We start from the raw sequence: 72,089 nt of genomic DNA, 5'->3' as shown, positions 1-72,089 counted from the left end.
TCAGCACGGGGGCCCCTCAGGGGTGCATGCTCAGTCCGCTCCTGTACTCCCTGTTCACTCATAACTGCATGGCCAGGCACGACTCCAACACCATCATTACATTTTCAGATGACACAATAGTGGTAGGCCTGATCAACGACAGCAATGAGGCAACCTATTGGGAGGAGGTCAGAGACCTGGCCTGTGCTGCCAGGACAACAACCTCTCCCTCAATGTGATCAAGACAAAGGAGATGATTGTGGACTACAGGAAAAGGAGGACCGAGCATGCCCCCATTCTCATCGACAGGGCTGTAGTGGAGCAGGTTGAGAGCTTCAAGTTCCTTGGTGTGCACATCAACAACAAACTATCATGGTCCAAACACACCAAGACAGTCGTGAAGAGGGCACGACAAACCCTATTCACCCTCAGGAGATTGAAAAGATTTGGCATGGGTCCTCAGATCCTCAAAAGGTTCTACAGTTGCACCATCGAGAGCATCCTGACAGATTGCATCACTGCCTAGCATGGCAACTGCTCGGCCTCCGACCGCAAGGCACTACAGGGGGGAGTGCATACGGCCCAGTATTTCACTGGGGCCAAGCTTTCTATCACACTTCAAGTAAGACCCAAATGCAGACTGTGTTGAAGTAACAATGTTCATTACAGCAACAGGGGCAGGCAAACGACAGGTCAAGGCAGGCAGGGGTCGATAATCCAGAGTAGTGGCAAAGGCACAGGACGGCAGGCAGGCTCAGGGTCAGGTCAGGTAGGCAGAGTGGTCAGGCAGGTGGGCTCAGTCAGGACACGGTTGACAAAGGGCTGTGAGACATGGGTTTATATCTAGACACATGACAATTAGAAAGTATACAGAGGGTACGGGTCAACAGTGGACGAACAGCAGAGGGGCTAATGACTCTGGAGCAGGGGAAAAAGGTCTTGGCTTCCAGGGGTGTAGCCATGGGGCTATAGTGGCGTGCCAGCGTACCCGGCTTAACATCCTTGGGTACCGGTCGGTGTTGCGGAAGCAAAGTGGCCTGGGCCTTACTGATCCCCTCCCGGAGGTCCTGATACTCCGCGGGAAGACGTCCCAGGACAGGCAGAGATGATTTCAGGCAATGAGCGTAGCAGAACGGGATCCAGCCCATGATGGCACCAGTAGACCAGTCAATCGAGGGAATCCCAATACTACAGGTACTTGTGGAGACTCAAATAGCAGGAATTGGATCGTCTCGCTGCGGTTCCCCGACACACGTAAGTTGATGGGGGTGGTATGGTGGGTGACCCGGCCTATAGAGCACCCGTTCAGCACTCTAACATTCATGGTAATGGAGAAGGGTTGAGTAGGAATGCCCAGCTCAGATGCCAGAGTAACGTCCATAAGACTCATATCGACCCCCGAGTCGATGAGTATCTTGAGAGATTTGGACAGGTCGCCCCACCGCAGGGTGGCATGGAGAGGGGGGTGAGTAGGGGGAGAAGCAAAATTATCCTTAAGACCCACCAGAGTACTCATTCCTACCAATGAGCTAGGTCTCTTGAAGGGACAGGTAGACACATAATGACCGGCAGTACCGCAATACAGACAACTCTGGGTGTTAAGTCTGCGTACGCGTTTGGCTGGAAACAGCCTAGCCCTGCTGAGCTGCATCGGCTTGGGAAGAGGCAAACGGCAGTCTTCGGAGGCTCATGGAGGAACTCGGGTAAGCTCGGATCCTCTCGGGGACTTCCGGAGTTCATCAGATGCAAGGTGGGATCCTTGAGTGAGCGATTGGGACCACAATCAGACCTCTTCTCCCTCCCGGCAGGTTCTGGAATCTCCATCGCAGTGCTCCGGAGGAGGTAAGTGGGGTTCCCGGGAAACCGGGGTGACGGCGCTGCTACCATCCGGGTTACTGAGGGACTGGGAGGTTACCATCGTGGTAGGCTGCCTGGTATGCAAACCAAGGAATTGCTCCCGCAATGCGTCCAATGCTTGGTCGTGACGTTTGGCCACGTCCTGGAACCCTTCCATCAGACAGCGAAGCAACACCTTGTGTCTACTAACGATGGCTCCTTGGGAGGAAATGACATTGCGGTGCTGGTCCAAGTCTGCTGGGTCAGTCATGGCCAGTTTATACTATAACGCTTCAGGTAAGACCCAAATGCAGACTGTGTTGAAGTAACAGTGTTCATTACAGCAACAGAGGCAGGCCAACGACAGGTCAAGGCAGGCAGGGGTCGATAATCCAGAGTAGTGGCAAAGGCACAGGACGGCAGGCAGGCTCAGGGTCAGGTCAGGCGGAGGTCGGTAATCCAGAGTAGGGGTAAAGGCACAGGATGGCAGGAAGGCTGAGGGTCAGGGGCAGGCAGAGTGGTCAGGCAGGCGGGCTCAGAGTCAGGACAGGCAAAGGTCAAAACCAAGAGAGCGAGAAAAAGAGAGACTGGGGAAAAGCAGGAGCTGAGACAAAACACTGGTTGACTTGACAAACAAGACGATCTGGCAACAGAAAACAGAGAACACAGGTATAAGTACCCAGGGGATGATGAGGAAGATGGGAGATACCTGGAGGAGGAGGGGGGGGACAATCACAAAGACAGGTGAAACAGCTCAGGGCGTGACACTTCCTGCCATCCAGGACCTCTTTACCGGGCGGTGTGAAAGGAAGGCCCGGAAAATCGTTAAAGACTAGAGCCACCCAAGCCATAGAATGTTCCCTCTGCTTCCGCACTGCAAGCGGTACCGGTGCATCAAGTCTGACACCTGAACAGCTTCTATCTCAAGCCATAAGACTGCTAAATAGCTAACAAAATTGCTACACGGACTATCTGAGATGACCCTTGTATTTATTTATATTTTTGCACTGTCTCTATGCACACTCACAGGACTCCACACAGTCACGCACACTGACACTCCAACACACATATAACATAGACACACATTTATACTGACCCTACACACACACACACACACACACACACACACACACACACACACACACACACACACACACACACACACACACACACACACACACACACACACACACACACACAATCTTAATTTACGCTGCTGCTACTCTGTTTATCATATACAGTGCATTCGGAAAGTATTCAGACCCCTTCACTTTTTCCACATTTTGTTACGTTACAGCCTTAATCTAAAATGGATTAAATAAATAATAATTTTCAATCAACAATACACCATAATGACAAAGCAAAAACATGTTTTAAACATTTTTGAAAATGTACTAAAAATAAAAAACAGAAATACCTTATTTACATAAGTATTCGGACTCTTTGCTATGAGACTGGAAATTGAGCACAGGTGCATCCTGTTTCCATTGATAATCTTTGCAATGTTTCTACAACTTACCTGGGGTCCACCTGTGGTAAATTCAATTGATTGGACATGATTTGGAAAGGCAAACACCGGTCTATATAAGGTCCCACAGTTGACAGTGCATGACAGAGCAAAATCCAAGCTATGAGGTCGAAGGAATTGTCCGTAGAGCTCTGATACAGGATTGTGTCGAGGCACAGAACTGGGGAAGGGTACCAAAACATTTCTCCAGCATTGAAGGTCCCCAAGAACACAGTGGCCTCCACCATTCTTAAATGGAAGAAGTGTGGAACCTTTAAGAATCTTCCTAGAGCTGGCTGCCTGGCCAAACTGAGCAATTGGGGGGAGAAGGGCCTTGGTCAGGGAAGTGACCAAGAACCCGATGGTCACTCTGACAGAGCTCCAGAGATCCTCTGTGGAGAAGGGAGAACCTTCCAGGACAACCATCTCAGCAGCGCTCCACCAATTAGGCCATCTTTCCCTTATGATTTATTATTATTATTATGGGCAAGGGAAGATCCAAAGGAGACAATCCATCACTCTATGGGGTATTTTGACATGCTTGGTTATTTAAGATACAATTGAGTTTTGCTCCCAAACCATGCACATTCTCAAACTTTGGCTTGTTGTGCTATTAGAAGCTGACTATATAGACATTGACCTTCTTAAACCTGCACTCTGTAGCTTATTTCCCATTTCCTCTGTAGCTTGTTTGTTTCTGTTTTTGAGGACTGAGAAGGGAGGGTCGAGGCAAGTGCAAAATCGAAGAAGAAGAGTAACCAGAACTCTGATTGGCTTAAACCAAACAGCTGTTGTTTTTTTGTGTTTGTTTTGTTTGAGTTGTAACTGTGAATGTAGAAGAAGAGCTATGGAGGGGGCAAGTTGAATGACAAGAAAGAGCACAGAGGCATTTCACAAGAGACATTTTCTACATGATTAAAGATATTTACCAGGACAGACCCTTGAAATGAGGTCATCTCATTACCAAGGGGATTCTGGAAAGGTAGAGATCATCGGTACTTCAAAATGTATACATGTCAAGCAAATGGCAAAATGTCATGCTTCCTATGCAAGTCAGATAAGATGACAAATACGCACATCCAAATTCTTAAGGTGCTAGACGAAAAAAAAATGAACCTGAAGTATCTGAAGATATGGCCGCAACTCTGATACTGTCACAGTTGTCGTAAGGATCAGACCAAAACGCAGCGGGAATATGTATACTCATCTTCGTTTTATTTTGAAGAAGGAGAAACAAATAAATACTTATACAAAAAAAAGAACAAAACGAAACAGTCCTGTCAGGTGCAACAAACACTAAACAAGGAACAACTACCCACAAAATCCCACAGAAAAACACCCCTCTTAAATAGGACCTTCAATTAGAAGCAACTAGGAGCAGCTGCTTCCAATTGAAGGTCAACCCCATTAACTAAACATAGAACTAGACATACTAGATAAACATAGAAATATACTAACATAGAACATAACCCAACAAACCCCCGGAACACTCTAAACAAACACCCCTCTTAAAACAGAACATAGCCCAACAAACCCCGAAACACTCTAAACAAACACACCCCTGCCACGTCCTGACCAAACTACAATAACAAATAACCCCTTTACTGGTCAGGACGTGACAGATACTCTCGCAGTGATTTATTGTGACAAAGTTGTATGTTATGTACACGTCTCTGTGAATCACTGTGGGAGCATTTCAAAGTTACCATATTTTTTCATGCTTGCTATGCAACTCAGGTATTGGCAGCCTGACCAACACAGACAAATAGGTACCTCTTTGACATCAGATTAGGGCTACACCCACAAATATGACAATGCAACAGACAATGCAAACATGCCACATTTCCACAACTGCTCTTGGGGTACAGCCCTTCCACCTTAAGCACTTCTGGAGATCTGAGAGGATTTTATAGATTTAAGCAATATGGTGAATGCAGGTGTTCGGTCAGGATGTGTCCACCTGGGCAGAACAGGACGTTTAACAAGTCAGGATCTCGGTCATCTGACCCTTGGACATCATCAGCACAATCACTTCCTTCATAGCATCATTAAATACCTCTCTTTTGTGTCTACTCATTTAAAATAGAAACACAACATGGTAGCAGCACAAAACATTGTACAAACATTATTGGGCACAGACAACAGCTGTATGCAAGAAGGTAGAGACAACAATACATCACGCGAAGCAGCCACAACTGTGAGTAAGAGTGTCCATGATTGAGTCTTTGAATGACAAGATGGAAATAAAACTGTCCAGTTTGAGTGTTTTTTGCAGCTTGTTCCAGTTGCTAGTTACAGCGAACTGAAAAGAGGAGCGAGCCATATACACTTGTCCTTCAGACAAGGAGGTGAGTGAAAATGTTGTTGTATTGTTTGACGCAAGAAACCACTTTACAAAATAAAATGTATTATTATTCCCATACCATTATTACAGAGAATCAGACAAATGATGCTACCCTCTGCCTATTGGCTACTTAGATTATTCAAGCCTGTCTCAAAATACAACACTGCCCCTTTAAGACAAAAAAAAAGCTATTTACCTGACTTGCTTTTCAAAGATGTCTCGAAATGTACACGTTTTGTGCTCTTGTAGGAAGCAATCACTCCCTTATTGCTGACTACAAATTATCTATAACTGGGCTAATAACTCTCTAACGAGCAAAGGATATGAACAAAATGTGCACGCGTGGCTACATGCAGCTCTCGCATTGATCTCAAAACAAGCGCATCTACTTACTACAGCTCATGCTGTAGTGAAAACAACAGTCCAGTTCAAAGTAAATGGCACAGATCCATATATGGCAATGGCCTATTTGCATATAGGCCTACTGCATCTCTGATTGGTTATGCCGCACAGGTCCGTGTAGAGTATGGGATGAGTCATGCATGTCAATGCAAAAGAATCCTACTCCGATGCATTCTGCATACATCAAAATATTCCATTGATTCTTTAAGTACACACCCCTGAGGGGCCCCAGTGTTGAGGATCAGTGTGGCAGACGTGTTGTGCCTACTCTTACCACCTGGGCGTTGCCCGTCAGGAAGTCCGGGATCCAGTTGCAGAGGGAGGTGTTTAGTCCCAGAGTCCTTAGCTTAGTGATGAGCTTCGTGGGCACTATGGTGTTGAACTCTGAGCTGTAGTCAATGAACAGCATTCTCACATGGGTGTTCCTTTTGTCCAGGTGAGAAAGGGCAGTGTAGAGTGCGATTGAGATTGCGTCATCTGTGGATCTGTTGGGGAGGTATGCGAATTGGAGTGGGTCTAGGCTGTCCGGGAGGATGCTGTTGATGTGAGCCATGACCAGCCTTTGGAAGCACTTCATGGCTACCGACGTGAGTGCTACGGGGCGGTAATCATTTAGTCAGTTTACCTTCGCTTCCTTGGGCACAAGGACTATGGTGGTCTGCTTGAAACATGTAGGTATTACAGACTCGGTCAGGGAGAGTTTGAAAATGTCAGTGAAGAAACTTGACAGTTGGTCCGAGCATGCTTTGAGTACACGTCCTTGTAATCCGTCTGGCCCAGCGGCTTTGTGAATGTTGACCTGTTTAAAGGTTTTGTTCACATAGGCTACCGAAAGCATTACCACACAGTCATCCAGAACAGCTGGTGCTCTCGTGCATGCTTCAGTGTTGCTTGCCTCTAAGCGAGCATAAAAAGCTTGTCTGGTAGGCTCACGTCACTGGGCAGCTCGCGTCTGGGTTTCCCTTTGTAGTCCGTAATAGTTTTCAAGCCCTGCCACATCCGACGTGTGTCAGAGCCGGTGTAGTACTATTCAATCTTAATACTGTATTGACGCTTTACTTGTTTGATTGTCTGAGGGCATAGCGGGATTTCTTATAAGCGTCCGGATTAGTCTCCTGCTCCTTGAAAGCGGCAGCTCTGGCCTTTAACTCGATGTGGATGTTGCCTGTCAGGACGTGTGGGGACGAGGTCGTCGATTCACTTATTGATGAAGCTGATGACTGAGGTGTTGTACTTCTCAATGCCATTGGATAAATCCCGGAACATATTCCAGTCTGTGCTAGCAAAACAGTCCTGTAGTGTGGCATCCCTTTTATCTGACCACTTCCGTATTGAGCGAGTCACTGGTACTTCCTGCTTTAGTTTTTGCTTGTAAGCAGGAATCAGGAGGATAGAATTATGGTCAGATTTGCCAAATGGAGGGCGGGGGAGAGCTTTGTATGCATCTCTGTGTGTGGAGTAAAGGTGGTCTAGGATTACTTTCCCCCTGGTTGCACATTTGACATGCTGGTAAAAATTTTGTAAAACTTATTTAAGTTTTCCTGCATTAAAGTCCCCGGCCACTTGGAGTGCCGCTTCTGGGTGAGCATTTTCTTCTTTGCTTATGGCTTTATAGAGTTGGTTGAGAGTGGTCTTAGTGCCAGCTTCGTTCTGTGGTGGTAAATAGACGGCTACGAATAATATAGATGAGAACTCTCTTGGTAGATAGTGTGGTCTACAGCTTATCATAAGGTACTCTACCTCAGGCGAGCAATACCTCGAGTCTTCTTTAATATTAGCCACTGCGCACCAGCTGTTATCGACAAATAGACACACACCCCCACCCCTCGTCCTACCAGAGGTAGCGTCTCTGTTCTGCTAGTGCATTGAAAATCCTGCTAGCTCTATATTGTCCGTATCGTCGTTCAACCACGTCTCGGTGAAACATAAGTTACTACAGTTTTTAATGTCCCGTTGGTAGGATCATCTTAATCGTAGGTCATCAATTTTATTTTCCAATGATTGCACGTTAGCGAGAAGAACAGATGGCAGTGGGAGTTTACACACTCGCCTAGGGGATTCTCAGAAGGCTGCCCAATCTGCGGCCCCTTTTCCTGCGTCTTTTCTTCACGCAGAAGGCGGGTATCTGGGCCTGTTCCAGTGAAAGCAGTATATCCTTCTCCTTGAACTCGTTAAAGGAGAAAGTTTCTTCCAGTCCGCGGTGAGTAATCGCTGTTCTGATGTCCAGAAGTTCTTTCCGGTCATAAGAGACGGTAGCAGCAACATTACGTACAAAATAGGTTAAAAAAAATAAGTTACACAAAACGCAAAAAAACTAACAAAATAGCACAATTGGTTGGGTGAATGTAAAATGTCAGCCATGTTCTTTTGCACTCGAACCGCCACCCAGTTTGAGCAAGAAATTATTAATGTTTTTACGTGAAATGCTTTGGTTCCCCGGGGATCTCTCGGTCAACGGGGCAGCCTTGGAAAGGGTGGCACGCATGTAAGGCTCTGAATGTCCGAAATGTTTCCAACAACTCTTCTACTGTTGTCCTTCTTCGTAGTTATCCGGTAACCGGTGACTTGTCGTGTAGTCCTGAACAGAACTACAGAGTTGATTTTCCTTCCATTCGCTATTGAAGATGCTTTTTTGAAGATAGGCTAGCCAGCTGTATCGATGGTTTCCCAATGGGGTGATGAAAGTAGTGTGATATGATTGTTTGAGCAGAGTAACAGGATGATCCTACTTAAATTCGCTTTCGAACATATACTTTACTTAGGACAGCTAATCAGCCGTACCAGTGATTGTCCGGGTGGTGATTTTACCATCTCCACCTCGTGTTGAGATTCCAAGTTCAAACCATTTTAAACGGTTTTTCTGATTCAACCCATCATTTATACCTTTCGCACGAATGTAGTGGTTCCGGCAGGCTGGCACGCTCCCTGACCTCACTCCGGGGCGGTGATTACTCACTGTGCAAAGTTATGGAAAAAAATGATATCTTATAACTTCTCAAATCACATCCCTCTCTTAACAAAAACACATTTTCTATATTACATGCACAACCCATAGTATGGACATTTCATCCATGTAGTGGGTATACTTTCCAAGTTACAGTATATCCTTTATAACATTTTGAATGACATCCCAAAATAACAAACAAAATGACAGTGTTCTATAAATCGCCTCTGACCATTCCCCATGTTCTACGTTAGAAATATTGTTCCAGTATTCGCTTTTGAATGTGTTAGAGTTTCAGAGGTAAAAAGGTCTGTTGAGACAATTTGGAGAGCACAGGCCTGGATCTTCTCCCTTGATTTACTACAGGAAGTGAGTGTCAATCCCCACTAGTTCTTTACTCCCCCCTCTATGGGTGAAAGAGGGTCTGATTGAAGTTATTCATTGCAAACCTGATCTGACCTATTTGGATTCTCATGGACAGTCATGACAACCTCATGTTCCGGTATGATAATGCAAGGCCCCATGTCGCAAGGATCTGTACACAATTCCTGGAAGCTGAAAATGTCCCTGTTCTTTCATGGCCTGCATCCTCATCAGACATATGTCACCCATTGAGCATGTTTGGGATGCTCTGGATCAACGTGTACGACAGCGTGTTCCAGTTCCCACCAATATCCAGAAACTTCCCACAGCCATTGAAGAGAAGTGGGACAACATTGCACAGGCCACAATCAACAGCCTGATCAACTCTATGCGAAGGAGATGTATCGCACTGCATGTTTTTTCCCACCTTTCTTTAACCAGATCCTAGATTTAATTTTGGATTGGAGATGCTTAATATGAGTCTGGGAGGAGAGTTTACAGTCTAGACAGACACCTAGGTATTTGTAGTTGTCCACATATTCAGAACTATCCAGAGTAGTGATGCTAGGCGGGCAGGTGGGTGCGGGCAGCGATCGGTTGAGAGCATGCATTTAGTTTTACTAGCATTTAAGAGCAGTTGGAGGCCACGTAAGGAGTGTTGTATGGCATTGAAGCTTGTTTGGAGGTTTGTTAACACAGTGTCCAAAGAAAGGCCAGATGGATACAGAACGGTGTCGTCTGCGTAGAGGTGGATCAAAGAATCACCAGCAGCAAGAGCGACATCATTGATATATACAGAGAAAAGAGTCGGCCCGAGAATTGAACCCTGTGGCACCCCCATAGAAACTGCCAGAGGTCCGTACAACAGGCCCTCCGATTTGACACACTGAACTCTATCTGAGAAGTAGTTAGTGAACCAGGCGAGGCAGTCATTAGAGAAACCAAGGCTGTTGAGTCTGCCGATAAGAATATGGTGATTGACAGAGTCGAAAGCCTTGGCCAGGTCGATGAAGACGGCTGCACAGTACTGTTTTCTATCGATGGTGGTTATGATATCATTTAGGACCTTGAGCGTGGCTGAGGTGCACCCGTAACCAGCTCAGAAACCGGATTGCATAGCGGAGAAGATTCGAGATGGTCGGTGATCTGTTTGTTCACTTGGCTTTTGAAGACTAGAAAGGCAGGGCAGAATGGATATAGGTCTGTCACAGTTTGGGTCTAGAGTGTCTCCCCCTTTGAAGAGGGGGATGACCGAGGCTGCTTTCCAATCTTTAGGAATCTCAGACGATACGAAAGAGAGGTTGAACAGACTAGTAATAGGGGTTGCGACAATGGTGGCAGACCATTTTAGGAATAGAGGGTCCAGATTGCCCAGCTGATTTGTAGTGATCCAGATTCTGCAGCTCTTTCAGGACGTCAGCTGTCTGGATTTGGGTGAAGGAGAAGCGGGGGGGGGGGGAGGGGGCTTGGGCCAGTTGCTGCGGGGGGTAAAGAGCTGTTGGCCGGGGTTGGGGTAAGGACAAGGGAGCTAACCGAGGCATGTATAGCGGGATTAGGGGCTCCGCAGTAAAACAAAACAATGACAGCTACGCTAAATAACAGTATACAAGGCATATTGACATTAGAAGGAGGCATAAAGCAATCACAGGTGTTGATTGGGAGGAATAAAACAACAACGGGTAAATGGCGATGAATGGGCAGAGAGGGTCAGTTAGCTACACACAGGGCCTGAGTTCGAGGCTGGGGCCGACAGATAAACAAAATGAAGTACCGTGTTAATGAACAGTCCAGTAGGCATCAGCTATGTAGCCGAGTGATCATAGGATCCAATAAGCAGCAATGGATGAAACAGGCTGGGTGAGCGGGAGACACGGCTCTTAGATAGTTAATGGGCCGGGGCTAGTAGCTGGGTCCTCACCGACATCAACGATTTAGAGGCCGGTTGAGAGCACATCGGGCGAAATACATCAGCAGACCAGTCGTGATGGATCGGCGGGGCTCCGAGTCGACAAAGGGTCCAGGCCAATTGGCAAGAGAGGTATTGTAGTTGGTGTACTTTGTTTGCTAGCCGGGGGAATGGGCCTAGCTTGAGGCTAACTGGTGCTTGCTCCTGGACAAGGGCATTAGCCATGATAGCCACTCAGTAGCAGCTAGCTAGCTGTGATGATCCTGTGTAATGGTCCAGAGTTTGCGACAGGAATCCAGTGATGTAGTGGGGGGAAAAAGCAGTCTGATATGCTCAGGGCTGATATCGCGCTGTGCAGACTGCCAGATATTTTCCGGGCTATCCGGGCTAAAGTGGCTGGTGTCTGTGCTAAAGACTACTGGCTAACAATGACTAAATAACTAGAAGCTAATTAGCTGGCTAGCTGCTGAAGGCTAGCTTCTGATGGAGGTTCCAGTTATATGGTAAAAAAAATAAATAGCAGATCTGTACCACGTTGGGTAAGGTGGGTTGCAGGAAGGTATATTTAAATCGAAAATGGAAAAAGAGGTTGAAATGTATACAGAAAAACGAAAAAAGCTGAATATTTACACGGGACAAAAACAAACACGTCTTGCTGCTACACCATCTTGGAAATATGCATGAGGCATATGGTGATCACACCAGATATTGACAGATTTTCTGATCCATGCCCCTACTTTTTTTTAAGGCATCTGTGACCAACATATGCATATTTGTATTCCCAGTCATGTGAAAACCATAGATTAGTGCCTAGTGCATTTATTTCAATTGACTGATTTCCTTACATGAACTGTAACTCAGTAAAATCTTTGAAATTGTCCCATGTTGCTTTTATATTTTTGTTCAGTAAAGCTATGTTTCAATTAGCTTGTCCAGTGATTTTTTTGATCACACTTAGAACATTTGCCTAGAAAAGAGATGTGACAATTGCCTGCTAGGGTACGTTTCCATTTAACTATCTTCTATCGATGAAAACAGCTGAAAGTAACGACGTCACACCAATATATTTTGTTTCTCGCAAAAAACTACAGTGTTGAATAAAAATGTAGCTGTTGAAGTGTTTCCATTACCCATTTAGGCAAATTGCGCATTAATAAATTGGCGACAGCCTGTATACCCTCCCACCTATCTGTTTCATGTCTCAGGTAGTCCCCGAAAGCCAGCATGGGTAGAATGCAATAACTGACATATATTTGCTATATCCTAATAATTCTCATCAGTATTGGTACGTGGGTAAAATCACTGCGGAAGCCAAGCCAGAAAAAATGTCATATTACAAACTACAGTATGTATTAATTGCGTTGTTTGCTCTATAACCTGTTAGTTCATATACCTTGCCACCATGATATATAGACACACTGGCAGAATAAAGTAAACCACACCTTGTTTCATCACAAAACCAGAGAGCAACCTCTGTCCGGTGAAGTCCACAAAGCATATTGCCTGTAGCAAACAGTTACTTGGCCTATAGCATGGTCAAGCAAGTTAATGTTTCTGACATTTTTGGACTACTAAACAACTATTAATTTAGAACCACGGAGAGGTCCTGCGAGTCGCAAAGAAAACAGGAGCTGCCTCCATTATTCCAGCACCATTTCAACATAATCAAATCACCTATGCTTAGACTGTCATACAGCACATGCTTTTAGTTGTTGTTGTCCTAGGCTACCTGGCTAAAATGCTTGCTCGCTAGCCTAACTTACTTTCTTGGGCAACAATGCGCCAGGCCAGGTCATTAACATTAGCCTACTACAGCTAGCTACATATTGAACTTCCATCCTCTTATGGTTGGATCATAATTGCCTATATAATCATTGGATAGTATGGAGAATTAAGTAAATCCACAAATCCAAATCCCTATCTCCAACAATAGCTAATTTAGGAAAGGGACAATTTTAACTAGCTAGCTAGACACCGGAGGACAACAACACAACAAGATGCAACAATTCAAGATTTTTCTGTCAATTACATTTTGCTCTCGATATGATTGGTGTGAAGCCAAATCCAAACTGGCTTCCCTTGACACTTTTTTTTGGTGCACCAGGACCATTCACAGTTGAGCTCACTCAGTTTAGCTCAATGCTGAATGGCTATTATTGTATACCATTTTATCAAGGGAGGCCAAATTGGCATCCCTTGCATTCAATGCCACAGGTGGCAACAATGTATTTTTGACCAGATAGATGGGCTACACATGCAGAGCCAGAGGGGCGCTTTTTCACTCGCTTGGATGCTTTCTCTAAATAGATACATTCAACCTCTTGCGAATTTAAGGAAAATTATGAAACATAGAGAGACAAAAGCTACATTATTTTGTATTTTTCTTGGTACATTTTTTTAATACATGCCACTGATTCTCATGTGCCAACGTATCGCCACGGTCCATGCCATGGGAAAACATGCACTCCTGTAGATAATTGGATGGGGAAACTTGCCAGCCAACCATAAAAGCAAGGCGAAGCAATTCAGATATTCTTGAAAGTCAGAGCCATCATTGTCCTGCAAAGAAACATACTTTTTATTTTTAAAAAGGATTTTGCAACCAGTAGGCAATTAGAATTACATTTTGAGTGGATCTTATAGTTACGCGATGACATCTGTGCCCCGTGTAACCTTCAAAAAATATTTGGCAATCATCATTCATTTGAAAAACACCGTTTCCATCATCACTTGTTGCAATAAAGAAAGTTTGACAAAAGAAAAATCCACCCCTGTGGAACTGATAAAATGTTTTTGATCTTTAGAAAATGTGTCCTTTATCTGCCATTTCCTTTACACATGTCGCAATGATTTTCTTTGTTTTGCAACATTGCTTTTAGTGAATAAACCTGGGTCAATGGAAACCTGCCTACTGATGGCCCGGAGAAGGCTAGTTTGATTCAATAGCAGGGAATTGTCGCATCTATTTTCTATGCAAAAATTACTGGACAAGTTAATGGAAACATACCTAATGTTGCAAGTTCGCTAGCGACAGCTACGGCTGTGCCCAGTTGATTGATTTGATACAATGTTGTACTTCACTAGCTATAGTTCAAGTCAAGACACACTGAAAGAGAGGCAGACAGGCAGAGTAGAGCGATGAATATAGATTGAAAGAGCCTGAATGTTCTACTGTTTTTATTTGTCGGCTTTATGTATTTTTACTTAGTTGGCAAGGTAAATTGGCCTACTGCTGCATTGGCCTATAGACTATCTCTGAGTTCCATGCACGCATTAATTTATTTAATTTATTTAACTGCTAATGGATCACAGTGTATCAATGTGTCCATATGGCAGAGGCTGGTGGTCTCACATTAGTTTAATTGTAACTTTTAGATTTTTATCATAATAATTTAGATTTTTATGATTAACAAAGTTGTGCAACATTTAAAGGTAATTGGGGCTGTCCCCGACAAAAACTAATCTTGGTCGACCGGTTCTTTCAACCAATCTATTAGTCAAAATGTTTAAACTTGTATTTTTCCATTTATAGACACACCCTATGTGTCTTAATAAAATCAACTAAACTCAGCAAAAAAAGAAACATCCTCTCACTGTCAACTGCGTTTATTTTTAGCAAACTTAACATTTGTAAATATTTGTATACAACATAACAAGATTTAACAACTGAGACATAAACTGAACAAGTTCCACAGACATGTGACTAACATAAATGGAATAATGTGTCCCTGAAGACAGGGGGGGTCAAAATCAAAAGTAACAGTCAGTATCTGGTGTGACCACCAGCTGCATTATGTACTGCAGCGCATCTCCTCATGGACTGCACCAGATTTGCCAGTTCTTTCTGTGAGATGATTCCCTACTCTTCCACCAAGGCATCTGCAAGTTCACAGACATTTCTGGAGGGAATGACCAAAGCCCTCACCCTCCGATCCAACAGGTCTCAGACGTGCTCAATTGAATTGAGATCCGGGCTCTTCGCTGGTCATGGCAGAACACTGACATTCCTGTCTTGCAGGAAATCATGCACAGAACGAGCAGTATGGCTGGTGGCATTGTCATGCTGGAGGGTCATGTCAGTACGAGCCTGCAGGAAGGGTACAACATGAGGGAAGAGGATGTCTTCCCTGTAACGCACAGCGTTGAGATTGCCTGCAATGACAACAAGCTCAGTCCGATGATTCTGTGACACACCGCCCCAGAACATGACGGACCCTCCACCTCCAAATCGATCCCACTCCAGAGTACAAGCCTCAGTGTAACGCTCATTCCTTCGACGATAAACTCGAAACCGACATTCACCCGGCCTTACAACAGGCCTACAAGCCCTCCGTCTAGCCTCTCTCAGCCTATTGCGAACAGTCTGAGCACTGATGGAGGGATTGTGCATTCCTGGTGTAACTCGTGCTGTTGTTGTTTCCATCCTGTACCTGTCCCGCAGGTGTGGTGTTCGGATGTACCGATCCTGTGCAGGTGTTGTTACACATGGTCTGCCACTGCGAGGACAATCAGCTGTCCATCCTGTCTCCCTGTAGCACTGTCTTAGGCGTCTCACAGTACGTACATTACAATTTCTTGCCCTGGCCACATCTGCAGTCCTCATGCCTCCTTGCAGCCTGCCTAAGGCACATCCACACGGATGACCAGGGACCCTGGGCATCTTTCTTTTGGTGTTTTTCAGAGTCGGTAGAAAGGCCTCTTTAATGTCCTAAGTTTTCATAACTGTGACCTTAATTGCCTACCGTGTGTAAGCTGTTAGTGTCTTAACGACCGTTCCACAGGTGCATGTTCATTAATTGTTTATGGTTAATTGAACAAGCATGGGAAACAGTGTTTAAATCCTTTACAATGAAGATCTGTGAAGTTATTTGGATTTTTACGAATTATCTTTGAAAGACAGGGTCCTGAAAAAGGGCCGTTTCTTTTTTTGTTGAGTTTATATGCATTAAGCTTGTCTTACTGTTTGATGAAATAAGACACAAGAGGGAGCCAGAGATCTAGATAACCAGAAGAAAAAAAACGTAACCTGACCCAATCATTCTCCTCCCTCTCCTGCTGGCTTTCACAGATTCTGCCAATACTCTCCTGAAGTTTCCGATAATAGGCTACATGTGGAATGCAAATGTTACTTACCATTTATACTGATCTGCGTGCAGTTATGGTTTTCATATGCACATTTTTGTGGAGCAGTTTCATGTAATTTATAATAACGTCTTCATATCTCAAAATCATTGTCATGTGGTTAATCAAAATTCTAGCCAAATCTAAATGAAAATGATACAAACCTAAAACGTAACTTCTATTTCCATTGCCAACTATGTAAAAATAGCCTACATGAAGCCAACAAATAAAACTACAGCCTGGAGGTCGAAAATATCCTGATAAAAAAAAATATCCTATAAATCACATTGGCTACGTGTGGCCTGTCTGCAAACAACTTCAAACATTGTATCAACTATTAATATGGGTCTCGCCAGAATCTTGCACTAGCGAACTTGCAAAATTGTATAAAATATTCTGGGCCCTCAGTTTCCCGTGCCAGTGAGCTCAGGACAGACACAGCTGTAGGCTATTTGCCCAAGGGATAAGAAGTAATGCTTGAGTACCGACATCTCACATTTTCTACTGATTGAGCTCCTGTTGCTCTTATAGAATATTATCTAATATCACTAAAATGGCGGCGAAGAGAAGGGCTGACATTTTACAGGCCCGTAATCAATTGTGCTATTTTGTTAGTTTTTTTGCGTTGTTTGTAACTTATTTTTTTACTTATTTGGTATATAATGTTGCTGCTACTGCCTCTTATGACCGAAAATAACTTCTGGACATCAGAACTGGGATTACTCACCACGGACTGGAAGAAGCTTTTTCCTTTAACGAGTCCGACGAGAAAGATATACTGCTCTCCCGGGAACAGGCCCAGATCCACTTCGTGAAGAAAAGATGGAGGAAAAGGGGATGCAGATCAGGCTGCCTTTTTAGAATCCGTAGGTGAGTGTGTAAATTCCCATTGCCATCAATTCTACTTGCTAACATTCAATCATTGGAAAATAAAATGGATGACCTACGATTACGATTATCCTACCGATGGGACATTAAGAACTGTAATATCCGATGTTTCACCGAGTCGTGGCTGAATGACGACATGGACAATATAGAGCTGGAGGGATTTTCAATGCACCAGCAGAACAGAGAAGCTATGTCTGGTAAGACGAGGGGTGGGGGTGAGTGTCTTTTTGTCAATAACAGCTGGTGCGCTGTGTCTAATATTAAAGAAGTCTCGAGGTATTGCTCGACTGAGGTAGAGTACCTTATGATAAGCTGTAGACCACACTATCTACCAAGAGAGTTCTCATCTATATCATTCGTAGCCGTCTATTTACCACCACAGACCGATGCTGGCACTAAGAGCGCACTCAACCAACTCTATAAAGCCATAAGCAAAGAAGAAAATGCTTACCCAGAAGCGGCGCTCCTTGTGGCCGGGGACTTTAATGCAGGCAAACTTAAATCAGTTTTACCAAATTTTTACCAGCATGTCACGTGTAACCAGAGGGAAAAACAGCTCTAGACCACCTTTACTCCACACACAGAGATGCATACAAAGCTCTCCTCGTCCTCCATTTGGCAAATCCGACGATAATTATATCCTGATTCCTACTTACAAGCAAAAACTAAAGCAGGAAGTACCAGTGACTTGCTCAATACGGAAGTGGTCAGATGACATGGATTACAGGCAACATCCGCATCGAGCTAAAGGCTAGAGCTGCCACTTTCAAGGAGCGGGACAATAATCTGGACGCTTATAAGAATCCCGCTATGCCCTCAGAAGAACCATCAAACAAGCAAAGCGTCAATACAGGATTAAGATTGAATACTACTACACCGGCTCTGACACTCGTCGGGTGTGGCAGGGCTGGAAAACCATTACAGACTACAAAGAGAATCCCAGACACGAGCTGCCCAGTGACGCGAGCCTACCAGACGACCTAAATGCCTTTTATGCTCGCTTCGAGGCAAGCAACACTGAAGCATGCACGAGAGCACCAGCTGTTCTAGATGTCTGTGTGGTAATGCTGTTGGTAGCCGATGTGAGCAAGACCTTTAAACAGGTCAACATTCACAAAACCGCAGGGCCAGATGGATTACCAGGACGTGTACTCAAAGCAGGCGCGGACCAACTGGCAAGTTTCTTCACTGACATTTTCAACCTCTTCCTGACTGAGTCTGTAATACCTACATGTTTCAAGCAGACCACCATAGTCCTTGTGCCCAAGGAAGCGAAGGTAACCAGCCAAAATGAATACCGCCCCGTAGCACTCACGTCAGTAGCTATGAAGTGCTTTGAAAGGCTGGGAATGGCACACATCAACAGCATCCTCCCGGATAACCTAGACCCACTCCAATTCGCATACCGCCTCAAAAGATCCACAGATGACGCAATCTCAATCGCACTCCACACTGCCCTTTCCCACCTGGACAAAAGGAACACCAATGTGAGAATGCTGTTCATTGACTACAGCCGAGTGTTCAACACCACAGTGCCCAACTGTTGTGCTTTTGGATATTTTCACTTAGGGGTGTACTCACTTTTGTTGCCAGCGGTTTAGACATTAATGGCTGTGTGTTGTGTTATTTTGAGGGGACAGCAAATTTACACTGTTATACACTCACTACTTTACATTGTAGCAAAGTGTCATTTCTTCAGTGTCACATGAAAAGATATACTCAAATATTTACAAAAATGTGAGGGGTGTACTCACTTTTGTGAGATACTGTATATATTTTTGAATGGTTTCCAATAAAAGTCAGTCTCACCATATTTATCTGTCTGTTCGGGAACACCGTAACCACCCACCTGGCTCCCTCCTTCAGATCTTAGGCAGGTCCCTGGCTTCTTCAGTGGAGAGCGGGTTTCCCTCAAACCACTAAGTGTGGCACCGTGCACAGTTAAACCCAGGTCCTCAGGAGCCGTCAGCAGATGGAGTTTGGTGTCCCATCTGGGTCGCCAAATATTGTGGTGGAATATTCTAATCAAGTGAGAGAGACTTTGTCATTTCTTCAAACAATCATCTTTATTCAATATTGATTAATTATTGCAATAATGAGACCAGTCAGCCCAACAGTAGCCTTCCCTTTTTCTTATATAGCTGATACCAAGAATGCTTAGTCATGGCTGGTTCAACCCTCCCATATAGATTGGGGGGCACCATAAGCCACTTTGGGTTCATCCTCTGATCATCTGCCTCTGGTGTTGTCTCCCAGATGCCAGGATAATTAGGAATACTGAGGCATTTGTTCTGTTCCTCCAGGCTATCTCTATCTACACACCACATCTATGGAATGCCAGCTGTAGGTTTTTAGGCTCCTCTCAGTTCACACATTTAACAGAAGAGAAATGTCTTACTGTTTAGTTAAGTATATAATTGTCAAACATCCAACAAATCAGATAAATATGTACATTTTTTTATAAAACATGCTGTTTAATCAGCTTTTTGATATGCCACATCTGTCAGGTGGATGGATTATCTTGGCAAATTAGATTTGTGCACAACTTTTGAGAGAAATAAGCTTTTTGTGCATATTCACCTCATGAAACATGGGACCAACACCTTACATGTTGTGTCTATATTATTGTTTCGTATACACAAGGATGTTGGATCTTAATTTGATCACTCTTTCGTCGCAGAGAATCTTCCTGATGCATCAGGAAATTCAAATGAGCCTTGTGAGTTGCTAAAAATTAGCAGTTCTCTTTCTCTCCATGCGGGTGAAGTCGAGTCATTGGGATCAGGGCTTGCTATCTAAAATAATGTTCTTTCACGATCGCTCAAACGCTGTAGGCCTAGGTCCTATTACTGCAACATTCAAATGTACAAAAATGTATCTGAAATGCAGCTATACACATCAACAACCGTTTTATATAGCTTAATAACACAAGATAGATATTGGTCTCCACTAGGCTACAGCATACAAGTGTGTAGTGTATCCTAAGTTTATGAATGAACTTTCATATAAAGGCTGAGACCCAACTCTTGTTTGATGGGCTCTTGACTGTTGCACCTGTTGTGCGATAGTTAAACTGCTCCATTTTTGCAAATCTTATAATGAAGATTGATTGTTTGAAGAAATTACAAAGTCTCTCACAGTTGGTTAGAATTTCCACGACAGGTGAAGAAAACATTACTTTGAGAAGCTCCACAGCTCTTTAGTGGTGGTGAATTAAGCCAAATCAGAAATACTGTCAGAGCCCCAAATGGGCACATTTACAGTGGGGGAAAAAAGTATTTGATCCCCTGCTGATTTGTACGTTTGCCCACTGACAAAGAAAGGATCAGTCTATCATTTTAATGGTAGGTTTATTTGAACAGTGAGAGACAGAATAACAACAAAAATATCCAGAATAACGCATGTCAAAAATGTTATAAATTGATTTGCATTTTAATGAGGGAAATAAGTATTTGACCCACTCTCAATCAGAAAGATTTCTGGCTCCCAGGTGTCTTTTATACATGTAACGAGCTGAGATTAGGAGCACACTCTTAAAGGGAGTGCTCCTAACCGCAGCTTGTTACCTGTAAAAAAGACACCTGTCCACAGAAGCAATCAATCAATCAGATTCCAAACTCTCCACCATGGCCAAGACCAAAGAGCTACCCAAGGATGTCAGGGACAAGACTGTAGACCTACACAAGGCTGGAATGGGCTACAAGACCATCGCCAAGCAGCTTGGTGAGAAGGTGATAACAGTTGGTGCGATTATTCGCAAATGGAAGAAACACAAAAGAACTGTCAATATCCCTCGGCCTGGGGCTCCATGCAAGATCTCACCTTGTGGGGTTGCAATGATCATGAGAACGGTGAGGAATCAGCCCAGAACTACACGGGAGGATCTTGTCAATGATCTCAAGGCAGCTGGGACCATAGTCACCAAGAAAACTATTGGTAACACACTATGCCATGAAGGACTGAAATCCTGCAGCGCCCGCAAGGTCCCCCTGCTCAAGAAAGCACATATACATGCCCATCTGAAGTTTGCCAATGGACATCTGAATGATTCAGAGGACAACTGGTGAAAGTGTTGTGGTCAGATGAGACCAAAATGGAGCTCTTTGGCATCAACTCAACTCGCCGTGTTTGGAGGAGGAGGAATTCTGCCAATGACCCCAAGAACACCATCTCCACCGTCAAACATGGAGGTGGAAACATTATGCTTTGGTGGTGTTTTTCTGCTAAGGGGACAGGACAACTTCACCGCATCATTTGACGGAGCCATGTACTGTCAAATCTTGGGTGAGAACCTCCTTCCCTCAGCCAGGGCATTGAAAATGGGTCGTGGATGGGTATTCCAGCATGACAATGACCCAAAACACACGGCCAAGGCAACAAAGGAGTGGCTCAAGAAGAAGCACATTAAGGTCCTGGAGTGGCCTAGCCAATCTCCAGACCTTAATCCCATAGAAAATCTGTTGAGGGAGCTCAAGGTTCGAGTTGCCAAACGTCAGCCTCGAAACCTTTATGACTTGGAGACGATCTGCAAAGAGGAGTAGGACAAAATCCCTCCTGAGATGTGTGCAAACCTGGTGGCCAACTACAAGAAACGTCTGACCTCTGTGATTGCCAACAAGGGTTTTGCCACCAAGTACTAAATCATGTTTTGCAGAGGGGTCAAATACTTATTTCCCTCATCAAAATGCAAATCATTTTATAACATTTTTGACATGCGTTTTTCTGTATTTTTTTGTTGTTATTGTCTCTCACTGTTCAAATAAACCTACCATTAAAATTATAGACTGATAATTTCTTTGTAAGTGGGCAAACGTACAAAATCAGCAGGGGATCAAATACTTTTTCCCCCTACTGTATATGCCTACATTTGCGCGCATGCCAGATAGCCAATAGGTCTACCTCTAAGCGTAATCAGGTGCTCTCCAAACAAAAGACAATGGGTGGGTTGCACCAATATGGTTTAAATTAATCTAGAATTAGAGCTAATCTAGGTTTTGTAAATCTAGGTTTATAACTATTCAGAGACGTGTTGCACCACTTAATTTTTAAATCTGGATCAGTAAATCTATGATTAATGGTTTTAAACTACGACTAGTGACATGTTACACCAATACATGAGGTATTTTGTGAGTTGAAATGAAGTAGCTAGCCGACTTGACAAATGAGGCCACAAAGTTGCTCTTCCTTAATAACTAATAACAATATTTGGTTAGAACTACTGCAACTCCATCGGGAAAGGTTCTCATGTGTTGGCTGATTTGAAATTAAAATCCGTTATTTGCCAGTACTAGACAGAAAACTAATTTGTTAGCTAACGTTAGCTACTGTAGCTAGCTAGTTTATAAACCAAACTAGCTAGCATACAATGTTATTTATTATTGTCATTACTTAATGTTATTTAGCCATTTTATTATTTTTCCGCTAGCCACCTGATCATGCCACGTCAAATAAGTTAAAATGTCTCCGCTAATGAAAAAAAAACTCTTGTCGGAGCTGATGGAGGAATTTAGTAACATACTGGAGGATAAAAAGACAGACAACACAACTGCCTGGGCCATTTTATGCGACAAATGTAATGGATCGACACGGATTAAAGAGAAGAGGGACCCAAATCGGAGGGGGGCCTCTGTCCAAGGGAATTGATCCTATCACCCAAAAGATATGCAAAATGATTCCCCAATAGTTTGCCCCTCTCCATAACCCCTATGATGACGACGGACAACTTGACCCACAAATATTTAGTAAGCATAAATAACTGGTAAATATCAATGCCTATAATGCACGTTAAAATGTACATAACATCATAATTCGTACCAAGGTTGGGCATATCATAAGCCCCAATTCAATTGTTGTACAAAATGGGCACGTAAATAGCCCACTAATAATAAGTTAATTATCATAAAACTCAACAGGATTCAACCTGTCTCTAATTATTCTCTGAGGATGTCACGGATCCCTCCAGAACTTTCATTACGCATACCTGGCCCCTATTCCCAGTTATTAGTAATTGTATAAGTGTGTCCTTGGTTTACCAGTGTCCGGTCGGTTATTGTTACAACGTCCGTTGGTGCGTGTGAGTACCTGTGCTGTGTGTTTTGCCTTTCGTGCCATTGTGTATTGCAGATGATTACGGGTCTCGTCCCGTGTGATAATCATTGTGCGCTTGTGTTATTTATTCAAGGTACTCCTCGCTCTTTTGTTTGGGTTTTACCCTGTGTTTTGTATACTGTTTGTTTGGTGTTCGTCCCCTTGCCTTTACACAGCATGCTGTAATTTAGGTATAATAAAAAAAACTATTACGCATTCCTGCGCCTGTCTCCCGACCCTTTATACCGACGTGACAGAGAAACTCGTTTTGGTCTCTCCACAGTAGATATCCTGCCATTTTACCAGTTAAACCATCTCAAGTGGCAGTTTAGAATTAACCTCCAAGCTTAGTTTATATATATATTTTAATTCATTGAGCAACAGGCTTAAAATTAATCTAAGTTTAAAGTGAAAACTAAACTTCGATTAGAGGAAGGATTTAATTTAACTAGGATTCATTTTAAACTAGGTTTAACATTTGGTGCAACAAGATTAACAGATAAACCTTGATTTAGCCCAGTTTAAGAGTTAATCCATGTTGGTGCAACCCACCCTTAGTGTTCATTATCTGCTACCTGGACTTTAATTAAAGGTCTACTATTGGCACAAAAAAACTGTCCAACACCTCTTTCTAAATGTTCTAACAGAAATGGGGTGTGCCTTTGGTGGTTCATCGACGTGTCATTCTGGTCATGCACTCCGCAACAAACATAGCTAGTTTGGTAGTTAAGCTAGCCACTTGTTATTGGCAGAACTCCAGTATGTGTTGAAGTAATTTCACAAGATTTGTTTTTGGACCAAAGCTGTAGATATCGGTAAGAAATGGCACGTCTGTAGCCAAAAATCTTATTCATCCTTTTTTTGTTTTTAAGCATTAAATTACCTGGTATGATGGTGCATTGATCAATTATACCGTCCATTAAAGAAAAAACCTAAAGACAGAAAAAAATGCTAAGTTCCTGGGGGTGACATTCCAGCAAGATATGAAATGGATAATGCACATTCAAAACCTCGAAACAGAAAGAAAAATAAGAATAAACCATCTAAAAGCCCTGTGTGGGAGGAGTCCCGGAGCAGCTCCAACTACATTACTGAAAGTGTACCGGAGCTACATCAGGCCTGTTTTCGAGTACTCCTCCCCAGCCTGGATAATGTCATCAGCCATACTCAAAAACAAACAAGTCATGCAGAACACCGCAATAAGAGCAGTCTACCTCCTCCCAAGCAACTTAACTGTTACCTACCTCCATGATATCTCTGGCATGAAAACCATCACTGAATGCCTGGACCTGTTAGGAAAACAATACATTTCCAAAGTAAAATATAACCTATCACTAAAGAAAACAATTGAAGAAGCATTCATTACAAGGACACTCCTCTCTCCACCCTACTGAACACCTGTCCTAAAAGAAAACTACACAACTTACCCCTTAGTTACCCTAAATTGAGTCCGTACCCAACCTCCCGTACCCCTTACCCAAAACAAGGTTCCTATCCAAGCCACCACCTGAACCTTTCCCGGACCCAGACTCAGATCTAAACGCTCAGCCTTAAACTTAACACATGGAAAGCCAAATGATACCCATCAAGAAGAAAAGAAGCAAAACAATTGACAAAACAAGAAGCAAGACAAATCACACCCAAAGGGGTAGTAGCCCAAACCTTTAAATACATGAAGAAAATAAAGAACAAGTAAAAAACATCTTATATTTCTACCTTTCGTCTTATTCTATACTCATCTATCTACAATAATGTTGTATGTCTTTTAGTTACTTATTGCCCACACCTATTTCCCTTGCCAACCACGCTCCTCCTCCTCCTCCCCGAAGCCGACCAATCAAAGACAGAAGCAATGGATAGAAAAGAGCCGATGTGCTGAGCTATCCCACCCTGACCAAGCTACATACTCCTGTTTGGGAGACAGAGACAGGGTAAGGTCGGCATGCTGCCGGTTTAACTGAATCACATGGGCAGCCTATTTCTGATCTTTTTTATACAGATGTTTTACTAATTGGTCTACTACTTTTTTATTCACAGAATAATCACAGAAAAATGTTATATTATTACGTTATCAAGAAAAAGGTATTATGTATCTGTTCAACAATTACGTTATCTGCCGATTTATAACATAATCCAGAACAGGTAGTACATTATTAAGATATTACATGACATGGTGTTATTTCAATTATCTGTTGTTACAAGCATGACTTCTAAAGTGGGTGTAAAGTAGTACAATATTAAAAGTTATTACATGACCTGGTGTTATTACAATTATGTTGTTACAAACATGACTTCTAAAGTGGGTGTAAACTAGAGATGATGTCATTTCTAGATATACGTTTTGAAAAGTAAAGCAAAATGCACATCAAGACATCATTTTTTTAACTATTAACTTTGCGAACAACCTTGATAAATCAAATCAACAGTCATCTTTTTAATTTCGTCTTTATTTCAAAAATACTCTAAGATTGGCAGGGCTGAGGGTATAAAGGGCATTCAGTATACTATACCTATAAACACATACGTTTTAAAGAGGGATGCTTATGCTTATCTTCAGAGTCTGACGCAAACGTTGCGGTTGTACACCTATCAGGTACATTACACACTGCAAACATGTACTGTATTTAAGGCAAACAAGTCAATACTGCTGACACAGAGGAAGAGTTCATCATGCCATGATTGAGGAGGCTATGCAAAACCAAACCCCTTATGATCTTCTGCAGGCATTCAGGCCTTGGAGGCTATGCAATCCAATAGGGGCTCTCACACAAGCAGGCACGCACGCACAGCCGCTTTCTCTTGGCCCCTCTCGCTCATGTCTCTCTAGTCACTCTCTAGTCACCAGTTGATCACATCTCTCACATGACCCCACAGTTTAGTGATCCAAAGGTTGACCCCCAGCTCTGTCAGGTACTGCAGCTCTGGGGTGAGCATCTTAAGGCACAGCTTGCGGTGGGCCTTGTCCACATTATTTTTCAGGTTGTAGCCCATGATTGACTTCTCCCCGATGGGCTGCCAGGGCTGCATGGCTGTCTCCTGGATCCTCCCTGCGTCCACAGCATGGCCTCCCTCGATACAGATGTCCGCCATCACTGCGTTCCTCCTCTGGAGCTCCGCCACATCGTCGGCCATTCGCTGGCGTCCATATGCCTCCACCTTCCTCCAGAAGGTGACATTAAAGTGTTGGTAAAGCCTCCAGTCCACGGCGTTCCACTCCAGGGCCTTGGCCCTCAGCTCCGGGGTCAGTTTAGACACGGTGGAGCCCTTCCGGGCGTTGAGCTTGAAGAAGAGCAGGTCGTCCATCTCCCAGCAGAGGGCGTCCTTGAGCAGCATGAGGGACTCGTCAAAGTGCTCCACCAGCATGACCAGCTGGAAGCGGCCTGCGATGGCCCGGATGCCCTCCTCTACCTGCGGGTCGCCCAGCTCCAGAGTGTTGTCCTGCCCAAAGTCGAAGAACAGCAGATTCTTGAGGTAGAAGGAGTTGAAGCCATTGGGGTCAAAGTAGTGGCGGGGGTCACGCAGGAACTCCCCCACCTTGTCCTCGCCTGGGATTTTCCAGGTCACGGGCACCAGGCGGCCAAAGTAGTGGAAGGAGGATTCAAAGAGCTCAGCCGGGTCTCTGAGGATGGTGATATAGGAGGTGTCTGTAGGGAGCACCTTGGCTACCTCAGGTGCGTTGAAGCGCATGTGGTTGCAGATGATATTGAAGCACATGCCAGGCCTGTAGTCCTTGACCTGGGAGCGCTGGAATGGGTAGGGGTAGAAGAAGTCGTTACGGCTATTTGGGAAGGCAAACTTGAGCCGGTGCTTCTCTCCGAATCGGAAGAGGATGTTGAGGAGTGTGCTGCTGGCTGTCTTGTGGGTTTTCATGAACATGATGTCCACTTTGGGAGTGCAGATGCCTGTCTGCCCCGGTGCATGGTGGGAGCTGTTTTTGATAAGTCTGGTGTGGGCTTGAGCAGGTCGATGGGAACAGGAGTAAGGCACTGGACCCCTATGGAGAGCACGCGTACAAATACAACACATTATCAAATTACCAATGTTATAGACTGATTTACCATCATGCAATGTTGTAGAAGACTGCAAAACTCCTTTTGCCTCTCATAGTACAGTAGCGTACTACCATCATTCATATGGCAAATAAAAGTATCTGTATCATCTGTGGGCTATATCATATACATGTATATTGCTACTGAATGTTGTTGATGCAATATATACTTCAAAGGATGCCCAACCATTGCACCAACACCCCCCCAGTAAGAAGAGTATGGATGAGGCTTACTCAGGCAGGTTGAAGTGGGACTGTGGAGCGGAAAGGAAGTAGACCAGGACCATACAGCTGGTAAGTAGGGTACCCAAGACAAGGCCTTTGCACATCGACCTCCATTGCCTCCCCTGCTTGCCAACCATGGTCCCAAATAGACGTTATCTGAAGCAAAGATGTAAGTTAAGTTTAAGTTATCCAGTGTACCAAAACAATGGACTGGCGGTCCTGAAATCTTCTAAGGTTATGGTTCATCGATGACCTCAACTTTTTCATTGACATGGATTCTGCAAGTCCCTTGGATCCACTGTCTCCTGTGACCAATTATTTGGGTACACACAGCAGCTCAGTCAGATGGCTGTTTCTAATTAGTACATTGTGTGCCTCTGGTAATGGAACAACTCTTAGAAATCCACTCTGTTCAATCTGTTGAGGATAATCTCTAGGCATAATTGAAATTTCGTTAACACTTTACTTGACACCCAGTGTCCTAACACATTATGACACAGTCGTAACCATGTCATAAAGTCACAACAGTTAACATAACTTGTCATAATCTGTCATAATATTGTCATAACACTGTCATTACCCATATATTTACACCTGTTGTGACAATTATTGTGCTTTTTTTATGGCTGGTTATGACACCTACATACGAGTGTCAAACCCACATTTATTAAAATGGGTTTTTTCTCTGCAAATAAGTTTCCTTTCATTTGAAAGTTTGTTTCTTAACTCCTTTGTTGTTGTTGTAATGAATTAATCAGTCATGTTTTTTTCATCAAAAACATGTAGAAAATACACTTTAAGACACTGTCAAGAAGAATTAGGACCATCCTGTGTCACTTTACTTGGACTAAGAAAATACACTTTATGACACTGTCAAGAAGCATTATGACCACCATAATCATATAAGCCAGATAGGCCTCTAACGTACATGCCCTTATGTCAGTCATCAGTCAAAAAGAGGGTGTCTAGTCCTGCTCCTGAAATCTGCTCCTGTGTTCATCCCAGTCATCAGCAACAGAGCACTGAGGTAGGTGCATGTATGACATCAATGTGCGCGTAATGACATTTATAATTGAATATGGTCAATTATGGAAAATGTTGTATAACAACATACTGTTGACAAGAAGGCTGTGGTGGAATGGAAGGTGTTGCCTTGTGTGGTAGGTTTCATGGGTTTTGACACTCTTATGTAGGGGTCATTACCGGCCATAAAATAATGCTACATATGTCACAACAGGTCTAAATATATGTGTAATGACAGTGGTATGACCATATTATGTCAGGTTATGACAAATGTTACAGAAATTTCTCACGTTATGTGCTATTGTTAGATCACTGTTTTTCAATGACATATACATTTTTTACGCAATATTGTTGTTTTTCCAAGGCATTCACTTAAAGCATAACTTCACATCAACTACTAGGTTAATGTTGAGCAAATGTAAAAAAGAAAAGAAAAAGTGCATTCCTTGATCGTTTCAACCCACATACTGTTCACTGGATGTGCTACCTTGTCCCGGACCTGCTGTTTTGGACTCACCCTTTACCGCACCTGCTGTCTCTAACTCTGAATGATCGGCTATGAAAAGCCAACTGGCATTTACTCCTGAGGTGCTGTTGCACCCTCTACAACCACTGTGATTATTATTATCTGACCCTGCTGGTCATCTATGAACGTTTGAATATCCTGGCCATGTTCTGTTATTATCTCCACCCGGCACAGCCAGAAGAGGACTGGGCACCTCTCAGAGCCTGGTTCCTCTCTAGGTTTCTTCCAAGGTTCTAGCCTTTCTAGGGAGTTTTTCCTAGCCACCGTGCTTCTACATCTGCATTGCTTGCTGTTTGGGGTTTTAGGCTGGGATTCTGTACAGCACTTTGTGACATCGGCTGATGTAAGAAGGGCTTTATAAATACATTTGATTGATTGATACTGCATCCTTTATACAATTCCTAGAAAACTGCCCAATGGCAAATTGTCCAAAGAAGCTGTATGTCTCAGCACCTAATCATGAAAGTTACATACTCATGAGTTTATGATCATTTAAGTTGAAATGTTATACATAGAGACTTAATTGTAAGACCATATAAAGGCTTAAACATACTTATAACAAGTTATAAGCATTACACCTGCATGCTTTAAGTAAAGTGTTACCGCTGTGCCTTTAATCTGAACAGTGAAGCTACACTACAGCAAGGCCGGATATACCCTGTGTTTCTGTGTCATCTATCCTTTAGATTAATAATGCATTGGTCTGGAAAGTGATCCAGTCTGAGTCTGCAGCTATTCACCCTGCAGCCTGTAATCCGATCGGACTGCACACAGGCTGTGTTTACACAGGCAGCCCAATTCTGATATTTTTTCCACCACTAATTGGTCTTTTGACCAATCACAACAGATCTTTTCACATCAGATCTTATTGGTCAAAATACGAAATAGTGAAAAAATATAAATATTGGGCTACCTGTGTAAACGCAGCCACAGTGACCCAGAGGCTAAGTCAGCATTCAGTAGGTAACATGGGTCACCCGGTTTCCACCTGTAGCAGTGTGGAGAAACTATACTAAAGACAAACCAAATCTAGAAAGCTCTATCACAATACTCTTGACTTCACAGAAAGCTCCCAAATCTTTGTTTAAGTTTGAGGTTTCTCCTCAAAACGGCTCCTTGAAAAGAACAAAAACAAGTTTCCACAATTTTGGAATCTCATGGAAACATCTGGGTCTAACATCAGCTAGAATCACCGTTCCAATTTTGCAGACATTTGTGTGATAAATATTTTGTCTGATGGAAAAGAAAATGTTTTGTTACTGATAATAGCTGTGATGAAGTAGATTAAGTAGAAAGTGTCTTTTGCTCCTTTGTCAGGGAGCTTCAGGAAGGGGCCATTATGGAGGCACATGAGGGACATTCTCCCCGCCCCCAAAGCCAGCCCAGGCGTTGGGATATATGGGAGACATTTGAGCGCTAGTCCTCCTGAATAGGGAACTTTGCATGGAGCTGTTTAACCTGAAAATGGACCTTGGTATAGATAGATGTGTGCTTCGTTAGGCTGAGCACTTCCTCTGCCTCTGGGAGGGATGCACCTGGAATTAAACCTGAGTAGCCACCAGGGGCCTGCGTTTAACACCTGCTGGCAATTTCTGAACTCGAATGGTGTCATCACTTCAGATAATGATGGCTGTGATATAGAAATCATTGACAACCTTGACAAAGATGAGCAAAAATTATTGTGTAAAATAAATTATTCAAATACTGAGCTATTTTGTATCCCCAAAATTGTTTAGAAATTATATTATATTATACTGAACAAAAATATAAACGCAACATGTAAAGTGTTGGTCCCATGTTTCATGAGCTGAAATAAAAGATCCCAGGAATTTTCCAAAAGCACAAAAATATTATTTCTTACAAATGTTGTGCACAAATTTGTTTACATCCCTTTTAGCGAGCATTTCTCCATTGCCACGATAGTCCACCCACCTGACAGGTGTATCCCTCATTTACTCAAGCGTTTCCATTATTTTGGAAGTTACCTGTAGCCCAGTATTTGAATTGTTTATTTTAGAGAGTCATTTTTGCTCTTTATCAAGGCTCAATAATTTCAGACCCCACTTTATACTGTAATGGCATTGTATTGTTTGTTGGGCAGGTGTCTGTTAATGTGTACTGTTTTATTGTATCTACTGTCTTAGTATGGTCTGATATAAGTAGGTGCTAAGAAGTTATGCATACAATACCATTCAAATTGAATCGTAAGGTGAAGGTCAAAGGTAAAAGTCACGCTCTCCACAAATTGCATAAGCAGCAACGTATCCATTATCTAATGATGTCATAACCTTCAGTCACATAAGCACATAATGACATACGATGCATGACGGCATACGGGACAATGAACCCCAAAGAGACATTCAGGTAAGCGTTCAATGAGGGCAAAGTTACTATGCACTCCATCACATTGGCAATGCCCAAAGAACTCGTCTGAATGAAACTAAATTGGCTGCTTTATCGCATGGCAGAAACATAATTTTCTTCAGCTCACAATTCAGAGCTGATAAACTTGAGATAAAAATGTATTATAGTTGCACAGTCTGATCATTCTATTAAACCGTTTGTCAAAGAATAAGACCAAAAAACAATATACATTTAATTTTCAAATGATCCTCATATTCTCTTTGTGAAACATAACACTTACCCTGTTGTGCATAAATCCCGCAACTGCAGTTAGATGAAAAACGCAACTGAAGTTAAAACCTAAGACAGTTGTTTCTCCTCAGAGTGCATAGCAGTGCGTCTCAGAGGAGCTGTCCGGTCCACTGGTGGCTTGTGCCTGCTCTTGTTGGGTCACACACGGTGTCACAACCCCGCCACATGGTCAAGTGCTTTCCTTGTCATTACATATGTTATGCCCAACGCTCCGAAAGCCAATTCATCTGGCAGGTGCTCTCTCCCTCTGTATATTATGCACACCTGATTCTTCAGCTCCACTTCCGACTCTGAACGAGATCCAGTTGAATACAGCCAACTGACTTCAGGCTCCCTGTCAGGACTTGCACTTGTTTGAGTTTAAAAGAGAACGAGAGAGGGGAGGGAGAGACACAAAGGGAAAAAGAAAGAGGGAACGAGATGGAGAGGAAGAGATGGAGAAAGAGATAAAGAGAAAGAGAGGGGGCCAGGGCATGGGCTCTATTCTCTGGCTGCATACAGAAGGCTATTGAGAGCAGACACTAGTCTGAGCTGAAAGCTGATAGGAGGGGTAGCAAATAGTATAAAAAGAACAATTGCAGAGAGCCAAGGCACAAAGTGTTCGATTGTGCCATCTTCTCCAAGCTTGCTGTCTCACTACAGTATTGCTCAAAAGTTGTTTTAGCAAGCTTTGCATATACTGTAGATACTTTTTACAAAAATTGGATGAATAGAATATACAAATATTAAGTTAAGGCATGCGAACCATGGATTATTGTAAATAACACAAATAATGGCTGTTATTAGGAATGACAGACAATAGATTATTTTCCAAATAAACTGAAAAGAAATGGGTATTGCATTTCATGTAGTCTTTGTTTTGTGGCGAACCCAGTTACAGTACAGAATACATTCTAGCCACAATCCTAAATTAAATTCACTCGGAGGGACAACAGATAACTGTTACCGTTCTCAAATTAAAGGACCAACAGCCTATTTATATTTTGAAGCTTGTCGTTGGAAATGGAGGACCAAAACGCAGCAGGTATGTGTATGCTCATCTTGCTTTTTAATAAATACAAAATGAACACCAAAATAACAAAGAACTAGAACGAACGAACAACAAACAGTCTGGCAAAGCATAAAGCTCAACACAGAACAATCACCCACAAATAACAAACACAAACACACCCTCATATATGGGACTCTCAATCAAAGGCAGATAGAGAACACCTGCCTTCAACTGAGAGTCCCAACCCCAATTAACCAAACATAGAAACAGACATACTAGACAAAATCATAGAATCCCTGAAAACCAAACAGTGCCCAAAAACCCCGGAATACTTAAACCAAATGCCCCTTTAACAAAATACACCACCCCGAACCACATAAAACGAATACCCTCTGCCACGTCCTGACCAAACTACAATACCAATTAACCTTATACTGGTCAGGACGTGACAAAGCTATACATTGATTATGCTTCTAAAAGCTTTTTTTAATTCATTCTGCATTTTGTTTCAAATTGAGTCCCGATTACCTGACTCAGACTCAATGTACTCCTGGACTAAAAAACACTTTCAATGGAGATTTCCCTAGCTAGTCCTTTGGACTCGTGAGAATATGGAACACTGTATTTTGTACCACCACCGTCCATTCAACAGCAGTTAGATGTCAATAGAGAACGACCATACGAGCCAGGGATTGAGGAGTCCATTTGGCTCTGGGAGACGGGATGTGACAATATGTGGTCATACAGCACTGACCATTACAGTAAGGGAGGTGGGCACTGTCCTACCCTTCCTGCACACTATAGCCCTTCAAACCAGAGGGACCATACTGATAGTCCCACCCTGCCTTTGCTCCCCCCCAGTCTGAACACTCAACCTTTTGTTGAACGTGGGGCACCCTGGCGGGCACACGCTCCAAGTGCCAGGCTGAGACTCGGACTGGCATGTGTGGAATGTAGTTGAAGCATGCTGGAGAGTGGGGAGGTCAGTCAGTGAATAAGGAGATTGAGTAGCCGGGAGGGACTGGCCCCTAGCCCACTGAGATCACAGCATCATCAGAAGGCAGTCCCTTGTCATCACCACCCACAGGCCAGGATAGTGGACCACACTCAGCCCCCACCACATGCCTGATTTACCCAAAGCAGGCCAACCAAATGTACTGTGCTTTCGCATCATGGTTTCAGGAACTTTTTATTTAACCTTAATTTAAGTTAAGAACAAATCATTTTTTACAATGACGGCCTACCCCAGCCAAACCAGGATGACGCTGGGGCAATTGTGAGCCACCCTATGGACAGTGGCCTACAGCAATGAAGGGGATGCATAATCAGGCCAGCTCAGCACTGTGGAAAAGGCTACTTTCATAACATGGCATCCTCAGCCTCTGTCCACACCTCAGTCCTCATGATGTGGCATCAGATTCCACCTCTATGGTATCAGAGTTGGTCTGACGGTGCCACCACCAGCATATATTTAACCCAGAAGGCTGCCATCTGTCATGCACAGACCGACACAACCGGCACCAAAAATTATTTGGCTCCCAGTGAGTGGTACAGTGCATAGAAGGAAGAGTCAGTAATGCATTACAATGACACTGACATCTTAATCCAAAGGATCAGCACAACTTAAACCTTCATAATGGAAAGTCTTGAGTAAAGGTTGTTATGTGACAAAAAAGGGGAAGACATTAAGTTGACATAGGTACAGTAGAAGTCGGAAGTTTACAAACACTTAGGTTGGCGTCATTAAAACTTGTTTTTCAACCACTCCACAAATGTCTTGTTAACAAACTATAGTTGAGTCAATTAGAGGTGTACTTGTGGATGTATTTCAAAGCCTACCTTCAAACTCAGTGCCTCTTTGCTTGACACCATGGGAAAATCAAAAGAAATCAGCCCAAAAGAATTGTAGACCTCCACAAGTCTGGTTCATCCTTGGGAGCAATTTCCAAACGCCTGAAAGTACCATGTTCATCTGCACAAACAATAGTACGCAAGTATAAACACCATGGGACGACGCAGCCGTCATACCGCTCAGGAAGGAGACGTGTTCTGTCCCCTAGAGATGAACGTACTTTGGTGCGAAAAGTGCAAATCAATCCCAGAATAACAGCAAAGGACCTTGTGAAGATGCTGGAGGAAACAGGTACAAAAGTATCTATATCCACAGTAATACAAGTCCTATATCGACATAACCTGAAAGGCCGCTCAGCAAGGAAGAAGCCACTGCTCCAAAACCCACCATTAAAAAAAGCCAGACTATGGTTTGCAACTGCACATGGGGACAAAGACCATACTTTTTGGAGAAATGTCCTCTGGTCTAATGAAACAAAAATAGAACCTTTTGGCCGTAATGACCATTATGTTGGAGGAAAAAGGGGGAGGCTTGCAAGCTGAAGAACACCATCCCAACCATGAAGCACAGGGGTGGCAGCATCATTTTGTGGGGGTACTTTGCTGCAGGAGAGACTGGTGCACTTCACAAAATAGATGGCATCATGAGAGTGGAAAATGATTGTGGAAGGCTACCCGAAATGTTTGACCCAAGTTAAACAATTTAAAAGGCAATGCTACCAACTACCAATTGAGTATATGTAAACTTCTGACCCACTGGGAATGTGATGAAAGAAATAAAAGCTGAAATCACTCTATTCTGACATTTCACATTCTTAAAATAAAGTGGTGATCCTAACTGACCTAAGACAGGGAATTTTTACTAGGATTAAATGTCAGGAATTGTGAAAAACTGAGTTTAAATGTATTTGGCTAAGGTGTATGTAAACTTCTGAGTGTTACCCTATGCATCGCTCCCTGCCCTCAAGTTCAAAAAAGTGGGCCACTTTAAACAAAAAATATTTATTGTAATTACACATCAAACAAAAAAACAAAAAAAAAGTGGCCTACTTTTTAAAAAGTATACAAAAAGTGTTGTTTTTTTGTTAGGGGAGGTTTCATACAAAGTTAATTTCTCTGATGACAGCAGGGCTTGTTGTTTATGTTAGAGTCATTAACAGTAAACCCCATTTAATAGATTAAAATAGGGTGAATCAGTGGAAAAAAATTTATTTTACAGAGTACTGACCAGAATAATCAGAGTTCACACAAATAACAACAAAGCAGACATTCACCTCAACGGTTGACGAGGCAGGGTGGATAATATTTTGCAACAATGTGCCTCCTCCAGTATTTCTGCCTGCCAACATGCTTGACAAATGATACTAACATTGACCTCAATCTCCACGGGACCAACTCATACTTTTCCCCCCATAATAAACCCATGAGTTTCATGAGACTTCAACCTTGTATGATCGACAACCATACAAATCAAAACCAGTCCTTGATGAATATCCACTGTTTAGGTGGCTACTGTTTCTTGGCCTTTTTCTGTTTCTTCTCTGCCTTGCTGGTGTCTTCGTGAGCCTTTCTCTTGGCAGCCAGTTTGTTTGCCTGTGAGGGGAAATCAGATTGAGTTAATGAACAGTGGAGTGACTTAAGAATTCATGGGTGTTCAACCAAAGTCACATGCTCTTTAAGGGATTTGATAGATTGTAAATTACTGTTTTATATTACTTTTAGAGTTTTATAGCATTATATATTTTTAGTATGAATAGATTGTTTTTATATCTTAAGAGATTAAAAGTACTGTTGGGAAATGTTCCATCAATTATTTTGGGGCACTGAGCAAATTTCAGGTCTGCTGAGCGCAAACTTGAACATTGTGAAATCTTCCGGCGCACGTTTACTCTGAACAGAGGTAGGGCTGGGCGATATGGACCAAAAGTCATATCCCGATATATTTAGGCTGAATATCGATATAAGATATATATCCCAATATTTTTTCCGCAAAGTGAGAACAAATGTTCAGTCAAAGTCAAAGCCAGATATGACATGTCTCAAGTAGTTTTATTGAAAGCGGCTAATTCAGTGAACAGTTGAAAAATCAAATGAATAAATAATAAACAGGGCTCTTCACCTGGTTCAGATTAAATGCTCAGCTGTTCAAATAACAATAACATGTAAACATAAACACTGTAGAACAACAGGAGTACCTTTTTTGAAATCAAAGCTCCATAAGGTGCACATTTAAATAAAATAAAATCTTAAACAAAAATAGCCTATAAAATAAAATAGGCCTATCTTTTTCTGAAATAAATATTATATTTATGAGAAAAGTCAACTTTTTTTTAGTTTGACAACTTTAAATGGCTTATTAAAATCAAATTGCAGATTTCTTCTCCTTTCTAACAAATCCACAGATGCAAATAACGAACATTACAAAATAATAAAATATGACAAACCCTAGTAAGGGCAGCAATTATATACAAATAAAGAACAAAATAATGTGCTCAGTTTGAGAAAATGTTTTTTAAACATCAACCTGAGATTACCATTTGCTTTTTGTTAACTCAATTTCTTATCTGAACAGCCTGAACCAGTTGCACAAGAAACAGACTATCAACTCAATAAACATTTTCCCCCTCTTTTTTTACTTTGATAAACAGTAATGCTGTCTTGAGGTAGACATTAGGCACACTGCGGGAAAATGAAGTTTGCAGTGAGCTTTGTTTCGGGGCTGGAGCTTTTTCGGGTTGTCGACGGCTTGTAGCTGGGGCTTCTGCAGCGCGCAGTTTCACACACTCTTCGTATTGCAGTTTGTGCCACTGTTTTAGGTGGTGAAAAAGATTTGTTGTGCTTCCACCCCTGGCTGTAACTTTTTTTATGGCACTGCCTACATATAACGTGATTTTGTTGCTCATCTGATACTTTGAATCCGAACCATCTCCAAATTACTGAGCCAATGCCTTTTCTTTTACTAACCAATTCCTCGTCAAAACGCTCCGCAGACGCTGTTGCTTCCTCCATGTTTGTTGAAGTGTCTGTTCCTGCCCCTCCCCCCTCTGTGCATGAAAGAGGAGGGGCGGGGCGCGGGGAGCAGCGCAGAGAGCTCCGGGTCTGCAGCTTGCTTGGAGCAAGGATCAAAGCGCAAATTTGAACTATATCGATATATGCGAAATGGTCTAATTTCATATCACATTTAAAATATATCGATATATTTTTTTATATCGATATATCGCCCAGCCCTAAACAGAGGCAGTGCCCGCTTTAAGTTACAGTTAAGTGGTCAAGTAGGCTACTGTGGCTATTTGATCATAAAGTTGAAACAATGGACAAAATAGCTGTTCTATCATGCAGCCTACAGTAGCAGCCAATGTGTGGTGTTCAATGTAGGCCTACAGTCCATGAGCCTTTTGGAAAAAAACATGCAGGGCTTGACAACCTGTTAATCCAGTTGTTCTTCAGACAAGGTGACTGAAAATGCTGTTGTGTTGTTTGATGCAACAAACCACTTTACAAAATAAACCCCATAATTATTCCCATACCATTATTACTGAGAATCAGACAAATTAAGCTAACCTCTGCCTAAGAGTATTGAAGCCGGTCTCAAAATACAACACTGCCCCCCTTTGAGGAAAAAAAAAGCAATTAATTTGACTCAGATGGCTAGAAATGCACACGTTTTGTGCTCTTGTAGGAAGGAACCACCCCCCCATCGTTGACTACAAATTATCTATAACTGGGCTAATAACTCACTAACTAGCAAAGCATATGAACAATCGTGCACACGTGGCTACATGTAGCTCTCGCTTTGTTCTCAAAACAAACGCATCTACTCACGACTGCTCATGCTATAAACACAGTCCAGTTCAAAGTAAATGGCACAGATCCATATATGGCAATGGCTATTTGCATATGGTCCTACTGCAGCTCTGATTGATTATGGCGCACCGGTTTGTGTAGAGTACGGGTCGGAGTCATGCCTGTCAATGCAATAGAATCCTACTCCAATACGCTCTGCCTACAAGAAAATCTCTCGCAGTTAGTTTTGCATACTAAGTCTTGCATAGTTCATTTTGTTTCGGTAGGTTACATTGAAAGTGGCTAATATTGCATTGATTCTAGCACAATTCCCACAGTAGAGCGAAACGTTGATAGTGTTAGCTATCCTTTCTAGAAAATTCTAGAAAGTTGAGTTAAGTTCAATCTTGTGCTTCTCTGCACGGGCTGATATTTCTTCTGCATGGCCGTCTGAGAGGTTCAAACTGTGTGTATGAGAAGACTTATGGACTGTAGGGATGTGTACTCCCAATAACACAAGGCCTCTCCTTGCTGATAAGGCCTGTGACATGAACAGAGGAGCACAGAGAAATCCTGGGTGATAGAAAAGTACATCTTTGTGGAATGGGTGAGAGCTAAGGGTATAAGTGGACACGGCACTGTATTGAATGTGTGTATTCAGCTGTTACAGCTTCGTTGAGTAAACATCTCAATCGTCACTTGGAGTTTTGGCTCTTTTGCTTGATAAATATGCAACTCGATCGGTTAGCTGTGCATGCTACACAGAAGCAGCACAGCTGGTAGGAGAAACCACTTGAGTTGCACAAATGGAATATAATGTTGCGGATAAAGTTTGTAATTACACAATTTCATGTGTCTAATATCAAAAGACCTGCATCACTGTACTGAGAGTGTTGCCATTTCTAAAAAGGACAGTTTTTTCCCCCGTAGCCCCCAAACTGCAGAACAAGCAACTAGGAAGTCTATTGTGGGTGGGGTAAGTTTCTCAAAACAAGGTGAAATCGCTAAACTAGCATGACTACCACAGCATTCTGCAGCGATACGCCATACCATCTGGTTTGGGCTTAGTGGGACTATCATTTGTTTTTCAACAGGATAATGACCCAACACACCTCCAGGCTGTGTAAGGGCAATTTGACCAAGATGGAGAGTGATGGAGTGCTGCATCAGATGACCTGGCCTCCACAATTACCCGACCTTAACCAAATCGAGATGATTTGGGATGAGTTGGACTGCAGAGTGAAGGAAAAGCAGCTAACAAGTGCTCAGCACATGTTGGAACTCCTTCAAGACCGTTGGAAAAGCATTCCAGGTGAAGCTGGTTGAAAGAATGCCAAGAGTGTGCAAAGCTGTCATCAAGGCAAAGGGTAGACACTTTGAAGAATCTCAAATAAAATATATTTTGATTTGTGTAACATTGTCTACTACATGATTCCAAGTGTTAGTTCATAGTTTTGATGTATTCACTATTATTCTACAATGTAGGAAATAGTCCAAATAAAGAAAAATCCTTGAATGAGTAGGTGTCCAAACTTTTGACTGGTACTCTACATAAAATAAAAGAAAAAGAGGGATTTGGTAAAAAAATAAAAGAAATTGATTAATTCTATTAGAAGGGGCTATCGTTGTAGTGTGCAAGCTTTCCAGGGCACGGCAATTCAAACCCTGTTATACATTCCTACAGCTCAATAGGTAAATACTAGAGGTCGGCCGATTATGCTTTTTCAATGCCGATTATTGGAGGGCCAAAAAAAGCTGATATTTATATATCAAATATAAAATGACAATTACAACAATACTGAATGAACACTTATTTTAACTTAATATAATACATAAATGAAATCTATTTAGTCTCAAATAATGAAACATGCTCAATTTGGTTTAAATAATGCAAAAACACAGTGTTGGAGAAGTAAAAGCACAATATGTGCCATGTAAAAAAGCTAACGTTTAAGTTCCTTGCTCAGAACATATGAAAGCTGGTGGTTCAATATTCCCAGTTAAGAAGTTTTAGGTTGTAGTTATAGGAATTATGACGCGACGACTATTTATTTATCTTTATACCATTTGTATTTAATATACCTTTGACTATTGGATGTTCTTATAGGCACTTTAGTATTGCCAGCCTAATCTCAGGACTTGATAGGCTTGAAGTCATAAACAGCATTGTGAAGCAAGCATTGCCAAGAGCTGCTGGCAAATGCAGTAAAGTTTGAATGAACGCTTACGAGCCTGCTGCCGCCTACCACCGCTCAGTTAGACTGCTCTATCAAATCATAGACTTATTTATAATAAGCACAGAAATACGAGCCGTTGGTAATTCATATGGTCAAATCCGTAAACTATCATTTCGAAAACAAAACGTTTATTCTTTCAGTGAAATACGGAACCTTCCCGTATTTTATCTAACGGGTGGCATCCCTAATTCTAAATATTGCTGTTACATTGCACAACCTTCAATGTTATGTCATAATTATGGAAAATTTGTTTGCAACGAGCCAGGCAGCCCAAACTGTTGCATGTACCCTGATTCTGCATGCAATGAACGCAAGAGAAGTGACACAATTTCCCTAGTTAATATTGCCTGGTAACATTAATTTATTTTAACTAAATATGCATGTTTCAAAAAATATACTTCTGTGTATTGACTTTAAGAAAGGCATTGATGTTTATGGTTAGGTATACTCGTGCAACGATTGTGCTTTTTTCACAAATGCGCTTTTGTTAAATCATCCCACGTTTGGCGAAGTAGGCTGTGATTCGATGATAAATTAATAGGCACCGCATTGATTATATGCAACACAGGACAAGCTAGTTAACCTAGTAATATCGTCAACCATGTGTAGTTAACTAGTGATTATGTGAAGATTGATTGTTTTTATAAGATAAGTTTAATGCTAGCTAGCAATTTACCTTGGCTCCTTGCTGCACTCACGTAACAGGTGTTCAGCCTGCGATGCGGTTTCCTCGTGGAATGCAATGTAATAGGCATCCAAAAATGCACAGTACCAATTGTTATGAAAACTTGAACTCGGCCATGCCGATTAATCGGTTGACCTCTAGTGGGTACTAGACACAGAGAGCAGCCTGCTGGAAAGTACACTGCCAGTTTTCCCAAAATGCCCAATGGGGTCTGATTCTCTACCTCCCAGTTGAGGCTGGCTCATAATGGTTGGAATGTAGTCCATGGAATGGCATCAACCACATGGAAACCACGTTTGATGCGTTTGATACCGTTCCATTGACTCCATTCCAGACATTATTATGAACCGTCCTCCCCTCAGCAGCCTCCACTGATACCTCCATGTATATTAACATGGCTGTGAGACTGGCTGTTCCCAAGGCGACAGTACTGATGGGTCCGACACAGTTACATGTCGTGCCTATCTATTCATCTACACCCACGTACAGACTGGAGATGGAACGCAGCGAGGGAGGCTTGTGAGTTGCAATGTCAGTTAGGCAGGTGTGGAGTGGAGGGGACTCACCTCTCGGGTCGTCCTCTTCTTGCCAAACATGATTTTGTCGTACAGGTACTTCTCCTTTTTCTTCATCATCATGATTGCCAGACGCTTCTCCTCTGCCTTCTCCTCCTGCTCCAGTCGAACCTTGTTCCCCACGGAACCAGTTTCCCAGGGTTTCACTTTGCCGGGGGTCACCTTCACCGCCAAAGTCTGCTGGGACAGGAAAGGAGAGATACATCTTAGAGTGTCCCCAAAATGGCACCCTATTCCCTATAGTGCACTATGCCTAATGATAACGATGTTCTTTTATGTTGGATGAAACAGGCCATTGAGATGGTCAATCGTGTAGATACTGCTAGGATTCTCTCACCTTGCCCTGGGATCGCTGATCCTCCATCTTTTTCAGATTCTTCTTCTCAGTCAAATCTTCATCGTCCACCTCATCGTTGTCCTCTTCATCATCTTCTTCTTCATCTTCCTCCTCCTCCTCCTCTTGTACTGAGTAACAAAAAAATAAATGGTTGAATATTTGAGTTATACACAACATTCATCATGCAGGCCCAACAGAAACATGTGAACATTCATCATGCAGGCCCAACAGAAACATGTGAACATTCATCATGCAGGCCCAACAGAAACATGTGAACATTCATCATGCAGGCCCAACAGAAACATGTGAAGCCATGGAGAAGCTCAGCTCTTACCGTGCTTCTCGCCACGCTGCAGGGCCATGAGCTTCAGCTTCTCCGGGGGCACATAGTCACCGTCCTTCTCCTCCACAAAGGGTGACAAGTGGGGCGGCAGCATCACCCCCAGGAAGTAGTCCTCCACGGGCAGGCGCATCTTGGCGTTGACCGAGTCAAACACCCACTGGGGCTGGATGTAGTACCTGGAACAGAACACGACCACCAGACACCAGTTACACACCAGCCGGTTTCCTTTACGGACAAGGTTTCTACAGAGACACATATCAAACTTGGTTTTCTTTCAGATACTTTTCTGGAGTACCAAATGGGTGGGGTTTGCACCTTTGGGACTATACCAGGTTGCATCCATTGGGATATTTATGCCCAGTCAGTCGAGTCAACCCACCTTTGAATGTAACATTTCAAAGTTCCATAAAGATTTGAGACCATTTACACATTAGCAAGTTGTGGATGTGTTGTATGTACATCACTACAGTCGAATGTAATCACAATAGCCAAACGAATAAATGTGGGCAGGAGTTAGCAGGCCCATAATAGAGGCATTATGTACCCTGTGTACAGCTAAGCTCTATGAAGCGACATAAAGGAAGAGGACATGGTCTGTCACGCGTGACTCTGACCCCCCCCCCCTCCGCCCACACCCTCGATAACAGGGGTCTTTGAGTGACCAGAGCAGGAAGAGCCCTCTCAAAGGGGGCATTGTGGGGATGAGCTGAACCCATCTCTGTGGGGGGGGGGGGGGCTGAAGGAGAATGAAAATGCAAACAGAAAGCCTCTGGTCCCTTGAGTCTGTAAGTAGCCTTGGAAAATAGCTTGGCTGAAAATACATTTGGTGATTTGAAAGAGAGGGGTTGGGTTGTATTAGAGCTGGCGTTATGTGCAGGCCTTAGGGGGCCGTCCTACCGCACCTCCTTGCCTGTCCAAATAAAATATTGGCTGAGATACGAGCCGACAAAGACGCATCAATCTCAGTTAAAGCATCCGAGCGAGCGAGCGAAATCAAGATATTTTCTACCGTTTAAATTTGTCGGCTTTAGGCCTATGTATTTTACCTAGTTGACGATGGAAGATAGGCCTACTGCTGCATCCGAGTTCTACACTCTCATTTCTGGATCACAGTGTATCAATGTCCATACGGCAGAGGTTAGTGCTCTCGCCATAGTTGAATCTTAACTTTTAGATGTTTATCATTTTACTTCAGATTTTTATGATTAACCACGTGGCAGATTATTTTCAGAAATGAAAACGTTATTATTGAAATGAAACTGTTCCACGAAATACGCATAAGAAAATGTATCAACTGGCACGCAGATCGGTAGAAATAGTAGGATAAATTGTAAACTCCCCAAAACTTGAAACTCACAAGCTGCCTATGGTCTTCACTATTACATCCATGAAAGAAAAAAAAAATTCTACGCACAAGCGCGTGCACACATATCAAAATGCCCATCCAACTGATTAGTTCTGGCGCTGGATCTGGGTTGTATCCAGTTTTATTTCTCCTAAAGATCATTCCAAGATTTTTTAGGAATTGCAAGACATTTGCAACGGCTGTAACGACTGCAAATAGTGGTAGATCCATCAGGCCTGTTCACCTGTTGATGTACTGCTTGTCTATGTCGGGCCTGTCCACAATCTGATGGGTAATGGTTTCATCAGTCACGTCGTAAGTACCACCGATGCAGAGGGACTTGTCCCATGACACCTCGGCACCGAAACACCTGTCAGACAGAGAGAGATGGAGATCAATAAAAGTAAACAATGGATCACTTCACTCTGCATCAAAGCTCTTCTTTGAGGTGCGGTGTAGCATGGAACCAGTTCCTAAAACCTTCAGCTTGCGTTTGGCCTGCTTTTACTTGACAAGGTGCCATAACATTATTGAGCAGCCCAGACTGGCTGGGGTGTGTGCAATGATTTATAGATGCACACTAGATGACTGATAGGGCGCACTGTGTTGAAGCCACTGTGCGTTCATCTTGGCACTCCCCCATCATTGTAAACTATTTATTTTAAGCTATAGAAATGCATTTATTAATGTCTACATTCGTTTTTGCAACATTTATTCTATTAGACATCTTAATGCATACTTATACATTATAGTACGTGAGCTAAACATTAAAATATATAACATTTCCTTAAAGTATACTTTTTTGATATTAACAATGTTACTGTCCCACTACAACAACAACAAAAATAATAATTGAAGTACTGTAGAATTCCACTCATTTCTTTGGAGGACTGCTCCTACTGGGGTGTGCCAATATGGCCGACCGGTGGCTTCAAAGCCTCTCGATGGCCAATACATAGCATCACCAATCCAGGATTTATAGACATCATTGGGTGTGTGTGGTGGTGGGCTGGTTCTCACCTCAGGATAAAAGCCAGTGACTCTCTGGGAACTTCCCTGTTCAGGAAGAACTTGAGCCCCTCGAAAAGCCTATTGTGGGCCTCCTGCTCTTTCTGCTCCTTCTCTCTGGCCTGCATGTTCTCTAGGTCCTCCTGAAGAGACAATGGGGGGGGGGGGGGGGGGGGGGGAGATGGGGAAAGCTTTTAGAAGGGCACACAGGCAGTTGGTGGGATGGGATTGGTTTCTTCATGTTGCTTACAAAAACCTCATCCCTTGAAAACATAGGTGTGCTCCCCAGTCTTAAGCGTGCTTCAGTTTGCCTCGAGGAAAAATGTGTGCAAAAACACCCGAAAAAACCTTTGTGGAAGAATATATGCAAACTGTTCCGAACTGTTTTGGATGGTGACCGAAATCAGCTTGAGGGCACCCGGCCAAAAGGAGTCGTTAGAGCTTAAAAATGGGACAAGAAAATCTCAGCCGGCCAAACCCTCCCCTAACCTGGACGACGCTTGGCCAATTGTGCTCCACCTCATGGATCTCCCGGTCATGGCCTGCTGTGACACAGCCTGGGATCGAACCTGGGGCTGTAGTGACACCTCAAGCACTGCGATGCAGTGCCTTAGACCGCTGCGCCACTCAGGAGGCCCAGACAGCTCTTTTCATTGTGTGGTCTACAACATATTTTATTTTGATTTGAAATCAGCTAAAGGCAAAGCAGGTTGATGATCCAAATGGTGCAAGCACCATATCACACAAAATATACACGGACAATAGCCCAAAATAAATAGCCTCTTATCAGGTTTAACCTGTCCTATCTGAAAGGACACCGATAGCAGGCAAGGCTGTACACTAGGGCTGGGCGAAATGGCAAATATATTGTGATAATTATCATTATCGAATTAAAAAATATTAATTTTCACAATTTTAATCAAATAATGTTTAACAGGTGCATATCTGCTTTAGACTCAAGAATGCCTGAACAAGCCAAAGGCTTTAATGTTTCTTATTTATTGTCAGAAGAACTCAAATAACATTAACTCTTTTTTTTTAAAGCTGTAAACCCTTACAAGTCATGAACAAGCAGTAAAAATAAATAAATAGTGTACGTCAATATGCATTAGAACTGTTAGCCTAATGGCACATCACAGTTTATGTTGGGGTCGTTAAGCCTAATGGCACATCACAGCTTATGTTGGGGTCGTTAAGCCTAATGGCACATCACAGCTTATGTTGGGGTCGTTGAGCCTAATGGCACATCACAGCTTATGTTGGGGTCGTTAAGCCTAATGGCACATCACAGTTGAAGCTGGGGTAGTTGAGCCTAATGGCACATCACAGTTGAAGCTGGGAGAGTTGTTGACTTACAAGTTACAAGCAAGAAAGACAGTCTGTCTACGGTCTCTGGCTTTAAAGCTGCCCTATGGCAGGTCACTATGATGCCACCTGTGCTAAAAAGGTGGCGCAGGTAGCGCTTGCCAGATGGCTGACTGTCGGGAAGTTTTTTTGGGGGTTGGATCTTCCGCCAGTCCAGTGGATTGGTTTCACTGTCAGCATCAGGAGACTGAAGGTAGCAACTGAGTTCCTTTTCGATGAGATGGATTTCATTAAGACCTGGTGATAGAGCATGGCTTTTTGAAAAAAACTGCCCAGTAACTTTCTCTTTTCAGCTGTGGTGAAGCAGTAGCAATGTCCCCCTGTGCTGGGCTTGGGTTTCATGTACCTCATTGACCATCTCTGAGACATCTCTTGCTTTTATGTGGCCCACCTTCTCTTTGATGTAATGTGTTTTAAACCGAGGGTCGACCAATGAGGTTATGTCTAGGAAGTCATCTGTGGCTAGGTCAACATATTTCTTATTCAGATAGTCCATGGACTATCTTTTTGATGGTTTGGGTGAGCTGTTTCACCATCATTAGGTTTCATGACCTCTATTGAACAGGTGTAGTACTGACTTCAGGTAAGACACACTGACATAAGACTCACCAGAGCATCTGAATTCTAGGAGTTGGGTCAATGTCTGGTTGATGGACTCAAGAACATCTATATCTGTATAGGTGGGAGCTAAGTGGTGACCGGTCTTGTCTCTGGACAAGACCTGTGAAATGCCTTTCTCCTGCTCCAGTACTCTGTGCACCATGTTTTGACGTGATCCCCACCTGGTAGGCGACTCGGTCACCAACTTGTGCTGGGGTTGGTTGTGTTCTTTTTGAGCAACTGCCAGGTTTCTTCTTTTTCCACAAATAGGAAAAGGCACCTACCACTTTCTTGCACACTCCAATTGCTCGATCCACCTGTTTGTCTCTACCCACTCGCTCTAAGAGAAATCAAGAGATTTTAATAAAATGTTAAAATCACAATAATCCCTTTAGTTATGTACAAATGTAATATTTAACTTAATCAGTTGATGTTTTTTTTTTTTTTTTTTAATAAAATAAAAATCACATTTAGTTGTTTCCTCTAACCAATCACTTCAATATACACAACTGACAAGGTTACTTACTATTGGCCAAGTGCAGACGACGTCCAAAACATTGCAGTCGGGTCCATTTGTTGATTTGAGTGGCCTTCACCACGTTTGCGCCACTATGCATTGCAATGCAGACTTGTCGGTCTTGACTGAGTCCCCAGGAGGTGAGAGCGTCAATGAGCCCCTTTGCTATAGCTTCACCCGTGTGATTGTCGGGAAAGTATGATGTTTGAAGGCATTTATTTACAAGATTCCACTCTATCAGTATAGTGAATAGTGAGGCTAATATAAGGCTCTGACGTGCGACTAGACCACAGATCGGCAGTAGTAGCAAAATACGTCAAATCTGTCTGGAGCTGTTCCTCAACTTTTCCCTACACTCAGCGTAATGTTAAGGCAGTGCGGTGTGAGAGAAATGTTTGCGGCCAGGGAGCACGTACCTGGGGTTAATAGTTGATAAGCCTCTTGAAACCTTCCTTTTCGACTGTACTAATTGGTAGCATGTCCTTAGCAATGCATAATAGCATTTGTGATTGTCTTTGTGTCTTTTCGATGTTTGCTCGTAGGGCATAAACGCTGTCAGTGTTTACTGCTTCGGGCGAACATGCCTAGATCGGCGTTTAGCAATACCGTGGCGCAAACTCAAACTTCCTGCATGTTCCAAAGAGTGATTTTGCTTCAGATGGTGAAAACGTTGTCGTATTACCAGATTTGATAGCCACCCGTCTATGGCACAATTTGCACCGAACATTGCTCTGCTCTTTGTCCGAATACAAAAAGCCAAACCACTACAAAATAAATGAAATAATTGAACACTTTTTATCAATAATTTCTTAGTTGGAAGCTGCTCCTTCTCCATGGCTATCACTGCCACTGTTTCGGCCTACATCACTCATTTTGAGGTTAATAGTGGCTCCTCCATCACTCGAGGTGCCAAGTGGTTTTTAGTGGGCGTATACCTCTCCACGTGCATATTGTCACTTCTCCGCATTGTTAAGTTCATGTTTTAAGTATCCCTATATTTCAGTTATTACAGGGCTATCACTCAGTCAAGAGTGCGCCTGCGCAGGAAATTAGTTCGTGGATGGACCTAGCCGTGAGTGTAATGGCTACCTTGTAGTGTGTTCATACAGTATAGTAAACTTTGTTAAACTGGAACCTTGTCGTTGTGTCATTTCGAGTTAACATTGGTAGCAGAGGATGGTTAATAACTACAATGTGCCACCTCACTTCGACGAGGTCGTACGAAAGTTGGAAAAATGAACTTGGAATCTGGACACGGGTTACTAATCTGGACGCGAAAAAGCAAGCACTTGCGGTGGTATTATCGCTCGAAGGAAGAGCGAGAGATACAGCACTGGAAATATCCGTTGAGGATTTGAACGATGATGATGGTATGGGAACTTTGATCAGAGCACTGGATTCTGTATTTCTTAAAGAAGAGAAAGACCGTGCCTACGAGGCATATTCAAACTGACAGTGTTTCGAGAGATATTTCGGTTGCAATGACGGACTACATCATTGATTTCGAACAAAGGTACAATAGGATGCGCAAGTACGACATGGTTCTCCCGGATGCAGTGTTAGCTTCCAAGTTTCTAGATACTGCCTGTCTAGATGGTAGGGAGAAATAGTTGGCTTTGACTGCTTGTACTGTACTGACTTTTGCATCAATGAAGTCAGCACTAAAAATAATTTTTGGTGAAAAGACGTCTGTCGCGCCGTTAACAGATGGAATGCAAGTGAGTGACGGAGCATATTACACTGAGCAGCAGAGAAAAGGCGCCAAAAAGTCACATTCTCAAGACAACCTGAAGGGGCGCCATTTCCCGGAACAAATCCACTGGACAAATATGGAAGGAGATCAAAATGTGCTGTTTGTCAAAGCACTTGCCATTGGGTTAAAGACTGTCCTCATAAAAATGAACAAGTTAAACTAACAGAAGAAAATGTAAACACAGATATAGAGCAGTGTAACATTACACTGTTTTCAAATGAATCTGCTTCTGATACTGAGATTTTTATAGTTGAATCCTTAGGATCTGCTGTGATTGATACTGCATGTACACGCACAGTGTGTGGTGCAAAATGGCTTGATAGCTATGTCAGTGAAATAAATATGAAAGAAGTACAAAATATGATTGACACACCAAGCAACAGAGCTTTCAAATTTGGAGATGGGAGAATTGTCCATTCTACCAAGAGAGTTAAGATACCAGCAAAAATTGGTCAGACTAAGTGTCACATTGAAACAGAGGTGGTCCCTGCAGATATCCCTTTACTATTAAGCAAAGCTTCCCTCAAGAAGGCAGGGGCTGTACTAGACATAAAACATGACAAGGCAGTGATGTTTAAACAACCAGTGACTCTTGAACTTACTACCTCAGGCCACTATTGTGTAAACATTTTAGACAAAGACATCACACAGAGTCCATGCAAAAATGAGATTCGGACGGACACAGAGCACATGGAGATTCTGACAAGTCACAGAGAACATGAACACAAAATAAAAATACAAAGTGTTGTTAAAGCTTCAAACAGTTTGGACATGCTACAGTTGACAGACTTCAGAAGTTACTCAGCAGTTCAGGGAATAATGATGATGAGAGTATTTCCATTCTACAGCAGATAGTTAACAATTGTGAGACATGTTAAAAATACAGTAAACCTAAGCCCAAACCAGCTGTTGGTTTGCCACTAGCTTCCAAGTACAATGAAACAGTGGCTGTAGATCTACATGAGTTAGCAACAAGTGTGTGGTACCTTCACATAATCGACCACTTCACACGCTTCAGCGCTGGAAGCATTGTGAATACAAAGAAACCCAGTGACATCGTCAGGCACTTCATTCATTCCTGGGTAAGTGTGCATGTCCCGCCCCAGAAATTGTACAGTGACAATGGAGGAGAATTCAATAATAATGAAATAAGAGAAATGGCAGAGAACTTCAACATGGAAGTAAAGACAACTGCTGCATACAGTCCATGGAGCAATGGACTTCTGGAGAGACACAATCAAACACTCACAGAGATCATGCTGAAAGTGAAGCAAGACAATGGATGTGACGAACACAGCCCTAGATTGGGCTTTGATGGCAAAAAACTCAATGCACAATGTTCATGGTTACAGCCCATACCAACTAGTGTTCGGGCAGAACCCTAATCTTCCCTCTGTACTGGTTGACAAGCCACCAGCACTAGAAGGGGCCAGTGTGAGTGCATGGGTGGGACAGCACCTGTCAGCACTACATGCAGCGAGAAAAGCATTCACTGAAGCAGAGTGCTCAGAAAGAATTCGCAGGGCTCTGCGTAAACAGCTACGACCCACCGATGAGAAGTACGAAACTGGAGACAAAGTGTACTACAAACGAGTTGACTGTTAAGAGTGGAAGGGACCGGGAGTAGTCATTGGCCAAGATGGTGTGGTGATATTTGTGAGGCACGGAGGCATCATTGTCAGGGTGCATCACTCAAGATTGCGGAAAGTAAATAATCAACAAGATAGAGGGGCTGTTGCTGAGAATCATCCTAATGAAAAGGAGACAGTAACAGACACAAACCTACCAGATGTCATATCCAATGATATGGACACTGAAACTGACACAGGAAATGGATCAGAGACCTTCAACCATGCCACAGATAATACTGTTGAGCGTTCAAATGAGGAAAACATTCAACAACAGCCACATGTGTTAAGAGAACATGGTTGTTCCAATCTGAAAACTGGACAAACTGTTAAATACATGGACAGAGAACGTGGTATTCCACATACAGCAACCGTCATTGGACGAGCAGGAAAAGCCAAAGGAAAACACCAGAACTGGTACAACTTGCAGTACTCTGAACCAGTTACACTTTCTGGTACAACAGGGTCAGCTGACCTGTTACTTGTAGATAATCTCAGAATTGAACCAATGGAAAATCGAAAAAAACAGAATGACATTCAAAATGATGATGTACTTCAATCAAAGGACGTGTCATTTGACTCAGCTAAGCTAGATGAGCTCAGTAATTGGAGGAAAATGGAGTGTTTGAGGAAGTTACAGACATTGGCCAAAAATGTGTCTCAACAAGGTGGGTGTGTACCCTTAAAGAGTCCTTAACTGGAATAGTGCCTAAAGCACGTCTAGTGGCTAGAGGTTTTGAGGAGCTGGCTGCTAAACAACTCCCAAAAGACTCACCGACATGCGCCTCAGAGTCACTCAGATTGCTGATGTCAGTGATCTGCCAGAAACAATGGAAACTTAATTCCATAGACATCAAATCTGCATTTTTGCAGGGAACAGGCTGTCAAGGGACATTCACATCCGACCTCCGCCTGAAGCTAAATGCGAAGGAACACTGTGGAAACTAAAGAAGTGTGTGTATGGACTGGCAGATGCATCACTCTACTGGTACAACAAAGTCAAGGCAACAATGCTGAGTACAGGTGGAAAACTGTCACAAGTGGATCCTGCAGTCTTCTATTGGCTTGATCAAGACTGCAGTGTGACTGGAGTACTTGCCTGTCATGTTGATGACTTTATCTGGGGTGGCTCACAGACCTTTGCTACAACTGTGATTCCACACCTCAAATCTGTTTTCCAGGTCGGCCGTGAGGAGCATGATAATTTTTGTTATGTTGGCATAGAGTTTATTACAGTTGATGGGACAATACTGATGCAACAGGAGAGCTATATCAAGAATCTTCAACCCATTCACATGGATTCTTCAAGAGCCGTACAAAGGAATTCCCCTCTATGTGGAATTGAAGCTGATCAATTGAGGTCAAAGATAGGACAAATTGTATGGGTTGCTAGACAGAGTAGACCTGATTTAATGTTTGATGGTTGCAACTTGGCATCTAACACAAAACACGCCACTGTACAAACCATTCATGAGGCAAACAAAGTTGTTCGTAAACTGAAATCACAACAAGTGACTTTAAAGTTTCAGCATGTTGGAAAAGATGACTCTTTGAAACTAGTTGTCTTCAGTGATGCTTCGCTAGGGAACCTTACAGATGGAGGCACACAAGGTGGACATCTAATCGTGTTAATGGGTGAAGGAGGAATATTCTCACCTATCTGTTGGCAGTCAAAAAGGATCAGAAGGGTTGTCCGAAGCACACTTGCTGGAGAAACACTTGCTCTTGCGGATGGAATTGACAATGCGATCTTTCTTGCAACTCTGTTCTCAGAGCTTACCACTGGTGAGACAAAACGGCACATTCTACCTGTAGTTTGTGTCACTGACAACTACTCATTAGTTGATGCTTTGAAGTCAACCAAGTCTGTCACAGAGAAAAGACTTCGTCTTGAGATTAGCAGCATCAAGGAACTTATTCAAGCACAGAGAATCCAGCGGATTCTGTGGTCGACCACAAAGGAACAGCTTGCTGACTGTCTGACTGAAAAAGGAGCATCCGGTCTTGTGCTCCTACAGGCTCTCCTCCTACAGGCTCTCCTCCTACAGGCTCTCCTCCTACAGGCTCTCCTCCTACAGGCTCTCCTCCTACAGGCTCTCCTCCTACAGGCTCTCCTCCTACAGGCTCTCCTCCTACAGGCTCTCCTCCTACAGGCTCTCCTCCTACAGGCTCTCAGTAATGGAAAGTGGCAGCTTGAGTAATACAAATAAAAACTGTCACACAACCCATTTGTAATGGGGAACTTAAATAATACTTGGACATTTAATTATGTTGTTGATGTTTAATTTGTCTTTAAAGAAAAGGGGGAGATTGTTAAGTTCATGTTTTAAGTATCCCTATATTTCTGTTATTACGGGGCTATCACTCAGTCAAGGGTGCGCCTGCGCAGGAAATTAGTTTGTGGATGGACCTAGCCGTGAGTGTAATGGCTACCTTGTAGTGTGTTCATACAGTATAGTAAACTTTGTTAAACTGGAACCTTGTCGTTGTGTCATTTCGAGTTAACACGCATGTCCTGCTGCGTCAGAGGTGAAATGGACTGCTGTACCTAATTATTCTACATCGACATTATCGGAAATTAATCTAAATATTTTTATATCGTTAGAGGGAAGTAATTACCTCGATAATTATTGATATATCGCCAGCCCTACAGTACACCCTCATCTTGAGAAACCAAATCTGTCTAACAGGAGCTCAAACAGGTAGACCTACATAATACAAGCACTTGGCCCCCAGGACCATACAATTATCCAATTGGCAATTACAAAACTGGTTCTACAACGCAATTTCCACATTGGAGAACGTAGGTGATGAGCAGCGGTTATGGTGGGTCTTCGCCACAGTAATAATTAATTTTAACAACAAATTCCAAATGCAAGCTTCGTTAGTAAGTTATCAATGTCAAGCAATTGTTACATACCAAAAGACCAGTAGGCCTAAGCTAGTAATTGTTGCCCCAATGCTTGTGAGCTAGCAAAGTAACAGTTAAGGTTGGTGATCAACATTATTTGGAGCCCCACACACACACACACACACACACACACACACACGGTAAGCCTCTCTCACCTACAATTTGACGTTTGCGCTGCACCCGATCCTATAGCTATACAGCAAATCAATCTGCTCACTAGCACACCCGACCTGTGTTGATTGACAGTTTGCTGGTCCAGAGTACCAAGTGTGTGTTTCACTAGCCAATCTGTTATTTTGCAAAGGCGATGCTGCAGCTGTCTCTTGCTGAGGGTAGCGTAATCCATGAAGACCCACAAAACGAGTGACAAAAGATTAAACCCTGGCCAGATCATTTCAAGTGATCAGACATATCAAGTCGATTCTCAAGTCAAAGTTGTGACTCAAATCAGACTTGAGTCCAAGTCATGTGACTCGAGTCCACAACTCGATCTTCCCACAACTGTCCCAGTCGGTTTGGAAAAGGCTATTTCTTTCTCGAGAAGCTGACCAACATAATAGGTCAACTTTTCAACAATGGGGAATAGTTGACTGACATAGGCCATTGATTTTGCTGTTCATTACTCATCTTGTTGGCTAAGGAAAATTAAATGTGGACAGTTATTTTAACGTTTTCACAGTGCACATCAGAAGTTGGTAAGAAGGACCACACACACACACACATCGTTACATCCTCAACTTGTATGCTCTGTTAATATGAATAACCATAATCTAAATGAGACTGTCATTCTGAGCACCGTGGGTGGACACCCTAATCAGGTTACTCACCCAATGCACATGGGTCTGGCAGACTTCTCAAATGTCCGGTAAATTAAAAATGTTGCCGGTCAAATGTCTGGTGACACATTTCGAATGGAAACCCTGGTTCACAGGTAGCCATTGTTATGTAAATGAAACTGAAAAGCACCCAGGGCCTTGGCTTGTCTCCAAAGAAATTGCACCATAATAAGATGAATCCTTGGTGGAGATTTTCCTTTATTTTTCATTTAGCTCTTCAGCAATCATTTAAATGCCTAGTACACAATTTATTGGGAGGAATGAGCCCTTCTCTGTAGACCGAACATTCATTTATAACGACATTAACATCAAATAGAGGATTACTTTTGTATCATAACTATCCATTTAAGATGAGTGGAGGCTACAAATAGTTCCTCCACCCACATCATGAAGATTTGGGAAAGAAAGTGATTTCTAAATGGAAACAATGAAATGTGACTGTGGGAGACATTGGTTCCAACACACCCCTGGACCACCTGGTAGCCAGTTTACTCAGTGTGTCACCTTACCCCGTCAGCAGGGAACTGGTCCAGCTGGTTCTCCTCCTCCTCCGCGGTGGCAACCACCCGCGCCAGGCTGGCACTCAGGGCAGACAGTTTCTGTAGAGAGCATGAAACCCACCGGTTCAGTTTTCTACACACACCGCTTCAAAACTACACATCTCTACTGACAGAGTACCATCAAGGTAGGGCAGGTAGCCCACAACAATGAAGAGAGGGCTGACTGTCCCTCATCAAGCAAATATAACTTCTATCCATTTATTTGTATCAATACACAAGTGATGAAAGGCCCACCTCCAAGTAGCTCTCAGAGTCCATGGCGTAGTCCTCCTCGTGTTCTGCCTTCAGCTCCGACTCAGCTTTGCTGTCCAGCTGAAGGGAGGGTTGTAGTTAGCAACAGCTCAGACATACAGAGATCATTGGCCTGCTAATTGTGTATTACTAGACTATATACAGTTGAAGTCAGACGTTTACATACACCTTAGCCAAATACATTTAAACTCAGGTTGTCACAATTCCTGATATTTAATCCTAGTAAAAATGCCTGTCTTAGGTCAGTTAGGATCAACACTTTATTTAAAGAATGTGAAATGTCAGAATAATAGTAGAGAATGATTTATTTAAGCTTTAATTTCTTTCATCACATTCCCAGTGGGTCAGAAGTTTACATACATTAAATTAGTAATTGGTAGCATTGCCTTTAAATTGTTTAACTTGGGTCAAATGAGTCGGGTAGCCTTCCACAAGCTTCCCACAATAAGTTGGGTGAATTTTGGCCCATTCCTCCTGACAGAGCTGGTGTAACTGAGTCAGGTTTGTAGGCCTCCTTGCTTGCACACGCTTTTTCTGTTCTGCCCACAAATGTTCTATAGGATTGAGGTCAGGGCTTTGTGATGGCCACTCCAATACCTTGACTTTGTTGTCCTTAAGCCATTTTGCCACAACTTTGGAAGTATGCTTGGGGTCATTGTCCATTTGGAAGACCCATTTGCGACCAAGCTTTAACTTCCTGACTGATGTCTTGAGATTTTGCGTCTATATATCCACACCATTTAATCTTCCCTTACTCATCATGCCATCTATTTTGTGAAGTGCACCAGTCCCTCCTACAGCAAAGCAACCCCACAACATGATGCTGCCACCACCGTGCTTTACGGTTGGGATGGTGTTCTTCGGCTTGCAAGAAACCCCCTTTTTCCTCCAAACATAACGATAGTCATTATGGCCAAACAGTTCTATTTTTGTTTCATCAGACAAGAGGACATTTCTCCAAAAAGTATGATAATTGTCCCTATGTGCAGTTGCAAACTGTAGTCTGGCTTTTTAATGGCGGTTTTGGAGCAGTAGCTTCTTCCTTGCCGAGCGGCCTTTCAGGTTATGTCGATATAGGACTCGTTTTACTGTGGATATAGATACTTTTGTACCAGTTTCCTCCAGCATCTTCACAAGGTCCTTTGCTGTTATTCTGGGATTGAATTGCACTTTTCGCACCAAAGTACGTTCATCTCTAGGAGACAGAACGCGTCTCCTTCCTGAGCGGTATGACAGCTGTGTGGTCCCATGGTGTTTATACTTGCATACTATTGTTTGTACAGATGAACGTGGCACCTTCAGGTGGTTGGAAATTGCTCGCAAGGATGAACCAGACTTGTGGAGGTCTACAATTGTTTTTCCTAAGGTCTTGGCTGATTTCTTTTGATTTTCCCATGATGTCAAGCAAAGTGGCACGGAGTTTGAAGGTAGGCCTTGAAATACATCCACAGGTACACCTCCAATTGACTCAAATGATGTCAATTAAGTTATCAGATGCTTCTAAAGCCTTGACATCATTATCTGGAATTTTCCAAGCTGTTTAAAGGCACAGTCAACTTAGTGCATGTAAACTTCTGACCCACTGGAATTGTGACAGTGAATTCTAGGTCTGTAAACAATTGTTGGAAAATTTACTTGTGTCATGCAAAGTAGATGTCCTAACCGACTTGCCAAAACTATAGTTTGTTAAAAAGAAATTTGTGGAGTGGTTGAAAAACTAGTTTTAATGACTCCAACCTAAGTGTTTGTAAACTTCCGACTTCAACTGTACGTTCATCAACAGAAGGAACATGGTGATAAAAAAAAGCAGTGCTTATGATGTGCGATGGCTGAAGTGGTTCTCCGGGATTGTATTTATTAGTGCACACTGTAGCAAAACGTTTTGCAACAGGATAACAAAAACAAGCATTTGTCATTGGACAGGTTAAGGTAGCCACTCCTTGTTTCAGTCTGTTTTCTTCCCTTGGTGCCTAATGAACACAACCCAGGTTTAGGCCAGGTGTTGGGTTACCTTTGGTGGGTAGACCAGGTTAAGTGTCTGGTAGAGGCGGAAGTTGATGAAGCCAAAGAGGGTGGTGTACATCTCTGTGAAGGTAGCCATTACTCTATAGTCCACATCTGTTGGGTGCTGGGGGACAAAGGACAGACAGATTATTATTAGTCTGAAAGCTTGTATTGTAGAGTCAATGTTGATGCCCCATCAACCGGATGTCAAGCTACTCTAATTTAAACAATTAACAGCATCAACGTAAAGTATTTAACCCCCTAAGGTCGATGTCTGCGCCCCGTGGAAATATAATTAGCATAATAATAACAACAAAAACACCCATAAAAATCTCAGTTTAAGCTAGAAATATTTTTTATCACAAAATCATATGTAACGTTCAAACGGTTTGGCCTATAAACTATTTTGACTCCGCTATGGAAGAGGACTCTCACGAACACAATGGGGTTCTCCGTTTTGTGGTGTTCTCCCAGAAGACTTGGGACTCGTCTGAAGTTGGTACAGCTGATCTGCAAACGTCGGTGTATTGCACAATACTTCCCCAACTCAGGAGCTCATGCTTTCTGAGGATGTAACAGTGATGTCTATTCTATCAAGCACTTTGAGAGCCTATTGTACACACACACTGAATGGGTTTTACTGTTGTACAGTAAGCTTGGGCCCAGCTAGTCAAGCAGGATGTTAAGAGAGGAAGTATCATAGCATTACTGTACAGTTCTGCTACCTTTGTAGTCAAACTATTTCGTATGGATCAGAAATTATCTAGGTTGAATTTGGTTATGAGTTACTTTCTTCACCAGCTTTTTGAAAGAGAGGTTGGAATCAAAGTATAATGCCAATGGTACTTAAAAATCAGATACAACCGTTCTAGCATATTTATGTTAGGGAACGCCAACTCTATGAAGTGCGCATGTGCAACAACAAAATTTGCCCTTGCACTCAAACAAAATGTCTTGAAACTTTGGCAAAAGGTAGTCTACAAAACTAAGTCCACGCTGTAACAGATTCTAGTTTTTGGAACAGAAAACTGTATTGAAATCAAATGTTTCATCGATGAGAAAATTCCCAGAATGTTGGCCAACATCCATCTGGCTCCATCTTCTCCCACTGGGCTTCCTCTCATCACCATATTTGGTGGTGAGTGGAAATGCCAACCGGATGCTTCAGATTTATACATCCAGTGAAACATCTGGCTCAATGTTTCATCTGTGGTTTTGGCTTTCATGGTGACATCACAATGCTGTAAATTGGTTAATAAACCAATAATAAAGAGCGTTCTAAACCGCTCTGCCAATAACAGCTAGTTTTGCCCTCACTCACAGTCCTAACCAAATTCTTGCTTGTGAAATAGTATTTTGCTAAAAACATATTTTGCCCAATTAAAAGGAAATCTATAACAGTAAAGTACTTAAATTGTTACCCAGAAATGATTTGACATAAAAACAGCTGCATTGGGTCGATTCTGGATCCTGTACTTTTTACCTTAACAATATCGACTTCTGTAAAAAAACGAACCAGCACTTGTATGCCGAAGATACTGTTGTGTATGCTATTTCCACCGCAGTTGACCAGGCTCTCTGATCTGCAGTCTGCCTTCATTGTATTACAGAAAAACTTTGACCTGAAATAAGTATTGAATGCAGGTAAAACTAAGTACATGTTGTTCTCTTGAGCACATCAAAATAAACCGGTGATTGAAAAAAATATGCACTTTGGATGGTGTCCATATTGATCGTGTCCCTGCTTACAGATATCTGGGCATCTGGATAGATGAAAAGCTGTCTTTCAAAAAGCATTTGATGAGTTCGATAAGCGGAGAATAAAAATGGGCTTCTATAGAAATAGATCTTGCCTCTAAACGGCAGAAAACAGATTCAGTCACGTTCCTATCGGTCCTAGACTATGGCAACATCTATATGAATGCAACTGCCACTTCATTAAAGCCGTTAGATGCAGTTTATCATAGCACACTGAGCTTAATTATGGTGACAATTTTAGTACTCATCACTGCATTCTCTACCAGAAAGTTGGTTGGCCATCTGATGTCATGCAGGTTGATTCATTGCTATGTTTTCATTTATAAAGCCCCTTTACAAAAATATCCCACTGTACCTAACATCATTACTAAACTTTAGACGTATGAGTTACCACACCCGTTCTCAGGGATGGTTAACTCTGGAAATTCCTTTGGTCTCTATGGAGTTTGGTAAATCAGCTTTTAGTTCTTGCAACTTATTTGTGGAACAATCTTCAAAATGTGATGTTCTGATGCCTCTAGGGCAATTCAGAAAGCTGATTGAGGGCCTTATGAATGTGTGTTGTAGGACCATGTTGTTTCCGCTTGCATTTTGTATTTATATTGACGTGTGTATTTTCGTTAAGTCAGGCCTCATCTACGAAAGAGACATTGGTCTCAGTATGACTCCCTGATAAAAAAAAATAGTGAAATAAAACAAATGAGGCCTTTAACAGTGACTGATTACATTTGAAATGGCTCTTTGAGCTGCTGTGATGTCACTCAGCACTTACATCATGGGCAAACTGGTAGGGCACAAGCCAGGTTATAAGCTGTCCAAGAACCTCTGCCTGATAGTAAATCCCCTTGATGGAGATGAAAACCTGCCAGGGAAAGCAAAACAATGTCAAGGGTGCTGCGGACTACCAGTTATTCTCTTGCCAAATAGCATGCATCTCATTCAGACATATCCAATGTGGACTAGTAACCACAACAAAAATCTGCTGCTAAGTATTCAGTACCGGGCAAAAGTTTAGACACACCAACTCATTGAAAGGTTTCTCTTTATGTTTACCATTTTCTACATTGTAAAATAATAGGGAAGACATCAAAACTATGAAATAACACATGGAATCACCAAAAAAAAGTGTTAAAGCTGTCATCAAGGGAAATTGTGGCAACATTGAAAAATCTCAAATACTGTTTTGGTTACTACATGATTCCATATGGGTTATTTCATAGTTTTGATGTCTTCACTATTATTCTACAATGTAGAAAATAGTAAAAATAAATAAAAACCCTGGAATGAGTAGGTGTGTCCAAACTTTTGACTGGTACTGTACGTGTATATAAAGTTAAATTGACAATTCAATTTCAGATGCTATTGTACCTGTAACAGTCCGTATCAGTACTTAATAAATCATGCCTGCACTTTGTCTATCCACAACATGGAGATTTTCATTGAGGACCAACTCTTTATGTTAGTGAGGACATGTCTGTACTCTTGTCCTTCCTACCTTCCGGAGAGAGCGGGATGTGACTACGTAGTTCATCCACTCCACGGTGAGACGTCGGCATAGCGTGATGGTCTGGACGTGGCACTTTCCCGTGCGGGCAAAGGTGGAGAACAGGAAGCACATGGAGAGGGCGTCGTCTATGTCACGGAGGGCATCGATGAATGTGGGGTACCTGGCACACAAATAGAGCCAACACAACGCTCAGATATAAACACATGAAGGACATCCTTTACAAATGTTATACTGACATGAACCATAAACAGGGCACAACCCACAGAGATCCTATTAGATTATTATTTTCTACAGGTAATTTATATGCTCAATACTGCCATCTGCGGTTTGCAGTTGGTGCTGGAGTGGATTGAGACCTCACCTCTCTTTGATGATGTGGTCCAGTTTGTAGCCAGGCTTGTTATCTCGCAGTCTCTCCACCCCTGTCCATTCTGCCTTTCCATAGGCCTTCCTTAGTTTACGCACAAACACCTACCAGAGGGGGAACAAGTGGTTGACTGAAAAATGTAAACTGTAAAAACGCACAAAATGTAACAATATCTGTTTCTCGGTGAAAACAATAGTCTAAAACATTACCTTGTACTCTCTAAATTTCCTAACGATGGGCTCGTGCAGGAGGAAGCGGATGTCTTTTAGCAGATAGAATGTGCGGGGAGCTGTGGAACCTTTGTTCACCTTCTTCTTGTGCTTGGGTTCATGAGGGTAGATGCCCTTCAGAATGCACAGGCGTCTGTGTGGAACAGTGGATGAACATGCAGACTGAATTTTGCATTGCAGAAACTGACACCAGAGGCAACCATGCTATTATATCCACAGCCAGAACACAGGGCCTTATTCAATAGGCACCAGAGGGAAGAAAACAGACTGAAACAGGAAGCAACAACACTAATAAATACAACCCAGGTTGTGGTGGGTCAGTAGTACTTAGTACCTGAAATCTGCCAGGCTCAGCTGCAGCTTCTTGCGGGCTTTGTTCCTTGTGATATAGTTGGTGGCAGAACCCCTCTCATACTGAAACAAGACACATAGGTTTACAGTTACTCACAAAACATTTAGACAGTCACAGACATGTGTGTGAGGTATTGGAAGAAAGTATTATTAGAAAACGTGTAACTAGACTTAAGAGTAAAAAGCTTGATGCTGACAATGTTCTGCAAAACAATTTAGTACTCTTTACTGCTTTTTTTATGCACTAGACAGGTGAATATGTAACAGCTTGGCTAACGTTAACTAGCTAGCTGGGTTGAAAACAACATGCATCAAAGGCAAAAGACTCCAAGACTAGACGGACATTGAAATACAATAGGTGAGTAAGTTAGCTAGCTAACGTTACATAAAAGTGTCTAACACTAGCTAGCGATATGCTATAGCTGACTAGATAGTAATAGCTAGCTAGCTAAACCATTTCGGCCTAAACTCATAATTCCGTGCTCAGAGAAACAGCCTGATCGAGCTTGCTAACTTCAGTACGTAGCTAACCAAATGGTTGGATAATTAATCTAAGAAACAGTGACATCCTTACCTTCTTTTTCTGTAGACCCCCCATTTACAAAATATCTGTTCGTGTTATTCTGTAAATTACTTAGATTTGTAGGTATACTTCTGTAGACAATCATGTAAACACAAGCGTCAACAAAAAAACACCGTGGCTGTTGCACGTGTTGTGTGACAAGTATATCTTCTGACATGCGCAGAATGAGCTCCCAGGACCCCGACATGTCAAGCAGTCATTTTTAGGCCTGAATATTATTATAATTTTTTCATGTAAACCAGTCAATATTTAAACACCGTATATCTATTAATGAGCAGCTAGTTTAATTTCTGAAGGATTAATTCATAATTCATTCAAACACACACGCACGCACAGATGCACTCAAGCACACACACATTGTTTTGCAATGTTTTGCATTGTTTGTATAAAGGGAAATGATTTTGTTCTTTTGTATCAATTTTATTTGCCTTGTATTTTTTAGTGATTGATGTGCTCTTTTTATTTGTGTTTATTTTTGTTCATTGATTAGCTTTGCTATTCTACATTATTATATGCACTGTTGAGTTTTAGATTTGCAATAAAAATGTGTATATAACAAATAAACGTGGATTTGATTTTGATTTTACACACAGACAGAGACAGACAGACAAACAGAGATAATTGTTGATTTGAGAGACATTTCCTATCTGCTACCAGCATAAATAAAATGTGTGTTTTCTGTGTAGGTCTGAATAAAGAAAACAAACACTATATTTTCTCCTTACCATGAACAATCCACCAAATTAGTGAATCACATTTATGTTGAATTTATCGATGCAATTCGTTTTTGAGAACAGCATAACAGGGGATGAGGCAGGGGTGTTAAAGAGAGAGAGAGATACAGAGAGATACAGAGAGAGAGAGAGAGAGACTGACTGGCTGACTCATGACACAAGCTTAGAAGTATCTGCGAACAAGTCACTCAGGACCTCACATCTGAACAGACAGCTGATAAACTCAGAAATCACAATGGGACTGCTTGAGTTTATAAAGGATTATTTTATTGGTTTCTTGGACTATGAGACCCCCAAGGTAATGGTGGTTAAAAACAAAAAACTTGGAGTCATATATAGAGGGGTTCAGTTTTTTGTGATCACCTATTTCATCTGGTAAGTACTGGCCTCCTGTTTATGCATGCATTAAAAAATAGACAAGGATGTGATTTGAATTAGTATTGTCTTTGTGTGTAACTATCCTGACTTTTTCTGTGATTGAGTACTTCTGTTGCACTATCTGTGACCTGCCTTAAATAATGCAGATATTTTGCCAATCAAGGCAACGTTAAGTCTGGTATTGGAAAGCATAGGAAGAAAAGAATGGTACCTTTAAAACAAAAATGGTTGGCTTGTAAGCTCAGATGGAATGTTCTGTCAGTGTACCCATATTATTGCTTTCAAAAGCTATACAAGCCACTGTGATGTGAAATTAGTCATTTGCTGAGAATAGCCACTTTGTGGTGAGGAAATGCCTTTCACTCGCAATTAAGTACATTGATGGTAACCACATACAGGTTGCTGTCGTCAAGCGGGACGGCTGGATTCTGATTGGCCATTACTGACCACCGTCATTGTGTAATGTGATCCAAATAGGCCAATTTTCATACATTTCATTTTTTTTAATGGTCCTTCAGACGAAGATGTCTCTCTGTCTACTGTACTGATAAACATGATTTTTCAGCGTTCGATTTTCAAACATTTCAAATAAAGTTCATCATACTTAAGTATCTCTCAAAATCAATATATCATAACCCCTAAGAGATCTGAATTGATATTGAATTTGTCCTCAGAACAGAAGTTAATCTGCATATGTCATGTCGCCCTACTACAGGTATGTCTTTATCAGTCAGAAAGCCTATCAGGACAGTGAGACGAGGCCAGAGAACTCAGTCTACACTAAGATGAAAGGCATAGCACTGCAGGGGGACCACGTTCTGGACATGGTGGAATACGTCCGACCCTCAGAGGTGAGCCAACTTGAGAACATCAATTTCGCTCAGTCCCATGATCACTGACAGAGCAACCTGACTGATCTATAAATAATAGTAGATATTTAGGATACAAGGTGATTTGTAGATCAGTCAGTCTGCAGTCAATCCTGAACATGCACTTTGGCTCTAAGTTCATAAAGCAAGGATTATGGGTCAAATATATCAAATCAAATCCAAGCAAATTGAATACAACAGGTCCAGACCTTACAGTGAAATACTTACTTACAAGCCGTTAAGACAATGCAGTTTTAAGAAATGTAAGTGTTAAGAAAGTATTTAATTAAATAAACTTAAGTACAACATTTATAAATAAAATAAAATAAAAATAATGAACAAAAATAGAAAAAAACTAATAAATATAAGGAGCAACATGAAAATAAGTAGTGTGGCTATATACAGGGGGTATTGGTACAGAGTCAATGTAGAGGGCACAGGTTAGTCGAAGTAATTTAGGTAATATGTACATGTAGGTAGAGGTAAAGTGACTATGCATAGATGATAAACAGAGAGTAGCAGCAGTGTAAAAATGGGGCTGGGGGGTGGGGGGTGGGGGGGGGTGGGGACAAAGCAAATAGTCCAGGTAGCCATTTGATTAGCTGTTGGGGAGTTTTAATGCTTGAGGGTAGAAACTGTTAAGAAGCCTTTTGGACCTAGACTTGGCGCTCCGGTACACCTTGCAATGCGGTAGCAGAGAGAACAGTCTATGACTAGGGTGGCTGGAGTCTTTGGCAATTTTTAGGGCCTTCCTCTGACACCGCCTGGTATAGAGGTCCTGGATGACAGGAAGCTTGGCCCCAGTGATGTACTAGGCCGTACGCACTACCCTCTGTAGTGCCTTGCAGTCGGAGGCCGAGCAGTTACCATTCCAGGCGGTGATGTAACCAGTCAGGATGCTCTCGGTGGTGCAGCTGTAGAACTTTTTGAGGTCTCCTGAGGGGGAAAAGGCGTTGTCGTGCCCTCTTCACGACTGTCTTGGTGTGTTTGGACATGATAGTTTGTTGGTGATGTGGACACCAAGGAACTTGAAGCTCTCAACCTGCTCCACTTCAGCCCCGTGGATGAGAATGGGGGCGTACTCGGTGCTCTTTTTCCTGTAGTCTCAATCAGCTCCTTTGTCTTGATCACGTTGAGTGAGAGGTTGTTGTCCTCCCAATGGGCGGTCTCATCATTGTAGGTGATCAGGTCTACCACTGTTGTGTCATCGGAAAACGTAATGGTGATGTTGGAGTCGTGCTTGGCCATGCAGTCATGGGTGAACAGGGAGTACAGGAGGGGACTGAGCACGCACCCCTGAGTGGCTCCCGTGTTGAGGATCAGCGTGGCAGATGTGTTGTTGCCTACCCTTACCACCTGGGGGCGGCCCGTCAGGAAGTCCAGGATCCAGTTGCAGAGGGAGGTCTTTAGTCCCAGGGTCCTTAGCTTAGTGATGAGCTTTGAGGGCACTATGGTGTTGAACGCTGAGCTGTAGTCGATGAATTGTATTCTCACGTTGATGTTCCTTTTGTCCAGGTGGGAAAGGGCAGTGTGGATTGCAAGAGATTGCATCATCTGTGGATCTGTTGGGGCGGATTGGAGTGGGTCTAGGGTTTCTGGGATAATGGTGTTGATGTGAGCCATGACCAGCCATTAGAAGCCCATGATGGCTACAGACGTGAGGGCTACGAGTCGGTAGTCATTTAGGCAGGTTACCTTGGTGTTCTTGGGCACAGGGACTATGGTGGTCTGCTTGAAACATGTTGGTATTATAGACTCGGTCAGGGACAGGTTGAAAATGCAGTAAAGGCACTTGCCAGTTGGTCAGCGCGTACTTGGAGCACACGTCCTGGTAATCCGTCTGGCCCTGCGGACTTGTGAATGTTGACCTGTTTAAAGGTCTTACATCGGCTGAGGAGAGCGTGATCACACAGTCGTCCAGAACAGCTGATGCTCTCATGCATGCTTCAGTGTTGCTTGGTCTCGAAGCGAGCATAGAAGTTATTTAGCTCGTCTGGTAGGCTCCTGTCACTGGGCAGCTCGCGGCTGTGCTTCCCATAGAAGATGCAATGTTAGCTACTGCAATGTTAGCTACTGTATGTTTTTAACATATCCTATGTGATTACCAACATATACTGTATATTCTTCTGTGTGGCATTGCAACTACAGGGCGGTGACGTGATCAGCACAATACTGAGACGAGTAGTCACACACAACCAGAGGCAAGGCACGTGTGCTGAGGTGAGAGGTCACAACCATTCTCCACACTCATGTGTTCTCCTGAAACCAATATGAGCTAAATAAAAACTTCAGTCATTTTCCCATAATCAATACTAGGGCTTTATGTTGAGTTGCGTGCTTTGCTCCATACTCTAATATTGCACTGTCTCCTGGAAAAGCTCTGTAAGATAATGTGATAAAGGTCTATCAGTATCATTACCAGTCTACCACCACAGAGAAGGAAAGCCAGTTAATGCTGCCATCTAAATTATGTTTTCTTTTTTTCTTAGCATTTTACCGTTCCCAATGCCAACTGCTCAAAGGACTCGGACTGCATCTCAGGAAAAGTGGACTTTGATGGCAATGGTACGCACTATAAAGGAGGCGATGAAGTGAAAACTCTCACTAAGCCAGACATTCTATGAGTCTGTCTGTCTGTCAGTCAGTAGATGGTTTGTCCTAATACATTTAGACTGATGTGTTTCCTGTAGGACAGAGAACTGGGCGCTGTGTTCCTTACTATAACCAGACCTTCAAGACCTGTGAGATTCAGACCTGGTGTCCTATTGAGGACTATGCGGCAATACGGTAAGGGTCAATATCAATATGACATTTTAAATAGGAGGTAGTCAAACACAGAACTACTGTCTCCCTAGTCTGAAATAAATCACTTGTAAAATAATTGTGGCACAAGGGTCTAAACTGTTATTGTCTCCTCCAGGGAGCCGGCATTAGCAGAGGCCATCAATTTCACTGTTTACATCAAGAATGCCATCCATTTCCCCAAATTTAAAGTGTTGAGGTATAGTATGAACCTCAACAACACACACACATGCATGCACACACAGTCACACACACATCAACAACACACAGAATGCGCACGCAGAATGCAAAACCCATGCACACACTCACACACACGCACACGTACGTCAGGCTGCAACACAAGGTCAATACACTGACAAGGAGCCATACGTAGGTGATATAAAGAACTGTATGATATAGGAAACCGTATCCCCGTCAAATATGCAGTCTCAACTGTTTCTACAAGCAATCTTCTCTTATCTCTTTGGCAGAGGAAACATCAAACCAAACAAACGAAATGGGCAGAAATATCTGAATAAGTGTCATTACAATGAGGAGAAACACCCCTACTGCCCCATCTTCCGGCTGGGTTACATCGCAGAACAGGCCAGGGAGAAGTTCAGCGAGCTCTGCAGGACTGTACGTTTACACCCGCAATATACATACATACAGTCAAAATGTATATCTCATTTGACCAATCATTAACTATAGAGAACCCTTATTATTCAGTGCTCACAGGACACACAAAGACACAATCTTCCATCTAGGTCTAATGTCTCTAACAATATGTGTGTTTCTAATATTTCTGAGTCTGACAGTGATTACTGATAACGTAATTAATAGATCATGGAAATAAAAAATAAGAGACAATCAACAATAGTGAGGAATGTGAAGATGAGCTGGATAGAGCGCTGCAATGGTTAAGTTAGAGAGCTCATGGATTGTATCCTATCAGGGGGGAGTGATTGGAGTCTTCATTAACTGGAAGTGTGATCTTGACCTGGACCCCTCGGAGTGTAAACCCACATACTCATTCCGTCGCCTGGACCTTCGGAAGAACCTGCCCAGCTCTGGTTACAACTTCAGGTGAGCCTCTTCATAGCATCTTGTGAATGCTTGGGTCATATTCAATAGTGCACACTGTAGCAAGTGTTTTGCAACAGAAATCGGAAACAAGTGTTTCTTATTGGACAAGTTTAGGTGGTTCCTCATCGTTTTAGTCCGCTTTCCTCCGTTTGGTGCTTTGTGAATACGACCATGTATTTACTCTTGCCATCTCATTGACATGACCTATTGTAACACTTTAGACTATCTCTGCTGTATCTTGGTAAGGCATGGAGGACTCTTTCCCCCTTTTTCTACAGTTCTTTGACCTAGAAAATTATGTTTAGATTTGCCAAGTATTACAGCAAAGATGGAGAAGAGTTCCGGACACTTATCAAGGCCTTTGGGATTCGTCTTGATGTCATAGTTCATGGACATGTAAGAATTTCCTCCTTTAACCGCCTTCATCAGTACTCAATTCATCAATAACCAGTTGATGAGAACAATTAGTTAGTGACATATGGTTATGGACTTAGTCAAAGTCATACTCTGTAATAATTCCTCTCCAGGCTGGACGATTCAGCATCATCCCAACTATCATCAACACAGTGACAGCCATGACATCAGTTGGAATAGTGAGTTTGATTCAGCACTCTTGTGGTATGAGTTGATGTCTGTTCGTACCAGCTTCCAGTAATGGTTGTACCAACTCCTATCCATTCATTGACATGTTACTTTTATTCATTCCAGTGTTCCATTATCTGTGATTGGATCATGCTCACTTTCATTGACAAGAACGCTATCTACAGTGGGAGAAAGTTTGATGATGTAAGAAAAAAACTATTTGATTCCACACATATATTCATGATCATATTTTTTTCTTCTGTTAACCATTTTCTGCTATATCATAGCCCTTATCATTGATCAAACACCCAGTTAGGTAATGTAACTCCCAAAGAATATAGGGGTTTAATGTGTAAAAGTATTAAAATAATGTAATACTTCAGTCTTAGTCCCTATCTGTGAGTTAGCATGGTTCCAAAAACATTTTTTTCTGACTGTATATTTCTACAGGACAGTAAAGTTCCCAACCCCAGCCAGACCTTCACACTTCCCACAGAATTCACCATCATCAGCTATGGCTCCACCCACTCAGACCTGTCAGAGGGAGTGGCCCTGTGACATCCCACCGACACAGTGCCCTCTGGCCACATCAGTCTTTGGCCACATGCATGGATGATGTTCTTCCTTAGACACTTGACTGCTGATCAGATGGATGGGACAGACAGACGGCCTTTCCCCCCAAGCAGTCTCAGATGTCCTCAGAGAGACCTCCTTGATGGGTCAACCTCTGTCCCTGCGGGATTTAACTGAAAGACAGCTAAGACCACTAAAACATCCTACTTAGTTACAGTGCCACCAGTTCTTTCACTAAAAGCATTTTCCTATGATGGGTTAGTGTAAATCTTTTATGAAAATTCCTGTTGATTCAGGAATTGAATTAGACTCCAATGGAGAAATTCCATGTCCAGTTCAACTGACAGGGACTGAAATGGTACTGAGCCCAACTGAATCTCAAATAATTGCAAATGATCTGAATTTAATCCAACCAATGAAAAATCAACTAAATAAGTTATCGCAATCAGCTAAACATGTTGGAGTAAGTACATTATGCTGAGAACCCTCTTTTCCTGTCTACCCTGAACCAGGTCAATAACTGTATAAGCTATACATGCAAACACAACAATAAATGTCTAGCATCATCAATTTATAACTTGTGATCTCTGCCAGTCAATCATATACTGTACATAGATCAGATTGGAAGAAATAAAGAAAAAATATTTTGGCAGATAATTTTTCTGGTTTGAAAACACATTTCAAACAATGGGTGAATCAAAAAGATGATGGTAGGCAATTTCAGTATATTATGTTCAGGGATAACAGTCTGGGACTATATTCCCTCCAATGCTCATGTAGAATACTGATGCTGAGCGAGATGCCTAAGAGGAGAGCTACTCAAAGAGAGTAATCAAATAATGATGACATTTCCCACAAAATGGTTTCTATAACAAGATTGTGGGGAAGTGTGAATCCATCTGGACTTGTAGTGAATAATAGAAACATCGATATCGAAAAGGACTCATCTCTGAGGTCTACTGGATCAGTGACTGCCTTGTGCAAAGGAGGCTGGTGGGAGGAGCTAAGGAAGGATGAGCACATTGTAATGGCTGGAATAGAGTTAATGGAATGGAGTCAAACATGTCCCACTGGGCAAAGACGTCAATTCAATGTCGGTTCAATGTAATTTCCTTGAAATGACGTGAAACAATGTTGATTCAACCAGTCTGTGCTCAGTGGGTTGGTTTCCATATGTTTGATACCATTCCATTTATTCCATTCCAGCCATTAAAATGTGCATGTCCTCCTATAGTTCCTCCCACCAGCCTCCTCTAGTATTATGCAATAGATGGACCGCTGTTGTCTGTTGACAGCCACAATGACACTTTGGAACTAAGTGATATGAACAGACCAAGTCAGATATCATGCCTGTAACTAGAAAAACCTACGCAATGCTATAAATGCTGTTTTAATGCAGAGTTCTATATTTATTTAATTTTGGAAGACATGATAAAATTGCAATACATTTTCCCCTCTGTAACATGATGTCATAATAAAACAGCATAAAAAGGGATATGGTAAGTATATTGGGCTCTGTACAGTAAGTACTTCACTCAATCATTTGTCAGGGAACCCAATGCAACCAATCTAATTGTAAGACTCAGCTCCAGCGTAGATGTGAAATCAGATTATTGGTCTGAGAGAGAAATGCCCATTAGTACACAAAGTGAGTTCTCTGGGACAATGAGGTTATCGTGATGGAGGTTGGTGGGTTAAGATCATTTTGATCTAGACTGGGAGATGCCATAACCAGTGGCTGTTTTTTAGGGATGAATGTGCACTCTTCCTCATCATTATCACTCCAGATAGACTAAATCAACAAATTTTAAAGCCAAGCACTTCTGCACTAAACTGTAATTTAAATTCCAGGAAACTCATGCTCAACATCAGCAGTATAGTAATGATAAAACGCTGGTCTTGGAGCATCAGGCTCTGATAGCTTTCTACAGTATGTTCTGATTCCACAGAAACTCAAATGCATCCTTAAAGCCAGGTGTACAGTCGTGGCCAAAAGTTGAGAAAGACACAAATGTTAATTTTCACAAAGTCTGCTGCGTCAGTTTGTATGATGGAATTTGCATATACTCCAGAATGTTATGAAGAGTGATCAGATGAATTGCAATTAATTGCAAAGTCCCTCTTTGCCATGCAAATGAACTGAATCCCCCAAAAACTTTTCCACTGCATTTCAGCCCTGCCACAAAAGGACCAGCTGACATCATGTCAGTGATTCTCTCGTTAACACAGGTGTGAGTGTTGATGAGGACAAGGCTGGATATCACTCTGTCATGCTGATTGAGTTCAAATAACAGACTAGAAGCTTCAAAAGGAGGGTAGTGCTTGGAATCATTGTTCTTCCTCTGTCAACCATGGTTACCTGCAAGGAAACATGTGCCTTCATTATTGCTTTGCACAAAAAGGGCTTCACAGGCAAGGATATTGCTGTCAGTAAGATTGCACCTAAATCAACCATTTATCGGATCATCAAGAACTTCAAGGAGAGCGGTTCAAGGATGGCCTGGTGTCAAGAAGGGCAGCGAAGAAGCCACTTCTCTCCAGGAAAAACATCAGGGACAGACTGATATTCTACAAAAGGTACAGGGATTGAACTGCTGAGGACTGGGGTAAAGTCACTTTCTCTGATGAATCCCCTTTCCGATTGTTTGGGACATCCGGAAAAAAGCTTGTCCGGAGAAGACAAGGTGAGCGCTACCATCAGTCCTGTGTCATGCCAACAGTAAAGCATCCTGAGACCATTCATGTGTGGGGTTGCTTCTCAGCCAAGGGAGTGGGCTCAGTCACAATTTTGCCTAAGAACACAGCCATGAATAAAGAATGGTACCAACACATCCTCCGAGAGCAACTTCTCCCAA

General features: G+C 42.5%; 3 protein-coding genes across 4 annotated transcripts; 1 reads left to right on the top strand and 2 right to left on the bottom strand.

Moving 5' to 3' along the window:
* Positions 1 to 24,975: 24,975 nt before the first annotated feature.
* LOC106585654 (galactosylceramide sulfotransferase) lies at positions 24,976 to 32,227 on the bottom strand. Its single transcript, XM_014172085.3, has 3 exons — positions 31,844 to 32,227; positions 27,660 to 27,806; positions 24,976 to 27,371 (listed from the first exon to the last, which is right to left on the bottom strand). The coding sequence occupies exons 2-3, from the start codon at positions 27,785 to 27,787 to the stop codon at positions 26,216 to 26,218; spliced, it is 1,284 nt and encodes a 427-aa protein (XP_014027560.1). The 5' UTR covers positions 27,788 to 27,806; positions 31,844 to 32,227; the 3' UTR covers positions 24,976 to 26,215.
* A 3,662-nt stretch (positions 32,228 to 35,889) lies between these two features.
* LOC106585655 (pescadillo homolog) lies at positions 35,890 to 62,400 on the bottom strand. 2 transcript variants are annotated; one of them, XM_045706676.2, is made up of 15 exons: positions 62,223 to 62,400; positions 61,632 to 61,711; positions 61,277 to 61,430; positions 61,062 to 61,171; positions 60,689 to 60,860; positions 59,966 to 60,055; positions 57,443 to 57,559; positions 55,414 to 55,491; positions 55,129 to 55,218; positions 45,022 to 45,152; positions 44,246 to 44,371; positions 42,648 to 42,832; positions 42,314 to 42,441; positions 41,968 to 42,156; positions 35,890 to 36,289 (listed from the first exon to the last, which is right to left on the bottom strand). In XM_045706676.2, the coding sequence occupies exons 1-15, from the start codon at positions 62,244 to 62,246 to the stop codon at positions 36,206 to 36,208; spliced, it is 1,758 nt and encodes a 585-aa protein (XP_045562632.1). In that variant the 5' UTR covers positions 62,247 to 62,400; the 3' UTR covers positions 35,890 to 36,205. The 2 variants fall into 2 exon arrangements, with proteins under 2 accessions (XP_045562632.1, XP_045562633.1); XM_045706677.2 differs by having other exon boundaries at positions 41,968 to 42,153; positions 62,223 to 62,399.
* Positions 62,401 to 63,053: 653 nt separating this feature from the next.
* LOC106585656 (P2X purinoceptor 2) lies at positions 63,054 to 69,786 on the top strand. The gene is made up of 12 exons (XM_014172089.1): positions 63,054 to 63,340; positions 64,059 to 64,194; positions 66,361 to 66,432; positions 66,702 to 66,777; positions 66,903 to 66,999; positions 67,133 to 67,213; positions 67,485 to 67,632; positions 67,949 to 68,079; positions 68,385 to 68,475; positions 68,607 to 68,672; positions 68,788 to 68,865; positions 69,112 to 69,786. Exons 1-12 carry the CDS (start codon positions 63,201 to 63,203, stop codon positions 69,217 to 69,219), a joined length of 1,224 nt encoding a protein of 407 aa, XP_014027564.1. The 5' UTR covers positions 63,054 to 63,200; the 3' UTR covers positions 69,220 to 69,786.
* The last annotated feature ends 2,303 nt before the right edge of the window (positions 69,787 to 72,089 follow it).

Source organism: Salmo salar, chromosome 24 (assembly GCF_965601325.2).
Source record: "Salmo salar chromosome 24, fSalSal1, whole genome shotgun sequence".
In the NCBI taxonomy this organism is placed as follows: domain Eukaryota; kingdom Metazoa; phylum Chordata; class Actinopteri; order Salmoniformes; family Salmonidae; genus Salmo; species Salmo salar.
The sequence above is the reverse complement of the archived record's forward strand: the minus strand, read 5'-3'. Positions and strand labels throughout refer to the sequence as shown.

Excerpts from the sequence above, each read along its gene's own strand:
- LOC106585654 (XM_014172085.3), bottom strand. The coding sequence starts at position 27,787 with ATGGTTGGCAAGCAGGGGAGGCAATGGAGGTCGATGTGCAAAGGCCTT. Across the intron at positions 27,372-27,659 it reads TCCCACTTCAACCTGCCTGA|GGGTCCAGTGCCTTACTCCT; the intron begins GTAAGCCTCATC and ends TGCTCTCCATAG.
- LOC106585655 (XM_045706676.2), bottom strand. The coding sequence starts at position 62,246 with ATGGGGGGTCTACAGAAAAAGAAG. Across the intron at positions 60,056-60,688 it reads CATCCCGCTCTCTCCGGAAG|GTTTTCATCTCCATCAAGGG; the intron begins GTAGGAAGGACA and ends TTTCCCTGGCAG. Across the intron at positions 45,153-55,128 it reads ACCAGTTCCCTGCTGACGGG|GAGGACCTAGAGAACATGCA; the intron begins GTAAGGTGACAC and ends TTGTCTCTTCAG.
- LOC106585656 (XM_014172089.1), top strand. The coding sequence starts at position 63,201 with ATGGGACTGCTTGAGTTTATAAAGGATTATTTTATTGGTTTCTTGGAC. Across the intron at positions 66,433-66,701 it reads GGCAAGGCACGTGTGCTGAG|CATTTTACCGTTCCCAATGC; the intron begins GTGAGAGGTCAC and ends TTTTTTTCTTAG. Across the intron at positions 66,778-66,902 it reads AGTGGACTTTGATGGCAATG|GACAGAGAACTGGGCGCTGT; the intron begins GTACGCACTATA and ends TGTTTCCTGTAG.